Genomic DNA, 72089 nt, shown 5'->3' with positions numbered 1-72089 from the left:
CAAAAAAGTTTGCACTTCTTCTGTATACATTCTATTGCCATCCCTAGTCTAATATCTCTATAACCCCTAGTGTTTATCGCTCATGGCCGTGCAGCGTATGTAAATCTGTCTCACAGACATGCACACGTTGTGTAAGTTACTGATCTCTTTGCATAGTGCATGATAATAAATGGGGATGTTTGTCCCTGTTGATAGCTGAGTCGGTAGCAGAGATATAAATATGTCTCACATGATACTTCACACTTGATTTGAAGCCAGACGAAGGTCTGTGGTGACCAAGACCTCAGCACAAGGCTCTAATAAATTCTAGTTACACTAAAATACTTGAGTGTCTGATGTCTTTTTTTTATTATATGGATAACACTTAAGAGCCCAATGTAGAATCTGTAACAATGAGGTTACACCAGAGGAATCAGATCTAAAAGCCCATGAGGAAAGCAGCTCTTCTAAAGAGCAACCGTGCTTTACCCCACTGACAGCCTGCCTGCAGCTTCTTTCAGTTGCACAATTGGGACCCCAGCACTCATGAATTTAGAAGTTGTATAGGGGTTTCTTTTTACATGGGTAAAGGCACTGCTGCATAGGAAATATAATGGGCAAGGCAAGCAAAAATCTACTGTTCTCATGACTTACTTGGGGCGGAGGGCACAGTTTCATTGGAGTCTGCCGATGATTTGGGAAAATAAATGCAAATCCTACATTTATATTGGGCACATTTTCCCTTTATCTGTCAGGACGTAGTAAAACACTATGATAGTCACCTGCTCCTAAAAGCAAAGTAATAGAGGGGGGTCCCCAACCTTTTTCACCTGTGAGCCAATTTAAAATGTAAAAAGATTTGGGGAGCAACACAAGCATAAAAATAGTTCCTTGTAGTGCCAAATAAGGGCTGTGATTGGCTATTTGGTATCCTCTATGTTAACTGGCAGCCTACGGGAGACTCTGTTTGGCAGTACACTTCGTTTTTATACAACCAAAACTTATCTCAAAGCCAGGAATTCAAAAATAAGCACCTGCTTTGAGGCCACTGGGAGCAACAGCCAACGGGTTTGTGAGCAACATGACGAGAAACTGGTTGGGGGATCAATTTAATAGAGGAACATCTCACACTTCTTTTTATACATGGAGAAAACAGAGGGAATTAAATATATTTGCATATAGGACAGAGCAATTTTAGGGGAGATATTTACCTTTGTACTACGGTTACATGATCAACAATCCACTGTGGATATTTTTGAGACCTTATGACCAGGGGCACATTGTGTGTGTGGCCCTGGCCTATCCCCTATTACAGTTTGGTATGAAGTCGAAAAAGATTTTTATGCAAGCACGGGATTACTATGCCTCAGTAGATTAGCTAACATGAAAGGTCAAGACCCACTTGGAAAATGTGCTTGAGGCACAGCAGTTGCCAAATGCCTTGTACAAGAGAAAGATGTCAGGCGTTGCCCTACAGAGAGGTTGACTCTGAAATAAAAACAAAGTTATGTCATGACTTCCTGACTGCACTTCCTAACACTTCAGCAGGCAGCCAGCCCCGGTCATTATAGGCAGAGTGCTGACAGGTGTCTGTCTGCTGTCCCTTTCAGCTAGTACCCAAGTGAAAACAAGGTGAGCCGTCTGGGCTTTACTGCAGGAGGAATACACACAACAACAAAACTTTAATTCAAGTGTCACTTCCTATACGCAGCCCCAGTTACCACATCCATTTCAGTTAGACAGGCATAGTGGGACTGGAATATGACCTTACCTTGGAAACAAAACACGCCTGGGTTCCAGGTGAGCGGATAAATGGAGTGGCCTACAGCATGCAAACACAGTCAGCTGACACGTCCATGTCCTTTGTTTTAGCCATTTTAGCTAAGAGGCCTTTGCACACAGGTGTTTGTGCATCTATTGACTCAGAGACACATGTGTTATATACATTGTTCCATTTTAATATATTTTGAATGCCCTTCAATTGCATAAAAAGTATGTTACATTAAAAACAATCCAGTACAGGTATGGGACCTGTTACCTAGAATACTCCGGACTTTTTTTTCTTCAGATAACGTTTCTTTCTGCAGTTTGGACCTTCATAAATAAAGCCTACATGAAAATTATTTAAACATTAAATAAACCCAAAAAGCTGGTTTTGCTTCCAATAAGGATTAATTATATGTTAGTTTGGATCAAGTACAAGGTACTGTTTTATTATTGTGGGAACAATGCCACAGTATATGCAATAAAATTAGTTTGTAAGTTGCAGACCGAATAAGGGTTTTTTTCACTAATTTGGATCACCATACTGTAAGTCTACTAAAAAAGAATTTAAACATTAAAGGGATCCTGTCATCAGAAAATATTTTTTTCAAAATGCATCAGTTAATAGTACTACTCCAGCAGACTTCTGCACTGAAATCCATTTCTCCAAAGAGCAAACAGATTTTTTTATATTCAATTTTGAAATCTGACATGGGGCTAGACATTTTGTCAATTTCCCAGCTGCCCCATGTCATGTGACTTGTGCCTGCACTTTAGGAGAGAAATGCTTTCTGGCAGGCTGCTGTTTTTCCTTCTCAATGTAACTGAAGGAGTCTCAGTGGGACATGGGTTTTTACTATTGAGTGTTGTTCTTAGATCTACCAGGCAGCTGAAATCTTGTGTTAGGGAGCTGTTATCTGTTTACCTTCCCATTGTTCTTTTGTTTGGCTGCTGGGGGGGGGGATATCACTCCAACTTGCAGTACAACAGTAAAGAGTGATTGAAGTTTATCAGAGCATCACATGACTTGGGGCAGCTGGGAAATTGACAATATGTCTAGCCCCATGTCAGATTTCAAAATTGAATATAAAAAAATCTATTTGCTCTTTTGAGAAATGGATTTCAGTGCAGAATTCTGCTTTAGCAGCACTATTAACTGATTCATTTTGAAAAAAATCTTTTTCCCATGACAGTATCCCTGACAGTATCCCATGACAGAAATCATTTTTAAAAATTTGAACTATATGGATAAAATGGAGCCTATGGGAGATGTCCTTTCTGTAATTCGGGTGTTTCTGGATAATGAGTTTCCAAATAACGGATCCCATACCTCTACAGGTGTATTAAAAGAGAAGTGTGACAGCTAAAAGACTCATTTATGTTCGCAAATGCAGTGAGCAAAGTCTATTTTGAGTGTAATTGCTAAGATTTTCCCCATAATTCTAAATTATATTCTTATCCACAATGCAGGATGTAGATTTAATTTGTGTTTTGTTTTAGAAGGGGGAGGTGGTAACTGTGTTTGGAATAGGCAGGGAGGAAAAAAATAAATAGTATTATTCTGCCATTTTGCCATTGGTTAAACACATAAGGACTGTAATGTTTGCAGCAGCAGGGCAGCATTGTGAGGGTTTTTTTTTTTTTTTTAAAGGCAGGAGAAGATGGTCAGAGCTAAGAAGGCTTAAATAAGAGCAAAGGAAGTCACTGTATATGATAATTGATGAAACTGAAGAAACACTACAAAACAAGGAGAACAGATCAAGATTTAAGCCTTAAATGGAATTACAGGAAAGAGGAAATGATGTGTGTGAGAAATCCAAAGGCACTGGGTTATGAAGGGGTAACTGCCTCTCGAATTAGCCAGCTGAAAAATAATAAAATCTTGTCATTAAGTGTATGTGTGTGTATGTCTCCGAGTATCAAACACTATTGCTGTAACTACAGTATATCATGGATAACGTTATTAATAAAAATAATCATAATGACGCTGACATAAAGCAAAACCAGCGCCTTCAGGGCCCCATTCTCATGAAATTGAGTATTTTTGAGGGGATACTGTTCTTATATGAGAATGCTTTCTGGCTGTATCCACCCAGTGTGCACAATGACAAACAAAATGACATTTATATCAGTTACAACACATTTTGGGCACAATTGGCCTGTATTGCCATTAACCTTAAAGGGCCAGTGTATCCCCTTGTTCAACACGAGTACAATAAATAGGGCTTGTGCTGAACATAATTTTTGGCTATTGTTTTAGGAAAAAAAATCTACAGGTTGACGCTACTCCATGTTTGGTGCTTGCAAGGTGCTTTACCTGTGGACTGTGAGGGTAATTGCCTCTTCTTTGGGGTGACTAATTTTCCTGAACTGCTTCCCCCTGTCTTCCGCATGCTATAATGAAAAAATGCCTGCAGCATGGCACTTGAGGCGCTTTGTTTTCCAAAGTCGCCCAAAGTTGACTCATGAGGAAACTTTGGGCGACTTTGCAAAACGAAATGCTGCGAGTGCCATGCCGTCGGTGTTTTTTCATTCTAGCAGGTTGAAGACAGGGGGAAGAAGTTTGGGGAGATTAGTCGCCCCAAAGAACAGGCGATTAGTCGCCCGCGACTAAATTTACCCGAATCTCCAGGTGTGACCTGACCCTGTATCTGATTATCTAGGAACCAAACATGGAGTATCTTCAGTTTCCCTGTGCACAGGAAATATCAAAATCCATCGATTTTTCAAAACACTAGGCAAAAAGTATGTTCAGCCCTATCTATTGTAGTCGTGTTGAACACAAGGTTTTACTGCCCCTTGAGCTAAATCTTCATTAGTATGTGTGCATATATTTACATCATAGACACATCTGTAAATAAGTGAAGTCAGGTTAGAGAGCCAGCAGTTCTGTCACACAGGACCTCCCACGCCCAATGAGCTGCGCATTCTAAACAATCCAGCGAAGACAGACATAAATTTCTTTGGAGGCCACTTTCTAACAGGAGAACTCCTCAGTTGTACATTCCATGTATGTGAATCACACAGCCCTCCAGTCGCATTTGTTTAACTTCACTAAAGGGGGCGCTGCTCATGACTTCTTTTTTTGCTCTTGAATGTTTATATTTTTGGACTAGACATAACACTGATTTGTTGTATTCGGAAATCAAAATCAGTCTCCAAATCAGAGAAACCTCCCTGTCCATTTGAAAATGGGTTACATAAGGCAGAGAAAGAATAGAAGAACAACAAGGGTCACGTGAGAAAAAATAATCAGACTAGTTTCCAGATGACAGATCTTTCTGTAATTTGGATCTTCATACCTTAACATTACTAGAAATTCATGTAAACTCTAAATAAACCAAATAGACTGGGTTTGCCTTCAATACTGATTATAGTTTGGATCAAGTACAAGGCAATGCTTTATTATTACAGAGAAAAAGGAAATCGTTTTAAAAAATTTGGATCAGTTGGATAAAATGGAGTCTACAGGAGACGGCCATTCGGCACTTTGGAGATTTCGGGATCTCCGGATAATGGATCCCATAGCTGTTTTCAACTTTTTGCATTTTTTTCAACCTGGCTCTTTGGGTATTTACTATTGTAGGTGACAATTAATTAGTGTTTTAGCCATTTTCACCTGCCACAGAAAAATGCTAGCGCTTTTTCAGCATTATAGAATTGTGGGCAAACTTGCAACAGATATGGTGATAGGTTAGCATGGTTTTCTCCATCAGACATACTGAATACTTTTAGATGAAAAATGCTGACAGAACATGCCTTAGTAAATAGCTGAAAAACATGCATTTTCTTTAACTGGATACACACAAATACAGTTTGTGATTTTTCTGTGGCTTAACACTAGTTTTTCGGAATTGTTCTCATAAATATGCAGGTAATTGAATTGCATAAATTGGGGCAGGGTACAGTGGTATAACTAGAGTGTGCAAAAAAATCTTCAGAGGGGCCTGGTGCACTCCGATCCCCATCTGGCCACTTCCTGTCCGTCCTCCGCCCCGCCCACTTCCCACCCCCTCCTGACTCCACCCACTCCTGCTCGACTTGCTTCCCCCTTCCTCGGTAAGAGAGAGTGGCTGGACAGTGGGGTTTTTTTAATTACCTATAGAGGAAGCAGACCCTACAGTCAGGGCTCCCTGTTTCCCAGGCCCCCCATCGCCTGCGGGTTCTGCTTCCTCTATAGTTACGCCAGGCCTTGACTGGCCATCTGTGAGTTCTGGCAAATGCCAGAGGGGCTGCCATAAGATGCCATAGAAAGTCACTATTTAGTGGGCTGGTGGGGAGTTAATTGAGCCTCTGTGTACCTGAAATGCCAGGGCCTATTTTGACTCAGTCCAGACCTGAGTTACACCAATGGCAGGGAAAAAAACGTAATCGCGTTTCGATAAAACCCCAATTCGAAAATGGACAAATCGCCCTGTGAATATTTTTTCTTTTATCAAAATGTACGTTTCCCAACATTATTCCTTGTTGCATTTATTTGTGTGCAACATTTTTAAAGAACATTGTGTGATTTTACCTTTTTTCCGAAAGTATCTTTTGACTTCTAAAATATATTTGACACAGCAACAGGATTTCATTTGTCCAGTTTTGAGGGGTTGAGTTGCAGGCCTGCTTACATATTCAATCCCCATGTTATTTCTTAACTTCAGTAGATTCATTAACGGGTAATTGCTATAACATTACAATACAGACATTAGTTATGTCTCTCTCAGGAGTGCTTATGGCATATCTGACACATCAGCACAATGCTTCTATCTGTACTGGGCACCACAAAAGATGCAGACACATCAAACCCAATGGGTGACCTAAACAGTCCAGCCCAAAATTACCTGTCAGCAGTATCCACCCTCCCCATTATGCTTTTTCTCCCAAAAAAGGCTCCTTGAGGCATCGGCTCACCACTGGTCTGTCTCATATCAGGTGTACCAGTACATTACAGCACAACAAGACAACAACTCTTTATTTATTATTTGCACTGCAATAAAGATGGCAACTTTCATCTCACCTTCCACGGCAGACTTTAGAACCCTTTGCAAAACCCAGTGCAGTGGATGCCCATAGACAATGCCATCAAGTAAAGCAGTATACAAAGAAGACTTTCCCTTTCATCTACTACCTGCTTGAAAGCTGGCAACTGTATTTTAGCTTTGAGCACATACTAAAAGTTTGATGTGAAAAAGTATCTACTGTAATATGTGTGTGTGTGTGTGTGTAAAGTCTGTATACAGGTATGGGATCCGTTATCCGAAAACCCATTGTCCAGAAAGTTTAGAATTACAGAAAAGACTGTCTCCCATAGATTAATTTTATCCAAATAATCCAATTTTTTAAAAATGATTTCCTTTTTCTCTGTAATAATAACACAGCACTGTATACTTGATTCCAACTAAGATCTAATTAATCCTTATTGGAAGCAAAACCAGCCTATTGGGTTATTTAGGGGTTTACTTATCAAAGTCCAAATTTATCTCTTTTCTGAAAAAAACTCTGACCAAATCCGCATGTTTTTTTTTTTTTCGCCTTACTCATAAATATACTTTTCCGAAAATGATCTTTACGGGGAAAAAAACGGAAAAATTGTGTAAAATATGAATCGTACTAATTTTTCGGATTTTTGCATGAAAACCCGAAATTATTGCACGAAACCCAGTGCAGATCAAAATATTTTTGGATCTTCTCCCATTGACTTGCTCGGGATTTTTCGAATTCTGTCTTTTTCAATCCTCGGGGTATAATAAATAGGATTTTATACTAAAAAAACAAGAATTTTGGCATTCAGCGTTTAGCAAATAACCCCTTTAATGTTTACATGATTTTTTTGTAGACTTAAGGTATCCAGATACAAAATTACAAAAAGATCAGTTATCTGGAAAACCCTAGGTCCTGGGCATTCTGGATAACAGGTCCCATACCTGTATATTTAAATAATAGACAGTCTGGCAGTCCTTTCTTATGGCAGCCTGTGCAACCACACAACATCCCAAAGAACAAATATGATACCTGTGTGGTACAAACCTTCTCTCATTTGCACTTTTTGTCCCAGCATCACATTTAGCCCTTTACATACACTTAACTTTGCAATTCAAAAATTGGTTTTGAACCACTTATTAACCTTGTATTATTTTCCTATATATAATTGTAGGGAAAAATGTCACATTCTTTAGGAGGGTCATGCAGTTTCAATCTGAACAGTTGCAGAACCATTTTTGACTCCTAACCTATGGATTAAGAACCTCAGAAATAGGGAATTGTATTGGTTGAATCATTAGTATTAAAAATGCTGCATTAAGATTGATGTGATCTTTGCTTCTGATCTTGGTCCATAGGTGTATACAGAGCTAGCCTTATGCCACCTAGCTCATATGTCTGCGGATCCCCTGCCAACAGGTTTTCCACCTGCATCAGGATTGGGAGTAAAAAGCAGGTTTTATAATAGGGAAGAAAGGGCATTTACCCTGGGAATCCAGCAGCAAAACTAAAGAAAAATTTAGCAAAAATGTACAGCCCTCCAGCTGTTGTAGAACAACAAACAGCAGAGACAAATCTGAAATCTCTAAAGTAAAGATTGGTGACTTAAAGTGGACCTGTCACCTACACATAAAAAGTGGCATAATGAAAGTCCATAGCAAATTAAAGATGAAACAATTTTTTTTTCATTCAAGCATCCATACCTGTTATAATGGTGTTTAAATATCTGAGCTGTCAATCAAATATTATCTGCCCCGCCTCTATGCCCGAGGCATAGAGGTGGGACATTCCATTGCTTTCACTTTCCATTCAGCACTTCCTACATGTCACTGCACTCACATTTCCCTTCCCTCCTCAGGCTCTATAGTTATCTAGGGCACTGCACATGGGCATTAGGTTCCCCATTCTGGTGTATACACAAGATTTTGGGGTGATACACAATTTATCTTAATAACAGTGTCCACAACATGGTTCCTGCCTGCTTGCTGCGATTGTGTAATTCCAAGACTGAATGAAACAACATTTAAATAATAAATATAGTGTAAGTAAAGTTTATTTTCCTCAACTAACATGATAGATTATTTAAAATTATTTCTTAGTGTGACAGGTCCCCTTTAACCTTCCTCAGTTGCCCCCTTTAATCTCACTGAAAAGGGCAGTTGTTCAGAGTGGGCAATAAGTAAGATTAACAATGATGTGTGGGTGCACCTGGTGCTGATAATTGTTCTGAGGAACCCTGGTCTCCCACTGGAAAGTGATCACTACCTCTCCTTGGCAGACATACAATTCTGTGCTGCTCCTTCATTCCTTGTTAAGATAAAACAGTAATTGTTTTCTAACATCACCAGAAAGATGAAAAATTAAATAGTAAATCTGTTTCAGTTTGAAAGAGAGTAGCACAAAATCAGTGCAGAGATCATAAAAGTGCTAATTAAAAGTAGATATCAAGAATAAATGTGTTTTCTAATGAGTTCAATGCATCATGTTGGGCATATTTGTGATATGTTTATTATGAAGTTTTCAGCGTAGTTTAACCACATGCATTTTACATGTAGTGACTTCGCACAAGAAATAACAACAGTCGCTTAAATGCTTTCATTAGTGCTTGGGCTGCCTGGATATATATGTTTATACTGTTAAAGGGATATAATCATCACTTTGTTTACATTTTTATAATCCCTCTGCTGCGTGGCTATTTTAATAAAAGGGCATAATATTCTTGCCTTATTTAGCGGCAATTATTCCATAAAGACAGATAAGTCCTTGAATTAGGGGCCACAGTACATGTGCTCTTCAATAGGGCAGTGCTCCTGGTAGCAGAGTACACAGAGTTAGAGGGAAACAGGCTACATATGGAGTGAGAGACAGAGATTGGGGGTGCAAAATATCTCTGATTAGCTATGGTCTACAGATAGAGGCCCATGCAAGAGGGCAAAATGATCAAGTTAGATAAAGGATGTGGAATTAACAGATTGGAAGATGATTGGATGAATGGTCAGTCACCATTTTTACCCTAGAATCCTTGGGCCACTAGTCACTCCAGTGTTGTCTTCAAATACTGCCATGCTTAGGATTAGCTTTCACTAAACCAGCTTCCTTGCTACAGGGGAACATAGAGATACATTCTATGGCCAAAAGTATCCAGACACACCATATACATACCAGGAAATAATAAAATAAAGTGATGCTATCATTAGAAGCATGGGTTTTTTTTACGGTAATGAGAGGCAAACAAACAAACCTAACCTAACAATTGCCAGTTTGGGTAAGGTAAAGATCACCAACATTGTACTCCAATCCGAATGAGTAATAAAAGTCCCCGTCCAACAGTCTGGCTGAAAAGTCTGGGTTTGGCAGATGCCAGGTGAACACTACCTACCTTAATGCATTATGCCAACATTAAATCTCGTGGAGGAGAAATAATTATCTGGGGGTTGTTTTCCATGGTTAAGGCTAGATCCTGATTTCATTGAAAGCAAAACTTGAGGCTACACTGTAAAATTACATTTTTCCATTTCTCTATTCTACGTTGTGGCAACAGTTTGGGAAAGGCTGGTTCTTGTTTCAGCACAATAATGCCCCATATACAAAGCTAGGTCTATACAGAAATTGAACTTGACTGGACTGCACAGAGCCCTGACCTCAATCCAACTGAACCCCTGTGGGATGATATGAAGCCTGATTGTCCAGTATTAGTGCCCAAACTTACTAATGCTCTTGCAGCTGAATAAAAGCAGATCCCACTAAAAATATTCCTGCATCTAGGGGAAAGCCCTCGCAGAAGAGTAGAGGTTGTTATAGATGCAAAGCAAGGACCAACGTCATATTAATTCCATTGGATTTGGAATGTTGGCCAGATGTTTGGATACTTTTAACCATATAAGGTTCTACATGAGGGGATCATGTCGTTTGGAAAATCACATCTGAATCAGTGAATTAGTAACTGCAGGCCCCTAAGGATGATTAGCCCTGAGGATGGCATTGTTAGGTAACACGGATCTTACTCAAAGCAATACTGTAATCAGTTTCATCTATTGTGAGGGGTACACACAGATAAAACTCACAGGGTCATTGGATATTGGACAATGAACCTTTTCCTTTCTATCAGGCTCCTCCCATTTTGCTGCCCAAAGATTGTTACCAGTTATGAATCTTCCAAAAGACAGTTGTTTACTAAAAACCGTTTACACTAGAGATCACCCCTCGACACGTGCCCTCAGTTACCCCTCTATGGTGCTGTCCTGGGAAAAACAATTTGTTTTGAAAATATATGCTTAATTATGATTTTGCTTAAGATATGATTCTAATTTGTTGTCTAAGATATAGTGCTTTCTATGGCAATTTTATGATTGTGCTGTAGGTATGTGGCTATAAAAGCATCCACACAAAGTGTGTGTCCTCTAGATTAGTGCCCCCTAGTGAGTAAAGGGGATGTGGGCCTTTCACTTGAGGGTTTCAATAGAGTAGGGAAAGTTCTAAGTGTTGTCCCAGTTGACAGACTGGCCAGTCTCTGGAAAATATAGAAAGAAGGAAAGGTCTATAAGTCTCTTGCATCACCCCAGGGTAAGACTGGTCTGCAAAGGTACCAGGGAAAATGATCCTCTCACACATAAAATGAGTTATGGTAAGGCCGACCCATGTATTATGTTCAGATAGCACACTACAAATAATGATTTTTTTCAGTTGTTTTCTATATTTACAGGTATATTTTTTTTAACTTTCTACTGAAATGTAAATTTCTAATATCACAAAAAGAACTGCATTTTTAATTAGGTATCACAATGCCAGCGCTAACATTTTGCATTGTTCAATGTAGGGAACATGGCTAGCATGACTGAAAGAATCAAAAATGAATTTATGTCTGCCCCATCCTTTACGTTTCCCAGGAGCACCTCAGTGAACCCTTTGTTTCTTTTTAAACAGCTTTTATGCCATCCATGTTTTCTACTATATTTACATATTTACAAATTTTACATTTTAAAATTAGTTTTATTTTCCTCATTTCTATGATTATTCCCCAGTGTCAGCTCTGTAAACAAGGTCACTAATATCATCTTATCTGATACATAATATATTTCTGAACATCATCAAAGAAATGCATAAGCAAATACATCAAATGTTAACATTTTTTCTTCTACAGACTAGTAAAGCTCAAGGAGCATGCTCAATAGGGGCTGAAGCTCCTGCTGCTCCTACTGAGAAATGTGTATCAAACTGTAACTAATCCATTTTAAAATTTAAATGTTAGAAAATGAACAGGACAAAGTAATTATTTGTGACATACTGTTTGGGTTAAAACAAGAGGTTTGGATTCCTGGCACTTTGGGGTGGAGGGGTACATTTAAGGTACAATTTTTAGAGGCTTTGGTATCAGAATATCAGTGCAGTTGGTCCAAGTTATACACCCACCACTTCTAAAGTGGCCAGTCACCTGGTTGGTGATGGTTGACATAGATCATTAGATACAATAGTAGTAGTGGGCCCTTAACATCAGGTTCTCTGGTGGGCCCTTGCTGTCTCAGTCTGACACTGGGTCACTCTCAAGGAGAGGAATGTTGTAAGTCCAGAGTTTTGGGGCAAGAGATGACAGTGGGCTGTGGACCCTGAAATTAGGCACAGCCACAGTGAGGCCTACACTGTATCTGTAAGCATTTTAGTATAGCATTGGCGTGATTCCACTGGTTGTAAACAATCACCAATATAGTAACCTGCTCTACTGTAGCCGACAGCTGGGGTGAAGTATATCATCCTAAGAGCAGTGAGAGAATAAAGTATACAAACATTATGCTATGTTTCTACTTATACAGAGCTGGTTAAGAACCAGTAGAATTCACACCTAAGTATATAGAGAGATGGTGCACATATACAGAGACAAATGTGAGTTCTCTGAAAGAGATCTCTGTAGAATTAGAGGCAATATTTTTTCTTTCTCCCTAGCACAGCCAGGTCCATGGCAGGTCCAGACAAAGATTCAAAATAGGCCCTGGCATTCCAAGTACACAGAGGCCAAAACAGCATCCCAACCCACTAAATAGAGACTGTCTATGGTGATCCCCAACCAGTGGCTCATGAGCAACATGTTGCTCTCTGACCCCTTGGATGTTGCTCCCCTTGGCCTCAATGCAGGTGCTTATTTTTGAATTACTGAATTGTAGGCAAGTTTTGGTTGCATAAAAATAGAAATACTACCAAAATGAGCTTCCTGTAGGTTGACAGTCCACATAGTGGCAACCAAACAGCCAATTACAGCACTTACTTGGCACTCCAGGAACATTTTTCATGCTTGCGTTGCTCCCCAACTCATTTTACATGTGAATGTTGCTCACAGGTAAAAAAAGGTTGGGGATCCCTTGTCTATGGCATCTTAAAGCAGCCCCTCTGGCATTTGAGTCTGAGCCTCACCATTGTGACTCTCCAAAGGCCCAGGAAAGGTTCCACTAAGCAAAAATTAGGTAATGTCCCACTAATATCTTGGGGCAAGGTAGTATATATCAAGCTTTTCTTAATGGATTATTATGTATGAATCCTGCACAGTTGTCATAGAGATATAAATAAATACAGAGCGGCAAAGAGTTGGGACAATTTTTTTTCTCTCCCCTGTGTATAGTTAGTCCTGCTGCTGGGCTGGGGAACTCCAATAACTCTTGGTTTATAAAGAGGCCTGAACAATTACAGTACAGTATCAGCATTGTTGAGTTTTTGAAATAGAAAATCTCTGATCCTCAGAATCTTTTGTATAAATCCAAGCAAAAATATATTGAAAAAAATTGATTACTCCAGCTACATCCTACATTTGGTGGCCTGTTTGTTATTGCTGAACTGTACTGCCCAGTGTGCTGTCCAGGCTAACGGTATGAGAATGCTGGGAGATTTGGATTTACAGCTGGAGAAGCGACAAACAACACAGCCCTCTGATTCAACTCATACAAACAACGCTGTATATTTACAGAGAGCACATAGTTTTTCTGTCAGACACAACGGTGGTCTCCATGACTACATCTTGGCTTATGAGTTCTGCCAGCTGTGTGCCATCATAGCACTGACATACAAGCTCATTATAAACTTAATTAACCCAGTAACAAGTGCTCAGTGACTCAAGACTGCTTTAAACCAATATCATAGTGCCCAGACGCTGCTCAGCAGCAGGTTAGTAAATGATCCCAGCCTATTCCTGTCCTGTCCAACTTCTGTTTTTTATTGCCTTACCTCAAGAGAACAAGAATGGCACAAACAAAACAATGGCAGAATGGAACATAACAAGTCCAGAAGGCCAATCATTGCGATTTGGGGAAAATTCTTATTTTTTACAAGATGCTTCTTCTAAAAGCTGAATGTGAAGGTCATCAGGGTGACATTTGGCTTTTCGTTTATTTTATATGATTATCTAAGCCAACACCTGGATCTTTGGAAGCGAAGAACACAAACTAGTGCACTGAGGCTGATAAACATCATTACTACCTGTTTCAGGTGGTTACATTACATTCATTGGGGGTGTCAGAGGCAGTTTGGGAGTTTCTCTGTCTGCAGAGATTATGTTCCATTTGCCCTCGGCCTAATATAAATCTATTGCCCATGTTATTTTACAACCACTGATCACTTTATATGTCCTTTATAAAAGCCTTTAGATACCCTACTTGCACTTCATCTCTTTCACCTTACTGAGGTTATAACAAGGTTATATAAGAATGTCCCTGGCCAATAATTATCACCCGCCAAACTTAAAAATTACTTTTTTCAAAACACATCAGTTAATAGTTCTACACCAGCAGAATTCTGCACTGAAATCCATTTCTCAAAAGAGCAAACAGATTTTTTTATATTCAGTTTTGAAATCTGACATGGGGCTAGACATATTGTCAATTTCCCAGCTGCCCCCAGTCATGTGACTTGTGCCTGCACTTTAGGAGAGAAATGCTTTCTGGCAGGCTGCTGTTTTTCCTTCTCAATGTAACTGAATGTATCTCAGTGAGACATGGGTTTTTACTATTGAGTGTTGTTCTTAGATCTACCAGGCAACTGTTATCTTGTGTTAGGGAGCTGTTATCTGGTTACCTTCCCATTGTTCTTTTGTTTGGCTGCTGGGGGGGAAAAGGGAGGGGGTGATATCACTCCAACTTGCAGTACAGGAGTGAGTGAAGTTTATCAGAGCACAAGTCACATGACTTGGGGCAGCTGGGAAATTGACAAAATGTCTAGCCCCATGTCAGATTTCAAAATTGAACATAAAAAAATCTGTTTGCTCTTTTGAGAAATGGATTTCAGTGTAGAATTCTGCTGGAGCAGCACTATTAACTGATTCATTTTGAAAAAATTTTTTTTTCCCATGACAGTATCCCTTTAAGTATACTGCCTATGGACCTGCAGTAGGACAACAACTACTGAAGGTCCAAAGCTTGGACATCTCTCTAAATACAATTATTTAATGCATAAATACTTGCAATTTGTTCTTAGGGCTAGGCTAGAATAGAAGCCCCCCCCCCCAGGCAGGTCACAACTAGTTACTGTAAAACCTTCCCTATACATGCCCTTTTGTTTCTGTAAATACCATCTCTTTTTAACCCTAAAAACAACCCTGTAATTTTCCCAAGAACAATTTCTGGACTTTGGGCCTCTAGGCTTGGAGGGCAAATATCTTCCCTGACCTGCTTGAAAGTAGTCCTTGTGCTAAACAGCTCCATACAAAAATGTTATATGACCTGGACTGACTTCAAACCATGGCTTGCATTCCACATTTCAAGGCTATTAAAATAAATATGCCATAAAATATTGTGTCCAAAGTGTTGCCTCTCCAACATGATTTTTCAGGATCCAATATCACTTCTCAAACCCCAAGCCTTGTCTCTAGCAGCCTCACCAGCTCAAACATTTCAGTCCTTTCAGATTTTCCCTTTGTTGTCCTCTGTTTGATTTTTCATAATGATGCTATGACTTAACTAGTCAGGCTCAATACTCCGAATCTGATTTCAGTCAAAATAACTGTGTTATGATGTTATGGCCGCTCTCTGATAAAGCCTCTCTTTTTAATTTGATCTGTAAAGATTAGGCAGCTGTGAGAGTCTTAAAAAGCTGCTTGAGCTGCTCTCCTAGGTTAAAGATTGATGGTTTTATTGCTGTAATAGCAGCATTAGAATGCAATGAAATCCACTTTAATGGGCTACACTTTAGAGGGGGGGGGAGGAGGGATGGAGAGAAGTAGCTTGCGGATGTCAAGGTATAACTCAACGGCTGCGGTATAAAGTACTGCCGAGTTTCTCTCTAATATCTTTTCTAGAAAGATTTTCAATTTCCTTCTTCAAAAAATATTTTATATACACAGCTTGTGTAGCCCATTAAAAAAAAGTAGCCTCTATAAAATTACCCCAAGACAACTTATTCTTTTTAAAGCAAAGGGGGTGTAGGTCACTGGTTTAATAAAACAGTGTCTGCTGCATAAATTACCCAAGATTCCATATTTGATGAAGTTGGTAAGAGCTAAAAGCAGTGATGGTGGCACAAATGAAATGGGAGTAAATGTTACTTAGACAGGTTCCTTACACATTTGAGGTCTCATTTACAAAGTGTAGGGTGGGGTAAAAAGCATGTTTGGCAGCGCTGTGTGGGGGTAGCCACATAGGTGTCCCACCGAGGCCCATAATGTCAATGTCCAATGCACATTTTCATCCCTCCTCCAAACACTAGCCCTGCAGACTACTACTGTGCAACTATATTAGGGCACACATAAATGCTGTGAATCTGGATAACACAGCAAAGGCACCCATAATCAAGTATCCCAATAATCTTGCAGTATACACAGTAAATATGGGCATGGATGTATTGTAATATAAACCCTATTTAAAGATAGTGACAATTATTCTAGTATAGTGTGGTGAAATAGGTTCCATTGCTGCCTTGTAGCACAGGGATTCTAGGCTTGACTACAGCCAGGACACTCTCTGCAAGGTGTTTGTATGTTCTCCCTGGTTATGCGTGGGATTCCCCACACACCCCAAAAACATACAGGCAGGGTCCTGATAAAACTGTCCATAGTATGTATGAATGCGATAGAGACCCTAGACTGTAAGCTCCACTGGGGCAGGGACTGATGTGAGTGATGTATAATCTCTGTACTGTGGAATATGTTGGTGCTATATAAATAAAGGATAATAATGATACTAAGCGTATATTCATAAGTCTAGTAACTGATTATACATAATCATCATTAATGTAAGCACATGTCTTAATTGGCTGCCATAGGTTATCGCAGTGGGGTGAATTATGTTAGTAATCCCAATTTAGCTTTCCTTAAACTATTGCCTCTGAGCAAAGAAGTGTTTAAAGTGAGGGCAGAGTCCCTAAGCCTTATTCTAACAAGAGCTGTCATACGGCAGCATCTACATTTTAGCACAAACGTTTTGGGGAACTTAGAGAAGCTAAAAGCGCATCAAACTACAAAATATGCGAACTTGTTGAAAATAATGAAACAATGTTTTATAGACTCTAAAAATAAACAATATGTTATAAATTGTAATTGCTGCAACAGACTCTTAAAAATGAGTGTGAGTTGTATCTTTCATCATGCAGCAAACGTGTATTTATTCCACAGAGTACTCTGACTGCATCTGCCCCATTCTTCATACATTTGTGAAACAGTGACCTATATGCAGAAAAAACTCATTTTTCCCGGCCGATTAAAAGGACAACAGGCAACGTCATATATTTTAAGCTTCAACAGGCCTTTAAATAATTGTGCTGTGAACATATCTGTGAAGATGTAGCCTTCGTACGAATAACACTAACGTGTCCCCTAGAGAGAGAAATGTCACCTATGTATTTTACATAAAATGTCTAATCATTTTAATAAAATTGCATATATGGGGTGGGATGTCCTGCTAGAACAGGGGTCCCCAAACTTTTTTACCCATGAGCAACATCAAATGTGAAAAGAGTTGAGGAACAACACACAAAGTTCCTTGGTGGTGCAAAATAAGTGATGTGATTGGCTTTTTGGTAGCCCTCAGGAGGCTCTCTTTGGCAGTACATCCGAAGTCGGCCGAAGCTTCCTCGTGAGGCAACTTGACTCCAGAAAACAAGCGCTCTGAGTTCCATCCCGTCGGTGATTTTCATTCTAGCCAGCGGGAAGGCAGGGGAGGCAGTTCGGGGAGATTAGTTGCCCCGAAGAAGAGGAGATTTGTTGCCAGGTGACTAATCTCTTTGAATCGCAGCAAGACTCTCTGCCCTTATTCAAACCAAAAAGGTGAGGAATCCTATTTGACATCAATTAGTTAAATCACTGCAGGATTGTAGCCCTTAAAAGGATATTACCAGGGTGATTGAGATAAGAAAGCTTAGCAATTCAATCAAACCCACACCTGTAATTTTTATTGTAACCGGATATGTTCAGCAGCAGAACACTGCTGAAGTCAAATAATGTATGAAAATGAATATACAACTGGAGGATGGCAGTATCTATTTTAAGAATTATACTAATAATAATAATAATAATAATAATATATCAAATGAGAGGGGGAGGGGTTGGTAGATTTCATGAACAAACAACAGTTATAGAATGAAAAAAGGCATTAGAGGGCCCGCTCACAAGAGCTTACAATCGGAAGGTATAGTTCTTACACGCACAAAGGGGTAGCAGGATTATGCTGTTTGCTGATGTTCCTGGACTGCTTGTTTCTATTTTGTGTCAATGTTCTGACATTTATATTGATATACAGAATCTAGGAATTAGCTTAATGTTGCTGTAGGTGACAGCAATTATCATCACTTTCACTCTGTCAATTTGTACAATGAAAATCTGTCAGTATTGAATTATTGTACAGGAGCTCCTCAAATCTGCATGGGATGATGTTCATCTCTTAATCTTATGACAAACAAAATAGTCCTGACTCTTTATAACCATATACATATAAAATGTAATTTTAGCCATTATTGTTTATTTGTAAAAGCCCATGATATTGTGCAGCATTGTACAATAAAAGAAAGAGAGAACACAAACAGTGGCAGACAGAAGCAAAACAATTGGAACAAGTATAAATCTTAAGCTCGAAGGGCGCTGTCTGTGTGGGAGTTTGTATGATATAGGGAATTTTGATAGTTGTTACTTTTTGCTGCAGGTCACTTTCAGGTAATGATTGTGGTCCAAGGGATAGTGCTGCTGCCTATTGCAGTCATTAAAAGTAATCCCCAGTCTTACTCAGTACTGCCACAGCACTTAAGGATAAGTATATAATGCATTGTTTGCACAGTACTTTCATTGTCTGCATATTTGCATTTATAGATATAAGTGACAGCTGCTTCACTGGTTATCTAAGTAGCCAACCATCTGGGGTTTGGTTGAGTTGGTTGTTACTGTAATTACTATGATATATAAAAATCATACTTGACTGTTTAAGAATGTGGATGGTAAATCAATTCCTGATACATTCTCAGTGTAATATGTACTGCTGCAGATCTATTATATATTTATCGCTATTCGCTAACATATGGCACCAAGTGAGCAGTTCAAGGTAACAAAAGAAATCACCCAGTGGTCTAGACCTCTAGACCAGACCTCTACACAACTCCTTAGGTTTATATTACCAGTTATATTATGATGACAGTCAAATCCAATTTCGCTGTGATTTTCTTCTTATTTTCATATCGCAATTCGCAAGTGACCAGCTACCTTTCTGCTATATATTTTTGACCAATGGGAAATACTACTGAGTGCAGGGAGGAACTAAGGGTAGGCTGACGATGCAGGTGCCTAGGGTGCAACTATAGGGGGGGGGGGAGTGTGCTGGACACAAACCGTTTCTGTCTTCCTACCCCTAGTTTGGGTCCTGGGTAAGGAAAAGGCAGGTTCCAAAAATAGCTGGCTGAGCTACATGTAGGTGTCTTGTCAGCCTCCCCACCCCCACTCACTGCACTTCTCTGTTATCTCAAGGTGAGAGGGGCAATTGAGGGCTTGTCTTGGGCACACTTGGAACACTTAGAGCAATGCTCAGTTTCAAGAATATTATTGTAATACTATTCGATACCTCCCAACGGTTCTGTTTTTCATAGGACAGTCTAAATTTTGACAGCTCAGCCCGCAGTCCCAAATTGTTACTGAAATGTCTTGAGTTTCTCTTTGATCTCCTGGACTGAACAGCCAGAAAATGATACAATGTTTCTGAAATTTAATTAAATAAGAGGCTTTTGACAGAGAGCCCAGAATACTCAGCACCTGCACTTAGAAACATTTGAAACAATGTAAGAAAACCAAAGATACAATTGTAATCTGGCTAGGGTTGCCTCCTTTTCCGGAAAAAAATACCGGCCTTCCTATATATTTAGCTTTTTTCCCTGTTAATAACATTGGGATCAAACATAAGTTTTACCGGCCAGGCCAGTAAAATACCGGCCAGGTGGCAACCCCACTTGTGGCTTAAAGGGCAATTCACCTTCATTGGCAAAACTGTAACAACACATAAAACTTTACCCTAAAACCCCCAGAAATGTGTTTACATTTTCCATAACCTGCTAAATTTTGTAACATGGCTGTAGTGTTTAGGGGTATGGCCATAAATTGGGCATGGTAAGTTTTTGCCGCACCAAGTGCCTCAGATCTTTTTTTTCCCTCTTTCTATTTTTCAAATGTTGAGAGATATTGGTTTACCCAAGGTTTAGGGTAACCCTTAGATTCTTAGAAGGACCCAGTAACAGTACTAAAATGGTCAAACTGCTTGAAATTCGCCTGCATGGCAGTGACCTGCAAACATGGGTGCACTTACACAAGTGCTCCCAAGCTTGCTGGTGTTTCCCATCCAAGTCAATAGCAGGTGGTTTAGAGTATCTTTCCTCCACCTATAGGACACAAAATGGGCACAAAATGCTCAGAATTGCCCCCTGTGCCATTGCACTTTCTTTCTCTGTCTGCTGCTTATCTAAGAGCAAACAGTTTAATGAAGGGCTTTAACTGCTGTTAACCCCTCTCAAGATAACAGTCGGTTGCGCTTTCCTGGGTTATTGTGCATTTTATCAATGTTTATTTTACTGAAGTGGCAGTGCTCATACTGGCAGTTTGTGATTAATGAACAGAACAGCCCTGTGGCACATGTGTTTTGTTGCTGATGCATAGGATAGGTATTATGCTTTTCAATAATTGAAGAGGAAATTCAGTTTTATCAGTGCTGCTTTATTCAGAATCAATGGCATAATTTCTTGTGCCACAGTCCATACGAAAAGTAAGGGTTGGGTCATGTAATGCCAACCGCCATTCTGGGGCCATTCACCTGCAAACTCGATCAATGTTCACTTTCATATTGCACATTCAGATCCAGGATACCATGGGCATAGTCTGAGAATAGAAAAGGGCACAGTCTGCATAATACGAGCCCCTTACAAACTATAACTCCGCTGTACACCTTGAGCTGGGCCATGGGTGTAACAATGCAATTACTATTAAAATTACACTGCTCACTTCATTTAGACACATGCAGTCTTTGTGGGTTTATTTCCATTCCCATCTATTGAGAAAGGAAGGTCGTTAGATATTTCTGGACAGGTGATAAACTAATTAATATTACTATTTAGATGGAGTTATTATCTATTAAGCAGCACATTCGCCAGTAACCACACAGTGAGCAGCCGAGCACAGTGAATCATTCTGATCTTTTCTCCCATAGGAACACACAGCACTTTACTGTTACACAACAAACACTAAATTAACATGACCGAGTGCAGTAACGGAATGAATAGTTTCACACTGTCACCGCGTGCTCGCTCATTATTATTTCTCAGTAACTGCCAGAGGAGGCTGCCGAGTTTGAAGGCTGTTTTAAAGGGACATGACATGGATTGTAATATTTAAAGGGACGCAATATAAATATATTTTTCTAAAAATAATGGCAATACTGGATAAAGCTGTATATGCAACTTTGTACATCAATAGGACAAACAGGAGGAACAAACATTGCAATAAATAAATAAATAAATACAGTTACAGAGATTGTCACCCATGTTAAGAGACACATGAGGAGGGAGGTCTATGTTAGGTAAATCTTACATTGCAAGCTGTATGGGACAGGACAAGGCCACCATGAAAAATCCACTTGCCCCTCTATGCTGTGAAGCTGCAGGTCTTTATGCTTCCATCTTTATGCTGGTATTTAGTACAGGGTTGCCTTGCTCTGCACCGTCCACTGTATTTTTAATCCAGGACAGGGTACAAATTTCAGACTGCACAACTGCTGAGCTAATGCCCCACTCATAGCTTTTAAGCACATGGGCCCTAAGTGGGGCAATATTGTGCCTGTTGGTGCCCTGGGCCCTGCACATGTTCTGCGGCAACAGTAAGTCCTCTGACGTATTATGCAGTAAATCTTCTGTGCTGCATTCCCTGCCCTCATAAGTCATACCAGCCTGTCCTTTGCATTTACTCTTATCTTTGTGCCATAATACTAGAGATAGCCAGTACAAGCAAATGTATACATACAGTGAGGGAAATATATAAAACTAAAGGAGATAAAGCATCTTTGGGATAAATCCATTACTACTTACTTATAAGAAGTCACTTTGCAGCAAATTAAAGGCAACAACACATAGAGAAACTTTTGTGTAGACCAAACAGTTAAATACTGTATTGAACAGCTGCATTGGTGATGAATAGAATAAGCAGATCTGGAAGAAAGGGTGCTGAGGCTGGTGTCACCTTATCCATAGAGACTGCCTCCATGGTGGCCACTAATGCTTTGGTAGTCAAGCCCATCCAAAATATATATATACATATATAGGGCCATTATATAAATTGACCACTAATGTAGTTGCTAGTAAATGTGTAATACTATTAAGTTGAGCAAATGGTCTGGCCACTTATGCTCCTGATCTGCCCCAATCGTACCTTTCTCTTGCCTGATCTCTCTACAATTAGTGATGGGCGAATTTATTTGCCAGGCGCAAATTTGCGGCGAATTTGCGCGATTCGCCGCCAGCGAATAAATTCGCAAAACGCCCGCGAAAATTTGCAAATTTTTCGGCGAAACAGCGCAAATTCGCCCATCACTATCTACAATCCATTCTCTGCCCATTTTGTCATTACTCCACTCCTTTTGCATCACAGTCCCACACCTATTACATCATGTTCTGTCCGCTTAATTCACTGCCCCCTGACTAGCCAGTAAATTTGTTTTTGAAAAGGTGGCAACCCTTATCTCATCCAATATGAGAGAGGCTTCTTAACAAAACCGCTTCAAATACTTAGATTGCAAGCTCTACAGGGCAAGGACCTCCTTTCCCCTTTAACACTAGCTTATTTATTATTGTATTTACCCCTGCTTTTTATATTAATGTATTGTTCTGCTGTACAGAGCTGTGTACATAAGTAGTGTTATATACATAAAAACTATACAGATTGACTAATAGAGTAGGCAATGACGGCCCTGGTAGATATTAAGGTAAATTTGCAGCACAGTCTATATAATACTCCTGTAGAGTAAGCCATGATACCTGTCCATATACTGACACTGTTTACCTTCACTGAACCCCCTATAATACTTGGTCCATCCCCTGTCAAGTCTGCTATCTTTATTGTCACATTGGTGTCACAGCTAAAAGTGATATGAACAGTTACAGTTCTTCATTGCAGCCTCTACTGGACTAAAACTTTTCAGCCAAAACCCGTCAGGGGGTTGCACTTTTGCAATAGCTGAAGGGCCACAGGATGGACATCCCTGTTTTATATACATAATGGGTCCCACTTGTGCTGTAATTCGCCTGGGCTTATAACCACTAAGGACTTTTCTGATGATTTCTTCCTGGAGACAATGGAGTCCTGATATGGATAAACTGTCCTTGCCTGTTCCAATCCAACATGCATTAGTATGTGATGGGACAAGACAAGTGGAACAGAAAAACTACAGAAAATGTTGATAAAAGCGGTCATAATGGTATTAAAAATGATAAATGACTCTGGTCCATATACCACGTAGCAATACAAAATGTACTGATTGGATGAACAGATCAAACAAACTGATTCTGCCGGGGAAATACAATATTCTGAAGCCTGCATTCCATGAAGGGGGTTAATACACTGAGCCCCGGTGGAAATGAGCACAAATAAGCTTCATTTTACTTGCCACGATATAATCAGAGCCCCAATAAGACAGAGAGAATTAGAGATAAACCAGTGTCAAAGCTGTCTCTTCATGTATAACCAGACAAGGGGCCCAATAGAGTATTCCACCCTTCCCCATCACTACCACCCCCTCTTTATCACTTAGATGGACAGATTATAATTGGTGCATGGAAAGTAATCCATCTTCCGGAGCTGGCTCACTGAGCCGAGTGTAACTATTAATGTCACATTATGACACTGGGACATCAGGATCTATGGCACTTTAAAAGCTCTCCAGTTATGAACAATTGGTGAGAGAGAAAACAATGACAAATTGATTAACCCTTCAGCCCTGAGCCACTTCTGAGGTAGACTTGATCCATGGATACCCAACCTTGACGCTGCCATAAGCTTTGCACTGTGTCATGTGACCAAAGAGCCAGGGAAGAACTGCTGGAAGGTGGCTACAACATAATCCTCAACAAGTGATTGGTTAATGTCTGCTGCACAGTGACATTGATATCACATATTCTCTGCACCAAACGAAACAAACACAAATACTATAATTCTCTAAAATTGTTGGTTTTGTTTAACACCTAAAGGCAAGGGGATATATTTGTCAGGGTTTCAGAGGGAAAGAATACAGACTTATCAAAACAGTATCATCTCAAAATTGCCATTTTTAATAAACTACTATTTTACTCTTTTATACTCGGCAATTTATAGAATTGTTTCCTCTGCTTTGCTAAGCCTTCTTATCTTCAGTTTGAGGCTCAAACCCTACAGTGATATAAGCGATGACTGGAGATAGAGTTAATTTGACAAGAACAGCCAATCAGCATGTGTGGTGACTCTGGGGGTGAACCCAAGTACAGTTGCACCCACTGCTGCGGGCATGCTACAATAGTTTTTATAAACAAGCAGCTGTGTAGCCATAGGGGCAGACATTCAAAGCTGAAAAAGGAGAAAATACACAGAATATAAGAGATAAGCTCTGTAGTATACAATGGGATTCTTCAGAATGTATCTTTTATCTACTGTGTATCCTGTGCTTGAATGGCTGCCCCTATGACTACATAGAAGCTTGTTTATCTAAACTATAGTTGTGTTTCTGAAACAAACACAGTGGTGCAGGGCAATACTACATTATATTGTCATTCCTTCAAGACACTTTAAGTTTCTGGTGTTACTGTTCCTTTAACCTATCAAGTGGAGGAAAGGGAACCTCATGTTAGCTTTATGGATATGGCACAACCAGCATTTGGATTAGTCTTGAGAAATACTGGTGTCTCCAAACTTGAAACCACTCACTATCTGAAGATTAAAGGTCTTAAGCTCCCCATAGACGCGACGATTCTTCTTACCGAATGACCGATTTTAGGGAAGCCCGACCAATCCTTCGAAATTATCATGCGGTTAGTGGGATTCGAACGATCGTACATCTTACGATTTTTCGGCCGACATCTGTCAGGAAATTGATCGGCCAGGTCAAAAAATCTTTGTCGGTCCCAGTGCAATCTATGTTTGCAGGGACAATCAGGCAGCTCCCCTTTGTTTTCATGGCAAATTGGTCTTTTTAGTTGATCGTAAATTCGTTCGATCGTTCCGAGAAGATCGTGATCTCACGATCAGGATCTGATCTTTTAAAAATCTTAATATCTATGGCCAGCTTTATTCAGACATTCAGGGTATCACTAATTCATACAGGGCCTCTAGGACACAAGAGACCTGCACTGGAGAGGCAGCAAATTTGCGGTCACTTAGGTTGGATCAGTATTATGGGGCATTTTTAACTGGATTGTTGCTTCTTGTAGCTTTTGTAGAACAGTCAGAACACCCTCTTTTGACAGAATTGGCAAGAAATGGAATCACAATTAGGTCCAGAAAACATGGACAGTTGCATTGTCAGTGGATAATCTCCTAATTGTTCAGGCTCAATATTACTGTTGAGAAATAATAGCTAATCATTGATTATGGACAGCATCATGTCAAATATTTAACTGGCCTATTAAACTTGTATAATATAATTATGCAGTTATGCCATAGTCGCAGCATTTTGTGTTGTACCACTCCATGTTTTGAAAATCCTGTGCTGTTACACTGTCAATCTTCATATTTCTGTTCCAGGGCTCTGTCATAAGCCTGTGCTTCAATGAGGGTCAATTTGAAGATCTTGTTACAACTAATATGCCCTAAGAGATAATCTTGTCTCTTCTACAGCAATCTCTTGCTGGGATGAATCCCTCGAGAGAAGATTCTGCACTATTTAAAATGACATGCATGATGGTATGCTCAATAGCTGGCTGCTGTTGCTATGTGCTGAAGAACCAGGGCTAGAAAAGCAGGGACCATGGGCAGTGCAGGGCAGCACATTCAGAATTAGATAATTAAAAAAGTAAATGTGTAAAACTAGGTATGTTTAGATGAGTCTCTATTTGTAGCTGTGATGAGGAGCTATGTAAAGCTGATTGTTCATTGGTGATCCAATGTACACTCACTTGGGTAATAGTGTTTCTGGTACAGGTGTAGGATCCATTATCTGGATACCCATTATCCAGAATTCCATCTCCCATAGACATCATTTTAATCAAATATAAATCAAATATTTATTAAGAGGAGGCAGGACTGACACAATTCTGCTCAATGCAGCTTTACAGAAATGCAAGGAGTGTGTTTGGATGTAAATACAGGTATGGGATCCACTATCTGGAAACCTGTTATCCATAAATCTCTGAATTATGGAAAGGCCATCTCTACTGTAGCCAAATAACCCAGATTTTTAAAAAACGATTTCCTTTTTCTTTGTAATAATAAAACAGTACCCTGTACTTGATCCCAACTAAGATATAATTAATCTTTACTGGTGGCAAAACAATTCCATTGTGTTTATTTAATGTTTAGATGAGTATTTAGTAAATTTAAGGGATGGATATTTGAATTAAAGAAAGGCCTGTTATAGGGAGAACCAGATCCTAAGCATTCTGGATAACAGGCCCCTTGCCTGTATTGTAGATAAAGGGTTTAGATAAATAAGATGTTGCATAAGTTACTGTAAAGCTCTCTGAACTAGAAGAAAAATGCCACATAAATCCACTCCTGTTTCTTCATATGACTGTAGAAACTTGGAAAGAGATTTGTGTTTTTGATTGAGGGTGATATGGGTATGACTATGAACTGCCAAAATGTATTATCTGAATACAGTCAGTATATTCAGTTCACATTTTTTTTTAGAACATTACTGTCCCTGTTTAATCTCTTTGCTAAAGGAACTGGAATGTTTGGAAAGCTTGCAGTGGTTTTTATCTTTGTTATTATCCAATAAAGATTTCGGATGTCACTCTTTAACATCAAAAAATACATTGAAGAGCTTTTTCCAAGACAGGAAACATTCCATATGCTCAGCTATGTCACCCGCACCAGCTGTGCAAAGAATTGCCCGAGGACAGTGTACAGATGTAGAGTACTTCTGGATATGCCCTTGTGTTGGTATAGGGCTCACACTAATTATGATTTTGTGAAGTGCAAATCAGTGGGAGCAACACATTGGTACTCAGGTTCCAGTAGAGAAGAAGCAGGTAATACACTATTCTAGATGCAAGGAGAAACTTTAGGATAAAATGATGGTACTAGTATGTGGAACTGCCCATTTTGTGCCTTGTGTGGGTAGTTTATAAAACTGTATAATATCCACCTGGCATGAAGGAGATGTGTGCTCAGGGGGAGAAAGATATTTCTAAAAGAAACGTTATATACAGAATAAAGAAAAAGAATAAAAGATAAGAATTGAAGGGGACCTGTCACCCACACATAAAAAGCTTTATTATAAAAGACCATTTCAAATTAATCATAAAAGCCAAATTACTTTTGTATTAAAACACCTATACCTGTTAAAGGTGTTTAAAAATTCCCAGGTGTCAGTCCTATTTTACCTGCCCCGCTACTATGCCATAAAGGCAAGGCACGCAATCACTTTCACTTTCAGCACTTTCTAGATGTCGCCGCACTCCTCACATTTCCCCCTCTCTCCTCACTATCTAATTGTGTAGTTCAGTGCATGGGTATGCAGGGCAGCCATCAGGGGGGGACAGGGGGGAGAGTTGTAGGGGGCCCCGAGGGTAAGGGGGGGCCGGCCATGCCACACTTACTTGATTAGCTGGGCCCCCCTGCTTTCTGAGAGCTGCTGACTTTGGGAAGGCAGGGCGGGAGCACAAGGGGAGGTATCTTCTGTCCAATACTTCCCCTTATTGGTCACTGAGTTTAAGTCCCGGTTGAGCTGCTCAGGGATTGGATAGCTGAGGTTTGAACTTCTCCTCCAGCTCATGCAATCATCATACAGCTTTACCAGGACTTGAAATTCTGTGACCAATAAAGGAAGGAAAAGCTGTCACTGGAAGAAGATGCAGCCACCTGTGCTCCCCTCCTCCCTTCTGTAGTTGGCAGCTCACTGACAGCAGGTGGGCCACACTAATGAAGTAAGTGTAACATGGCAGGGCCACCCTAAAGGTAACCCTTTGTGGTCACTGTTGTGTGGTGGGGCCCTGGGCACCAATTTTTTTTTAAACTTCTGGGGGGGGCAAGTTTTTTTACATGGATGTTTAAGGGGGGTCCTAGCCACCAATATTTTTTAATGGGGGGCCCTGACCACAAATGTTTTTTTCAATGAGGGGGCCCTGACCACCAATATTTTTTTTTTAACATGTGGGAACCCTAGCCACCAATGTTTTTTGTTTTTTTTACTGTGTGGTGGGGGTGGACCTGTAGGTTGGGGCTTTTGGTGGGTGCAGCCCAGGGGGCCCAGGAAATTTTGTCGTATGGGGCCCTGCAATTTCTGATGGTGGCCCTGTGGGTATGGGCGACTTCGGAAAACAAATCGCCGCGTGTGATTAGCACCGGCGTTTCTTTCATTTTAGCCGGCGCAGAGTGAGGGAAGGCGTTTGGGGTAGTGATGGGCGAATTTATTCGCCAGGCGCAAATTCGCCGGCGTCAAAAAAATTTTTCCGAAAAAACGGACGCCGGCGTCAAAAACGGGCGCAGTTTCGCTAATTATTTGACGTTTCGCGAAATTCGCGAATTTTTCGGCGAAGCGAAACGGCGCAAATTCGCCCATCACTAGTTTGGGGAGATTGGTCGTCGCAAAAACGAGGCGATTAGTCGCCAGGCGACCAAATCTCCCCAAAACGCCCAGTGTGGCCTGACCCTAAAGGTTAGAGGGGAAAATGACAGGTTGTTGGAATGTTACTGACATTATAGTCTAGTCAGAGATAACTGCAACCACCACTGTGAATGGGAGGTTTAAAGGGGTTATTCAATTTTAGATGAACTTTTAGTATAATGTAGAGAGTGATATTCTGAGACAATTTGCAATCGGTTTTCATTATTATTTGTGGTGTTTGAGTTATTTAGCTTTTTATTCAGCAGCTCTTCAATTTACAGTTTCAGCAGTCTGGTTGCTAGGGTCCAAATTACCCTAGCAACCATGCATTTATTTGAATAAGAGACTGAATAGAACGATGACTAACAAAATGTATCAATAACAATAAATCTGTAGCTTTACAGAGCATTTGTTTGTTGAGATGGGAAAGTTAAAGAGAGTTAGAAAAAGGAGGCAAATATTTCAAAAACTATAAAAAAGAAAACATGAAGGCCAATTGAAAAGTTGCTGACAATTAGCTATTCTATAACATACTAAAAGTTAACTTAAATATGAACCACCCTTTTAGCTATAATTAGCTATCACTACATTACTGCAACAAAATTGCAGCTCCTAAGTCTTCACTCGTTTGTATTGAGTGCATTTATTTATTTTGCGTGGTTCTGGCAGCATATTTAGAGAGAATAGATAGCTAAGAAATATAATATAAAGCCTAGCTGAAAAAATCAAGCAACAAGTAGATAAATGCATTAAATTATAAGTCTGTATAACAATCCCACGAGGCCACAGAGCACAAGGAAAGAACCGTTAGCAAAATCGTAAAGTAATATTAATAAGAACATTAGCTACACACAGTGCTGTCACAGTTAATATACGGAGATAGATGTCACTCGTAGCAGCGATAAGCCAACAATAAATAAGCAGTGCTCTTTTTTGCTCATTGTTTATTAATGGTAAAGGAATTATTATAGAAGCCATCATTAATATCATATTAGATTTCCATGTTGGGATTATTTGCATAACAATTCTTGCTGGCCACATCTATTTGTGCATGTTCCACATCAGGGGGCCAAATACCCAATGGAGACCAAGGGACTAAATCTCAGCTAGGTTAAATGGGGCATAAATGTCCGTGAAGCACTAAGCCTTTGCTCCAATTAGTAAATCTGCACCTAATTGTTTTACTGCCTCGAGGCACCATCAGTGTTCTCTCGCTGGTCTAGTCCCCCTCTCTTGTGTTTACATTTGCTTTGCTAGAGCTATAGATGATATTTCGTCCCTTAGTCTCCATAAGGCATTGGAACTTCGATAAGAAACATATACATTTAGATGTGGCTGCCCCATGTTGGCACTCAGGGGTTTATGAGGTGTGGAGGACCCGCAGAGAAGGATCATTACTCTGGCCTACTCTCATTCACTCAGTACTGCCACTGTGCCACACACCACTTTCCTCTGTTAATGTAACATAGCCCTCAGCATGCTTAATATTACATTTTGGTTTGAGGGGTCTCTTCAGTGTTTTAGCCTGAGCTCAGGCCTAATAATACACATAACCAAGAATAGCTTGTCCTGTATCATCCAGCTTTAACAGAATATCTGCTGATGTATCAAGGATAGCAGTTAAAGTGATAGTGACACTAAAAAAATGACTTTTTGAAATATGAATGAACATTAAAAGAGAAAAGCTGATGCCATTCCAATATTGAAAAAGGGATTACGATTTCAGCCTGGCAATTATAGGCCAGTAAATTTGTGGTGGGCAAATTATTTGAAGGCTTGTTAAGGGATCACATTCAAAATTCTATCCTAATGAATGGCATTATGAGCAACAATCAGCATGGCTTTATGAAGGATAGGTCATGTCAGACAAATTTGATTGCTTTTTATGATGAGGTAAGTAAGATGCTGGACAGTGGGGGGGGGTCACTATTTGGCTTTTGCCAAAGCATTTGATCAGGCCCGGATTTGTGGAGAGGCCACCATGGCCCGGTGCCAAGGGCCGGCAGGATTTTAGGGGGCATAATGCTCCCAAACCACACCCACATTGGTTCAGAAACACTGGGGAGGCGCAGGAGATATGATTGTTTCTAAAATTTCCTGTACGCCAATCCCCATTGTTCTGGTCCTGATGATGAAAATATGATTGAACAAAAGGGAGTGTACGGGTTGACGAACGAAAGCGGGCCTAGGGGCGCCTGCTATGTAAATCCAGCCCTGCGTTTGACACTGTGTCCCACAAACGACTGCTTTCTAAACTAAGGTCTGTTGGCCTTAATGAAGCCGTTTGCACATGGATAGGAAACTGGCTACAGGATCGGGTACAGAGGGTGGTTGTTAATGGGACATTCTCTATTTGGAGTAAGGTTCTTAGTGGGGTCCCTCAGGGCTCGGTATTAGGTCCACTTTTAACTTGTTAATTAATGACTTAGGGGAGGGTGTTGTTAGTAATGTATCAGTGTTTGCAGATGACACAAAACTATCCAGCCCAATTAATTCCATCCAGGATGTGGCATCCTTGTAACATGATCTTGACAAACTGGCAATCTGGGCAGCTAAGTGGCAAAAGAGATTCAATGTTGATAAATGTAAAGTCATGCACCTGGGATGTAAAAATATCCAAGCCACTTATACCCTTAATGGGACTGCACTAGGAAAATCCATTATGGAAAAGGACCTTGGAGTCCTTGTAGATGATAAACTTGGCTGTAGCAAGCAATGCCAGTCAGCAGCATCAAGGGCAAATAAGGTCTTGAGCTGTATTAAAAGGGGCATAGATTCATAGCAGAAGAGGGTCATTCTTCCACTTTATAGAGCACTGGTACGGCCCCATCCAGAATATGCCGTACAGTTTTGGTCTCCATCACTCAAACAGGACATTATTGTATTAGAGAGGGTACAGAGAAGGGCAACTAAGCTGGTAAATGTATGGAAAATCTTAGCTATGAGGAAAGACTGGTCAAATTGGGGATGTTCACGCTGGAGAAGAGGCGCTTAAGGGGTGATATGACAAATAAGTATAAATATATAAGGGGATCATATAATAATCTCTCTAATGCTTTATTTACCAGTAGGTCTTTCCAGCTGACACGAGGTCACCCATTCTGATTAGAAGAAAAGAGGTTCCGCCTAAATATTTACAGTGAGAGCTGTGAAGATGTGGAATTCTCTCCCTGAATCAGTTGTACAGGCTGATACAATAGATAGCTTTAAGAAGGAGTTGGATGGCTTTTTAGCAAGTGAGGGAATACAGGGTTATGGGAGATAGCTCACAGTACAAGTTGATCCAGGGATTAGTCCGATTGCCATTTTGGAGTCAGGAAGGAATTTTTCCTCCTCTGAGACAAATTGGAGAGGCTTCAGATGGGTTTTTTTGCCTTCCTCTGGATCAACTGGCAGTTAGGCAGGTTAAAATAGAGTTAAAAGTTTGAACGTGTGTCTTTTTTCAATCTAATTTACTATGTTACCTATAGGTCATGTTGATTGTTTTTTGCTGAGAGGTTTGTTTTTGTAAGTAATTGTTATTTGAAGTTCCTAAGCTTGACTGTTTTGCCAACCTGACTGTCCCATCTCAGCCTGTCAGTTAAAGTTTCTAATGCTAACAGACTCCTGCTGCATAAATATGGCAGCCTCGTCATAGATGAACACAAGGAGTCAGATAATGTAAAAGCATTGGGCAAATACTTTATGGCAAAATAACAAGTAGCATGCAAAGCCAATTTTATGATAGATGTAAAAAAGGCATAATTTCTGGTGTCAGTATCTCTTTAAGACTAATGAATGCTAGGCAGGAAGAGAGGTATTATTCACAAAATCGTCTGTGGTGTGAATTTTGCCAAATTATCAATATAATATATATTTCCGGTATTTATTTAACAAAGATCTACATCCGCAGCAGCATGTAAGCACTATAATGAGAAACTGGTGACTGCAATGAGTTCAGGAAATGTTGTATGTAACTGTAGCTCAGCAGCAAATCAGAGCTACAAAAGGAAAAGGAAGTTCTTGTTATTCTTTATTTATAAAGCAACTGTATAGAACACTGTTCTACGCAATCAGTAAGGTTCAGCGATAGACAGGAACATATAATAACATGCTGCAGCACATGATGAGGACCCTTAACAAGAAAGGGAGATTGGGGGGCAGGGCTGGCCTTGGGGTAAAAATCACTTTGTGCAATGCAGTGGGAGACCATCGAAAATTGGAAAAGTTGTGTGTAAAATGTATAAACTTCCTGTGCAATATACACTGGATTTAAAATATACCCTGGCATTTCAAGTTCACAGAGGCCCAAACAGCCCCCCACCAGCCCAATAAATGGTGATTTTCTATGGCATCTTACAGCAGCCCCTCTGGCATTTGCCAGAACCCACAGATTGCCAGTCCAAGCTTGACTTGAGGTCTGATTAATACAGTGTTTAATAATAAGTTTACTGTAGTTTTTTGTATTGCAACAATTTTTTACTTTTCAGTTCATCTTCCTCATTCCACCTCAAAAGCTGGACGCGGTGGGGGATTTTTGATACTTAATCTAAACCCTAAAAATGAATGAGGCTAAAATTGCCATGTTTTTTATACTGAATTTATTGCACCAGCCTAAAGTTTCAGTTCTCAATAGCAGCAATGATCCAGGATTTCAAACTTGTCACAGGGGGTCACCATCTTGGAAAGTGTCTGCGACACTCACATGCTCAGTGGGCTCTGAGCAGCTGTTGAGAAGCTAAACTTAGGGGTTGTCACAAATTATCAGGCAGAAAATTAGGTTGGCCTGTAATGTAAGATGATGCTACAGGGCTGATGTTAGTGATACTGGTTTCTGTGCTGCCATGTAGTAATTATCTGTATTAATTACTAATCAGCCTTATATTGTGACATTTCTATTCTATGTGTGCTGTAAATTGTGAGTGGGTCCCTAAGCTCAGTAAGCGACAGCAGCACAGAGCATGTGCAGTGAATCAGCAGTAAAAAAGATGGGGAGCTACTGGGGCATCTTTGGAGGCTCAGATCTTCCCTGCTAAAGGGCTGTGGTTGGCTTGGGCTGGTACAGAAGCCCAAAACCTGATGTACAAAATTTATAGCTACTTCTTTAATTAGGCTTTATTTCTCCTTTAAGGAAATGATTGTTCTGCTATACAGACTGTTTTTCCACCAATTTGTATATAATAAACAAATGCCAAAACTGAATTGTCTAGGTGCTAGTCAAATGTGTTGCTGCTCTTCCAACTGAGTACTGTATTTGAATTTTAGTTGATGATTGGGAAGAAAAAGGCACTGAACTTCATCCAGCTGCTAGTAAGACTCTTGAACCATTTCTCATATTCATGTGGCATTCGGGGCTCCCTGTCATGAGCAGTTTATGTCGGCCATTTGACTTGGCCCGTGTAAAACAAAAAACATTCTCCAACTATTCTGGGTTTTATGAGGTTAGGACTTTAACTTACATATACACTTATATTATCAATTAAAATTTTCTAATAATGGGCAATATATATTGTTCCATTAATGATAATAAGTAAGGAAAGCCCTGGGTAGCAACAACTCTGGCCAACAACTCTGACAATTCATATGAAGATGGTTGTAAGGTATTGATTTGAGTTTCTCATTGTTACTTTGTGACTCTTGACATTTTGTTGGTCAGACAGTTGCTCATTCATGAGGCTGTTAAATACTGTTCATTGGGGCATCATGGCAGGTTTAAAAATACTGGGTAGATTCATGGTTGTCTTCTTTATTTCCATTGTAGATGATTGGTTGGATTGTGGCAAAAATCATTTTACTTTGTTTTGTAAGCATTCCAGTCACAAGAATATGCACTTTCATCAGCCCTTTTAACATTCAGTATTCCCTCTTTTTCATCGTTAGTTCAATGAATAGGGCTTGTGCTGAATAAATGTTTTGCAAAATGTTTTAATTAGGGTTTTGTTATTTCTTGAGATAAAGGACAAACTCTCAAATTGAAAGCAAAGCCCCATTCAATTTCCTGTTTACTGGAATAAAATAAAAACAAAATCAGTTCACTGAGAAGCCTCTGTATAAACAAACCCAACCTTTCTCCAGCTGCAGCCCATGTTAAGCTTTCAGATAAGTAGCAATCCATTGCACAAAGAGTTTTTTTGTTTTGCTTGGAAGAATGTGGCAAAGCCTGAGTGAGCTGCTCATAAAAGCAAGCCTCTAATTCCACTAGGATGTAAAAAATGGATTGAGAGTATAACCAGCTGCAATTTGCCCATGTTTACTGGTTCCATGTTTTTTTTCTTTCTTGAACCAAATGCACTGGAGCCAATGGGTGACTTTTCTTGCATATTTTTCAAACGCATGGAAAATTCTAGTGCAGATTTGCAAAAAAATTAACTAAAACATGAATTTCACAGTTAATATTTGTGCCAGACAAAAAAAATGTATATCCCTAGATATAATATAACTTGTAAATATTTTTATATTTGAGGGTCAGTGTTTTATATGAACATGCTCAGTATTAATACAAGGGGATTAGAGAATCTGAGTAGATAGAGGTATTTTGATCACAAAACTGGTAGTGGTTTGCAGGCATAATATTGGGGGGGGGGGTCAATATTTTACTCTGTAGCTTGTTGGCATTTAGCTACACCCCTAAGTACACAGAATGTACATGAATGGAATTTTTAATCCAGAAACTCAGTATCCAGAAAGCTCTGAATTACTGGATGGCCATCTCCCAAAGAGTAAACGTTAAGCAAATAATTCAAATATTTAAAAATTATTTCATTTTTCTCTGTAATATTAAAACAGTACCTTGTTCGCGATGGTAACTAAGCTGCATGAATCCATATTGGTTGCAAAACAATCCTATTGAGTTGTTTAACCAACATAAGGATTACAGAAAGATCCCTTATTTAAAAACCCAGGTCCCAAGCATTCTGAATAATAGATCCTATATCTGTATAGTATGTGAGTGAGAATATAAGGTGACCAGTTTGGTACATTATTCAGCTTCATTTGGCACCATTTGTTCACTGATGCAAAGAAAATATCTTCTTGATCCTTATTTTGAAACAAATTGCCAGAAACCTAACTAAAAAAATTAAAAAATCTATTTTTTTGTAATCTTGTCTAAAATATACACAATTTATATGCCCTTTTACATTTAAAACAAGGAAAATACACAAATTATTTGGCTTAGAAATAGTCAATAGTAAACAGTGTTACTCAGCTCTTAGCTGGATTCAGATTTAGCCAAATCTGAACCAACCCCAAAGTTATATGAATTTAAAGCTCTGTGTATTTGACAGCTGGGGTTTTTTTAAATTTTGTTTTAAAGATTTTGCTCAATTTTGAATATGCTCAATAGTGTTCATATTGGGTGTTTGGCAGAATCTATTGCGGCGGATTTGGTATCCGGCTGAAGTAATTATGGATTTGGTGTTTTCGTAGCAAAATGCTCAGTTATGGTGTACACTGGAAATTGCATACTGAATTCATGCAGGGGCACAAGCACAACAGATCAGTTACCAGGGGGGGACCTGAACCCTGATGCAGACATTAATCTGTTGTTCCGTTTCCCAGAATGTGGAGCAGATTGCCGTAGACATGTAAATTTAAGGAATATTTAATTTAGATTAATTTATATTGCATAATTTTATGTAAAACACAGCCTTACGCTTCCATTCACATAAAACCCACTCCTATTATTCCTGGAGATCCAACCCCCACACCTTTGTATGTCTGTGTGCCAGTTATAAGTACAGGACACATGGAGTCAATGTGCAACATCATTAGCAATTTAAATATTTGGAATTCTCCTTTGAATCCTATCTCTGCCGCCCCCACCCAGCCAACACACAGAGCCGCAGCAATTAATCATCAAATGGCCTGCCGCCTCCCTCTCCAACAGTGCTGTGTTTGCACAAGTATTGTGTGCCTAAGACAAAGAGTCCTGGAGTCATGCATGTACACCCATGTGCACAGTAATACATGCACACACATATACAAACCCTTGCACAAGCATTCCAGCATCAACTCAAAAAGTTCTTATGTTGCCCCTTTCTGCGCTTATGGACTAACTTTAATTGGCAATAGTTATATGTATATATATATATATATATATATATATATATATATATATATATATATATATATATCTACTCGATAGAATACTAGAATACTCGATATATATATCTATATATATATATATATCTATATATATCTATATATATATATATATATATATATATATATATATATATATATCTATATATATATATATATATATATATATATATATATATATATATATATTGCTGTATACATGCAGATGAAGAGAGTTTTGGGATACCTATCCTCAGCAAGAACTACAAATAATGTACCTTGGACTGATCTGGAAGGCGATTTATTTATAAGAAGGTCAGAAGCTCACCAAAGAAATTAGCAGCAGTTATTTCGTTACTGTATTTCATATTTCCAGTTCTATATATAAAGGTTGTGACCAGCAAGCTGCATATACTAACATTCCGAACTGGGATCTTCTCCTTGTGAGCTTACAGTCTAAAAGCAAAGGGGGTGCAAAGTTTGCCAGGCTGCTTTTGTATTTATGAATAGATGCAATAGGCTACAGATGGTCTGATAAATAGACAATAAGAACTGCCAGGGACCCTGCTGAAGGTGATAAATAAAAATAAGGGAATATTATTATATTGTAGCGATTGAACTGCTGTTCAGGGTGTTTGCTGGAAGGATCTCTGCTCTGATCTGCTTACTTAGCAAAACCAGTATCTTCAGTGTCAGGAGGAAGCTGGCAAGAACAGTGCTGCATTGTCAGCCTCCCAGATTTTAAGATCACAAAGAATATACATTTTATCTGTAAATACAAAAAAAAATGCTTAAACCCCCACCCTATTTCTGTTGTATTTACACAAAGAAAGAATATACAATGCTTTGCTGATTTCTGTATGGGGCCTGTGTAAGTCATTACATTATTTCCACATGCACAAAGGCAGTTTGCAAATCAGTTTTTGGTTTATGTAACAATATCATGTGTCTTTCTGCCTGTTCCTCCTTGTAACCTTGACACAGCTCAAGTGAGACCAGGCAAAATAAGAGCAGCCCCGGTGTATCGCTGTTATCAGAAAATACATTACAAACCTGGGGCCTTGTTGCATTAGTAAAGACCCAACCATAATTTACCAAACTGGGCTATGAATTGATCTGACCAACAGAAACAGGATCAATGCAGAAAATAATTATTTGCCCTATACTCCTAGCATCAATAAAAATAAGGATGCACTTAATATTGCATGCACTAAGGAGCCCTGGAATGCCTGATTAATGTTCGCTTAACATACACTAGGCGACTTTTGCTCTGGTGACACAACAAATCAGGTGGAAGCCAATGATTGGTGAAGTGTACAGTAATTCACATGGAGCACAATTTGGCTTGAGATGTAAAGTGACATAATTAGTGAGAAAACAAGTTTACAGTTTATTAAATAGAGAAGCTGAGACGCACTCACACGAGCAATATTACTGCTGCACAGTCTTTCCATTTCAGATGGGTCAGCGCATGAGCTTAGCTGGGACATTTCAGGAAATGCCAATGGAATAAAAAAAAATAATTAGCAAAATGTGACACGAATCAATAGTTTAGTAATGCTAATGTAACACGTTTACTTTTCAGCTCAAAAAACCCTTTAGGAAATATCTCCCCAAAATGATAAACAGGACCCCAAGAGACAATTTCATGAGAAAGTAACTAAACATTTCCAATTCCTTGGGAACATTTTATTTTAGTGGTTTGATTCCGTGGCTGGCGCGGGGGCCTGGGTGTTAACAGGAACAAAACCAGGACTGTATGTTAAACTGCAGACATTTTTTTTCTGTTTAGCTCCATTAATAATCATAGTAGGCATTGACTACATTTCTTTTCTTCACAGTTTCCCCCTCCTACCTATGGAATAAGGTTAAGGTTACCTTGTTAAAGGGATCCTGTCATCGGAAAACTTTTTTTTTTTTTTTTTTTTTTCAAAACACATCAGTTAATTGTGCTACTCCAGCAGAATTCTGCACTGAAATCCATTTCTCAAAAGAGCAAACAGATTTTTTTATATTCAATTTTGAAATCTGACATGGGCTAGACATATTGTCAATTTCCCAGTTGCCCCTGGTCATGTGACTTGTGCCTGCACTTTAGGAGAGAAATGCTTTCTGGCAGCCTGCTGTTTTTCCTTCTCAAAGTAACTGAATGTGTCTCAGTGGGACATGGGTTTTTACTATTGAGTGTTGTTCTTAGATCTACCAGGCAGCTGTTATCTTGTGTTAGGGAGCTGTTATCTGGTTACCTTCCCATTGTTCTTTTGTTTGGCTGCTGGGGGGAAAGGGAGGGGAGTGATATCACTCCAACTTGCAGTACAGCAGTAAAGAGTGATTGAAGTTTATCAGAGCACAAGTCACATGACTTGGGGCAGCTGGGAAATTGACAAAATTTCTAGCCCCATGTCAGATTTCAAAATTGAATATAAAAAAATCTGTTTGCTCTTTTGAGAAATGGATTTCAGTGCAGAATTCTGCTGGAGCAGCACTATTAACTGATTCATTTTGAAAAAATGGTTTTTTTCCATGACAGTATCCCTTTAAGGCCACGTGTCTGCAATCAAGGGAGCATTGGAGGCAGTCTCTTCCACCTTCCCATTGGGTGATCACTGAACCATTTATATGTGGTTTAGCTCCATAAAATCTGGGTTTCTGTGTCAGAGCCATCTCCCCTTTTAAGCCCCAGCTTGATTTACAAACTTATCATTGCCTGCTGCTCTTGCTACTTAACAGACTTGTTTCCTGCTGCCTGCCCTGACATATACCCTGACTATTGCTTCTCAGCATCCTGTCTGCCCTGATCTCTGGCCAGTTACAAAAACTTGCCTTTTAGCCTAACAGCTATTCCACTGTTATTGTGCACAGTGTTTACCTACTTTAGCTCGCTCATTAAACTTTTCATAATGCACAATATCCACATTTCAGCTTTTTCATCATGTGCCTTATCAATGAATGCAAGGTTAATCAGCACATAGTCTCTTGACCAGTCTGTTGTGCAATTGTAGGTAGTTCTGACACTAGGATTCACTATTTGTCTTTCTTCCCACATGCATGCTTGATTAGGCTTACCAATATGTTTTATTATGGTGCAAGCCTATATAAGTCATCCAGGGACTTTTTGGTTTAGCCTCGTATGTTAATAGAATTCATCCTGCAGATGTTTGAATGAAGCATGACTGACAAAGCTGGCATGGATTTAACTGTTGTTCATGCTATGACAGCCCTAACCAAAGGCATGTTATTGCAACACCAAAATGACTCATAAAGCCCAGCCAAAAACATCAGTACAGTACAGTACTAGCTACAGTACTAGCTATGAGCTGCACATCAAACCATCACTGCTCCATGTTTATCTTAGGGTAAACTGAAATTACACTGATTTAATCAATTAGATTGATTAAAAGTAAAATGCATTTGTATATTACATAATATATGGAAATGCCTTTCATGATACAGCAGGCCTTGTGGTATTTACCCAACTTCAAGGGATTGTTCACCTTTAAATGAATTCTTAGTATGATATAGAGAGTTATATTCTGAGACAATTTGCAATTGTTTTTCATTTCTTATTATTTGTTTTTATTTAGTTATTTAGCTTTTTATTCAGCAGCATTCCAGTTTGCAATTTTATCAGTCTGGTTGCTGGGGTCCAAATTACCCTAGCAACCATGCATTGATTTGAATAAGAGAATGAAATACGAAAAGGAGAGAGTCTGAATAGAAAAAATCGGTAATAAAAAGCAGCAATAACAATACATTTGTAGTCTTAGAGCATTTGTTACTAGATGGGGTCAGTGACCCCCATTTGAAAGCTGGAAACAGTCAGAAGAAGAAGGCAAATAATTAAAAAACCATTAAAAAGAGAAAATGCAGAACAATAGAAAAGTTGTTAAGAAGTAGACATTTTATAACATATTTAGGTTACTTAAAGGCAAACTATCCCTTTAAACTTGCAACATTCTCTTGCCTGAGTCTACCATTCATGGGGGTATAATGCTCAGGGTCTGTCTGCTTTCCTCAGTCCAGCCAATAGGTGAGTAGCACAAGTTTCCTCACCCAACAGAACACTGATTTATACTGTATAAAAACAGTTAAATACCAAGTCTAAGAAGCAAGATCATAAATGGGTTGAAAAAGAGGATACTTTTGTAATAACAAAACCAGCAAAGTAAGATAAAAGCATATGAATGTGGTGAATAAATGGTTTAACAAGTGATAGCATCCAACAAACACTCGTTAAAAAACACTCCCTATGAAGGCCTAGGTATATTGTTATGTTCTGACCCAACTATATGTTTTCAGAGAATATTTAAAGTATGTAAATAATATTAATCATGTATTTTAGTTTTGTAACAAAAAAAGCCAAGCCTTTAATTAATATACAGCAGATCACTGGCAGCAGCGGTGTCACCATTGCCATTATATCACCTTCCATACACATGACTTGGCAGCATCCAGGGGACATTACTGGAACAAGTTACTTCATTACTTAAACATTAATATTCATCAGCAAACCACCGCAGTGCATTATTAGCCTCTTTTAGGGAGATGGGGTTAAATATTTAAAACTATCGTAGACCAGGGCAGTTTGGTGCAGGCTCAGCACAACATTCCTGACATTATCATCTTCTTATCATAAGACACTTTTCCATAAGATGAGTGAACAGTATCAGCATGCAGCTGTCTCATAGTGTATTAAATATTATCTATGAGAGGTGATAAGAGATACATTTATTGAAGTCTGATAAGCACATCACCTTGATGGGTTGGCATTCACCAGTAACCACACAAAGTTATGCCATGAATGCGAATAGTTGAAACTTGTATAGTGAATTGCTTTACATGCATACGGGCACAGAAAAAACACACCCTGTTCATAAATTCAGGTTTAACACCAATGTTTTTCTCAAAAGATAAGAAAGTCTTTTAGGTAAGGAAATCCATAAATATATATATATATATATATATATATATATATATATATACAGTCAGTGCGGTGGCACACCGCTTGCTAGTTCTATACCTGGGTGCCCGGTAAAATAATATGCAGTGCAGAAATGACCAGCAACACCAGGGTTTCAGTGAAAAAACAATATATTCACATGTGCATATGTAGCCAATGTGGGGTTTTGGTCCTCTCAGGGACCTTTCTCAAGATATATATATATATATATATATACAAAAAAGACAGACAACACCGGGATGTAAATATATATATCCCAGTCCTTTGGGTGTCTGCATTGAGAAAGAAGGATCGAAACGTCAGACTTTTTGTACAATGTGCTTATAATAAAGACTTATTAACATTTTTAAGAGGTGTGCCACTCTTATAATAGTTATATATATATATATATATATATATATATACATATATATATATATATATATCATATACATCAGCATATTTATGGCACTATTTATGACAGCTAGGGTTGCTGTGCTTGTTGTAATCTATGGAGATGATCTCATCTGAGGCAAGCAAAACAATAGCTGCCAGACATATGCAAATGGGTCATTTTCTGTGCACATAAACATTCTTAATTAATGAATGTATCCTCTGTTTATGGAAAAATAAATGCAACATATCACCTGTTATCATATGTATGTCCATGTACTGTATGTTAATAAGGTAATAGTTCTGTATAGTTTGGGAATGTAAAACTTATTAATAACAATTATTAAGCTTGTGTTTTTACTTGACTGGCATCTAATATCTTGAATGCTTGGAACTTGGGGATTTTTGGATGAGGAATCATCTTTCTGTAATGTGGAACATGATGGCTGAAGTCTTCTAAAAACATTTGTTTGACAATGCATTGCCTGTTGAATGTTGTTCCAGCTCTCAGTCCTCCCAAGGTATGCATAATTACTCAATGATTAAGTATTTGGAATATTTGCTATTATGGAGTTTTTTATAATTGAAGATTGGAATTATATCTAAATCTGTGAAGATTAAATTTAGGGCCTTAAGCAGTAGAAGGTATTGCTTTTCGAGGACACTGGCATGGTGCAATAGAACACTGCTGTTTATATCTATGTTATGAGCCCAAATCTTGATTAACTTGCAGCCCAAATAAATGTTAACTTCATAAAATTAAATCTATTCAATCCATGGGCAGACTAAGGGCCAGAAAATGTGTTGGAAGTAACAGATCTGGCTCACAGGTCTCTAAATGGCCAGCCTTGCCCTAGAAGGTGCTTAGGCAACCTTGGATGCTCCAACTCCTGCAGAAGGAAAAATCAAAAGAAGATGCGTGGCAGTTGTTGTTTATGGCTGCCTGGGAACAAAATGCTATTTACAATCACCATGTGTTCCAGGGAATCCTCTTCTATATGTCTGGATACATCTGTAGTTTTTAATTTTAGCTTCAGGAGATGTGAAGAGTAGCCTCACTGGCCCGACTATACCAGATGATGAGCCTTCACAGTTCCACTGCTCATACAAATCTCTCCAGAGGCCAGAGGCAATTAGTCCAACTCCCCTACATACCTTGTACAACTGACAAACTACTAAACAACCCCATGGGAATGGAACGTGACAAGCACACTACTGTTCAGCTTCATAAAATATCCCAAAATCATAAGTGACGGCTCTGCCTCCCTGGAGGTTCTGCAGCAGCTGTAACTGTACTCCACACTCTCCGCCATGGCTGACAAATGATCCCACATGGTGGTCTGCATTGTTAAAAGCAGCTCTTGATCCAGTGTTGAATGTCTCTTCTGTGGAGGGGAAAAGTCCAATTGATGAATATTGTACAACACGAGAGTGACCTGGTTTCGCCTTTAATGTACGGAAACAATAACAAATCCATTCAGCAGATCCATAGTAGACCCAACTTAGCCCTGCATTGTGTATTCCTAGTTGTCATACTTTAAAGGGGAGGTCTGTCACCTTATGGAACATATGCCTTAAAGCAAGGAAATCCCTGGTAAATGAACATTTCCGGATAATAGCTCCTCCTTAGAGCCTTACTCGAGTCAGTCCTTATTGAAAACACATGCTCCCTTGCTTCAGAAGCAACCTATAATGCATATGCAAGTGCAGTAACAGCAAAAAGGTTAACAACATGCTCTTTTCACAGCCCTAGAATTCCCCTAATACTGACTGGCTTCCTGTAATGCACGCCGACCCTGTCCCCAGTGCTAGTCTTAGGACCCAGATCCGTGCATGTGCATGCATTTTAAACTCCAATTATAAATCCCATCTGCAGCCAGAGACAGGAACAGAGGCCCAGTGCATTAGCAGCCACCTCTTAATATTAATCAGCCCCTCCCTCCTCCACATCCTTCCCTCCCAGCCTTTCCTCATCCTCTATTTCCCCCTTCTGCCTTCTATCCTCCTTCCAATGCAGGAACAAGCAGATGGAAAATAGGACAATAGGGTCCATATTCCCAGCAGGAGGCTAGCGTGGAGCTCACACCTAATGTATTCCTCCTGATCATTCTCCTACTTTTGCATAAAATCAATGCCAGGGTACAAGGATTAAATATTTTATAACACTGCAGCCTGCATGCAACAATGAAAGTATCACAAGTATTTTTTTCTCTGTGAAAGTCTGCAATAACCTCTTTATAACCCGTGTTGCCATTGTTCACTAGACACACGACACAGAAAGGCTCCTATTACAAATTGTGTTCCATTAACCAATTCACTGAATAGCAGTCAGATGCCGCCTTAGCGGTTTTTCATAGAAAACAATGCATATAAATATATATGTTTCAGTTTTCACCGTAGAGGGTGGATAACATCCCTAAAGTCGATATCTACCAGTAAATGACAATGTCTGTGGTTTTCCTAAGAGAAAAAGAGAAATTAATCATAGTTAGAATATTAGCAGATACTAAACATTAAACATCAAGGAGGATATATGTATATCCAGAGTCCTATAAGGAAATCTGAGACATCAGTCACCAGTCACCCTATTGCTAGCGTGACCTTGTGTGTATGCAGGGCAATGATTAGGGTGACACAAAGGCTACTGCAGTCATGGTCTCATTAATCTACAAATCAATCAGTGGTACCACTGGAAAACTATAGGGCGGGCCTTCTGCCCTTGTTTCCTTACCTGAGCCGGAATGTAACATGTCAACAAATTATAATTTTATCTATATTTATAAAGGCAAGCATGATTAACAATAGTGATAGAAAGTTGACATAAATTGATTGGACAAATACAGTGGAACACAAATAAGAATCCAAAGAGAAGATGTCTGAGCAATGGGGCAACATAGAAGACAGATTTGAATTTAAGAAAAGGGAGGACATAAAGCAGAAGGAAGCTGCAGTCATGTGGTATGAGAAAGCAATGGGACTGAGAGACATTATATCATAGGGTATCATAGACAATTTCACAGTTGAATATTAAAAACATCAGTAGTATATTTAATACATTGGGCTGAGCGTTCTAATTGTGACAGTCTTCTCCCTGAAATACAAGGCAAGATCTTGGGCTGTAGCATTGGTAGTTGGGGGTACAATGTAAAGTGAGGGTGAAAAGATACTTATGAATAGTGGACAGAGTGAAGGTAAAGTGTATGAAATACATTTGTTGGAGCAGAATGGATCTATAATATGTGACATCTGAAGTAGATTGTGACTTCTTCAGGTATGTTCAATGCAGAGGGAGCAATTATGTAGTCTTACTTCTGTGTGGTTAGGAATTGTGTGTTTTCACATTAAGGCTGACAGACAATGTCGTTTCTATGTCAAGGCTGGATGAGACTGCTTCTTTGAAGTACAGAGGTAGACAAGCTGAAGCATCAAAGGTTTGAGATATACATTAGAAGAAGGTGTAAGGAATCAGTGTTTGGTTGGTTGTAACACACGTCTAAGTCTTTGGCTGACATCAACTTGGCTGCCAACTTCCATTGACTGGAAAGAGAGTGTTTTCAGGTTGGAAAGTCTCAGTATTAGCAGTGTCAGGTATTCCTTGTTCAAGTCAAGAATAGATTTCAGGTGCTTTTCAGCCACATTAATAGCAACCTGCATACCATCAGTTCCATTGGTATATTTCAGCCAGTGGAAAGACAGGAGGGCACAGAGGCATATGCCGTGTATTTGTTGGCCGAGATCTATATGCAACTGGGAAGTGGGAGCATAAGGGTGAAAACCCCCCCGAAACGTAGATTTTTTGGTGGTGAAAAATAAATGGGGAAGCTCCCCACCTGCAACAAATTGGTGTTGTGCTGCTCTCTTCCATTCAACTGTGATTACTATGATTGACGTGTGCCGACCGTCTAGAGAGTTTTTGCACCATCTAGCAGGAATTGTCATAGGAAAGGCGAGGGAAGTGCGGAAATTTACACATTTGGGCACTTGCGTGTCAGGCCATCACCACTTTGTCAGTGAGTGTTTCCAAATGGTAATCTACTGGCTTGTGGGTGTCCCGGCAGGGTCACAGCAATTACCATGGAGTCTAATAAGAGATATATTCAAGCTTTGCGGCCCATCTCCAAGCTGGATACATCAACCATTTGCTTACTTGTTAATATGACAATTATGCACACTAAGTAAGGTTAAATCTGAACATTATCCAAAAGCAAATGAAAAGACATTTAAACTTTCATGGGAATGTAAAAGGTTTTATCGATAGACATTTTATCATAATGAATTTAAATGTATTGCTGTGTTTTAACCTGCTGGACTGCTATATGGTATTGCCTTTTTTTGACAGGCAAATAATTGTCCCATTGACCCCATCACTGCTACAGATCAGTTTGCAGACTTTGCAACATTTGCCCTTGTGCTTCTCTGCCTATAGGATTCAGACGTGCAATTCCTGATCTCCTGGGCTCCTGTCTACTGCAATTATTATACAGATAAATATCCATTTCGGTCTTTGTCTGAATTAATGGGAACTGTGACTTAGGGCAACTTAGTATGGAAGAATAACAACAGCTCAGACAATCTTGTCTGAAAGAGCATGCTATCGGATTTATTATAAGAAGAAGACATGTACAGAGTGACATGAGTCTTGCCTTTTTTATTGTTTGTCTACAACAGATTTTAAATGTTGCAGAAAGCATCTATGCCCCGGACACAAGCACTCAGTGAATTAATAATACAGAGCACTATTTTACACCCATTTGTGATTTTGCACTTGTGTCCATGGCATTGTTAAATAAGACCCACGGTGTGTTTGAGAAGGGATAATGTTTATGTATTACATATTGTTATCGCCAACTTATATGTATAGCTGTATTCATACTGTTTGGCTATTGTTCTGTATCTAGAATGCCTAAGACAAAGAATAGAATGCAACATCCCTCTATTAATATGCATAAAGTAATATGCCAACAAGTTCATCAGAATATGCATACATTATCGGATGAGACCAAGAACCCTAATCACTCTCCATACATGGCAAACTTACTGTTACTTTTATATACAGTGAAAATTACATTTAATATGCTTGCCTCAATATTATACAGTATACTATGATGATGAAGTGCAATGATTTTTCTGTATTTTCCATATTAAATATTTATTTTCTTTTACTCTTTGTGAAGGTCTTGTAACACCTTTCGTAACACTTTGAGGCCTATTTATTAAAGGTCGTGACATTTATTAAAATATCTGAATAAAAAAGTACGAATAGGAAATTATGCTAAATGATCCAAAAAAAATGAATGCCTCTAAAATCTCTAAAAATGTGAGTGTCATCAAACAATTCCTAACTAGAATAAAAATCCATAAATTCTAAAAGTCTGAATTAATTTAAAACGTTCCAATAGGATCAGAGCAACTCCTATTGACTTCTATAAGACCTCAACAACTGTTACCTGGCAAAGTTTAGTATTTAGAGGTTTTCGTGATTTTTACACTTAATAAATCTCAAAGTTTAGGAGCTTTTAAATGAAATAGGAATACCACAAATGTTTAGAGATTGTTAGTAAATGGGCCCCTTGTTCTATATAAATTTACGGTAGGTTGACAAAAGATATCCATTTGTTAGATTCTACCTTTCCCTTAACAAACTGTTCCAGGAGACCTGAAAGAAGTTTACAGACAAGGGACTATATTTTTGAGGATGGCTTCATTGAATCAGAACTGAGAAGACCTTGGTCAATTGCTGGGCAGCCCTGGCTTCTTGTTTTAATACATTAGTCAGTTAGGTTATCATTCTGGTTGCATATTTTTAGCTATCAATATAAGGGACATCAGTCATGCCCCAGGACTTCACAAGATGCCATTATAAATGCCCAGTGATGTTACAAAATGGACATCAACTTACTTTGTGACACAAGGAAAACTCATGTCATGCCTCTTGACATTATGAACTCAAAGGAGCCTGGACACCCAGCAATTTGCAGTACTGTATATTCCCATTTTCTAGGTTTTGATACTCAACTAAAAAGAATGGTGTACAAATTATGTGGCATTTTAATAATCTGCCTATGTAGGGAACCTACAACTTGAAAATGGTAAGTAACTGAAGTTCTCCTTGCTTATCATGGCTAGTCTTCTGCTTTTTTTATTTATTTTTATTATGCTTTAGATCTAATTAATAGATCAGCATTGCCTTGAGTGGAGTGATAGATCCACTTCTGGGGGTACCATGGTATGAAATGCTGTGGTTGGATTTTTTACTTCCCTTGTTTGTTTTTTTCCCTGTAATTTACAGTTCTCTTCTCTCCCACCTGGCAATGCAACATCGCTGCAGACAATTGAATGTCAAGGTTTTCAGCCAGTCTGTTCAATTGATGGTCAACAGATCTCTAAGGGACAACGAATGGACAGCCTCACCATGAAGCATCATTACACAGCTGTTTGTTTAAGCAGAAGGAAACAGCTACACGTTGCATGATTACTTTTAATAAGCAAGACCTGATCATAGGCCTTATGGTCTTGGGACTGAAACCCATAATGGCCCCACAAGGAGTAGACTTAACAAATTACTTTGATTCTCCCTTTCAGGTTTTGCAAATTTCTGCTCTAGCCTTCTGGGTGTATTGCCCCTTTGGCTTCTTTGTTCTAAGCATCCCGGCAATTAGCAATCTTTTCACATCCCCCTGTGCAAGCTGGGAACTCTGTGTCACTATACTGAAGAAGAGTCAAGTCCCACAAGTTTTCTTTGTCTTTGCACACTTCAGAGAACCTTCTGCTTCATTAGGCCCCCTAAAGACTATTGCACACTTGACACTGTGATCACCATTACAACACAATTAAATTGACCACAGGTTGATTACACTGACAACAAGATTAAGCACCACAGTAGCCCTCTGCAAGTAATTGTTGTCCACAAACATTTATTTGCATGTTTTTGGGTGACCACCTGCAGAAGGCTACACAAAATGCCTAGCACATCATAGCTATAAAGCTGATGGTACTCATTGAGATCCACTTATTTGGCAAGGTCAAATCAGGCTGATGTGATATTCGGCTTGGATGCCAACGATCAGATCATACAGCGGTCCTACAGAGACAATGTGGTCCTTGCATGACAGCAATAGATATAGAATAGATCTGCATGGTAATCATATATTCATATATACATTGTACAAACAGTTTAAAGGAGAACTAATGGTATAATTACTGGGGGTGATAAAATGTTAGCTCCCCCCATGATCATATACAATATCCTGGGCTGGTGCTCCTGTTCCGAACTTAGATGCAAAAAAAGCTGGCTTGAAAAAGATCTTTTAATGATTTATAGGTTTAACATTTTGTTACTGTACTCAAAACAGTGAACACAACCCACGACTTCCTGAATTAAAGGATTCTTATATTTCTGCCACATTAGTTTAGATTCCATATACATAAATAAAGTTTTTAAGTTCTGTTCCAATAGGTAATATGGGATTAAACAATTTCATTTGAGAACAAAGTTTTCCTAGTGAAATTCTTTGAACGGAGGAAGCAATTTCCTGGTAGTCATGTGACTCTTTTTATTTCCTTTTTGCCAAAAAAGAGAAGCCCTGTCTTGCTTTATGGCAAGGATTTGGGTATCAGAGTCACTGTCCCTCAAGTCAAAGAATTATGAATTAACCTGTCTGCTCTTTGATATTAACTACACCAGTGCATGAAATGTTTGTAGTTGAATTAACAGTAAGGCTAGTGTCACACATGAACCGCCTTTTACCTTATTTTTAGAATACAAAATGTGACCAATTTGTTTTGTCCAAGTAAAGTTTATTAAAATAACTGTAAACAGCTAATCTAGTAGACCCAAATCCCCATGGCCTAGGTTTGTGTTAGTCTGTGGTTTGTGCAAATGCAGTTTGTTGATAAGTACAGAAAGCTCTGTAACTCATAAAGACAAAATCAGAGGATGTGCATGATCGAGAATAATAGGAAATAGTAACATGAGACCTTTAAGTGGAGCAGTCGGGAGCTGATAATACAATTACTTTTCTCTGAGACGGATTTGCCACCTGAAAATCCACACCACTTCACTCCTATATGGCCTTGTACATTGTACATTATATTTTAGACTGCATCAAGAAGGGCCTTGGTGACCCTTTTTTATATTCCTTATACAGGGCTGTCCTCAGTGGTGCAGTCATTCTGCAGTTCCCTATACCGAGCTACAACTTGAGCTTCCTCTGCTTCCAGCCATTTGGTGCATGCTAGGACTTGCAGTGATAACAGCTGGAGGCTCCAGGTTATACATCCCTAATATGATGTGCTACTGACATCATATCATTTTACTGCACTCACTAACCTACATCTGCTGCCTTACTCAGTATAAAATAATAGCTCAATGGCTGTGGTCCTCACTAAACTATTTTATGTTATAAAGCAGGAGTGCACAGGGCAGATATGAATAAGTGCAAAGGATTTGTATTCTGTATGTATTGTAAGTATATGAATACACCTTCATAATAACCTCCCCATTTTATTAATTATAGGGGAAGATTTACTAAAAATTCAAAATGAGAATGAAGAATTCCCAATAGTTCCCTTCCCAATAGTTCCCTGAAAAAACAGTTAACAAAATATTTAACAAATTGCCATATTTATCAAATCAGATGAATAAATTAATTCCTCAGAATGTAATGGCATTGTGTTCCATGGGGTGTTAGAACGTGGCAGCAAAACGCTAATGCTCCTAAAAACTGTTAATCCCCAATAGGGAGAATATTGATTTGAACAAATTCTCTGATAAATCTATCACCATTTAACACCATTGCACTCAGAAAAATATCTGTCATGAATCAACACCATGATCTTTAGTGGTGATCACAACTTTTGCTAATAATTATTATATCAAAATATAATTGTAACTATTATAATCATTGTAAATAAACTGACTTTACTTATATTGTTATTATTCTGAACATGACATTACTATTGCATTCCTCTTTATATTGGCAACATGTACTTATGCTCATAAATATACAATGTGTTCTATAATATATCATGTTTATTAATTCATTTACTTGTTATTTTATATCAAATTATGGGCCAGGTTCAATTGGTTGAGAAAAATGTATCTGATTAATTCAGGAGACTGATTGAATCTGGCTGTTGGATGTATGATCAATATATCAACTTATTAACATAATTATGATTTTATAATAGTACAACAGATTAGTACTACTACTACTACTAATAATAATAATAATATGTTTTTACTAGGATTGCAAAAATAATATAACAGGATTATTAGCCCTTACTTTGTTATTACAATACAATTATAAGATCCATTATCACTAAACCCATTATCCAGAAATTTCCTATTAATGGGAAAGACATCTCCCGTAGACTTAATTATAATCAAATAGTTCAATTTTTTTTAAAAATGACTTCCTTTTTCTCTGTAACAATAAAAGAGAACCTTGTACTTGATCCCAACTAAGATATAAGTAATCCTCCTTATAGGCAAAGCAATCCCATTGGGTTTATTTAATGTTTTGTTGATTTTGTTAGTAGTCTTAAAGTGATGGTGATCAAAATTATGCAAAGGGAACTATGGTAATGTTTTGGCCACATTTTTGACAACATTGTGATTAATGGCTGAATATCATAAATATGTAAATGATTACATCCCATAACTGCTTAGAAATACTAACACAAGGCTAAAATATTTTACTGAATATCTTTCTGGCACCAGTGGTTAAAAATAAATATTGTCTTATGATAGACATTGTTAATCTAAGCAGAGCCGACCTTATGCTGATTGGACCAATTGTGCTCAATCAGGCCTCACCCCCATAAGAGAACTGCACGACAGCAGTTCAAGTAAGGCAGTTCAGAGCTTTTGATTCCAATTTGGTTGCAGGTCTGAGTCTAACTACATGAGCTTCCATGAGGGTAGGGAAGGGTGCCAAATGAACTCTAGTGTGCATAGGCTGAGAAGAGACCTAGTCAATAAAGGCAAGGTCCATACCAAACTGGACTAGACAACCAAAGGCAATACTGAAGAGGGTTAAACAGGCAGAGGTCAGGGCTGGCATCAATGTACAGGTCCACATCAAATAAGTCAGTTGTGGTCGTTATGCAATAAGGAAGAAGTATAAGCAGGAACAGAACCTGGATCCAAAACAGCCAAGATCAGCAGACTAGGGTAAATTGATAATGCACGATGAGGACTTTATAGAAGGAAGAGGGGCCCATCTAAAGCTTGGGTCAGAAGCTAATGGCATCTCTCCCCGACCCAAACACTTGCCCTGAGTTTAACAGAAAGATGAGAGTATCTTAGTAAACTACATCACAAAAGTCTGAAGTTCAACTAAAGTCAAACCACAAGTATTTAAGCCTGATGATGAGGAATTAAAAGGCAATAAGCAATCTGCTATGGATTATTTAGTAAGTGAAGTCTTGATGAAGGCAGAAGTTTTAAATACATTTTATCAGTGAGCAGCAAAGATAATTCTCAGTATAAGGCAGATGCAGCTCTACACTCACCAAATCCTCCTTGTCATAAGCAGGATTAGAACAAATAATTTGGATAAAGTTGAAGTAAGGGATACTCTGTACAGCCCAAGATCACTACACTGTAAGTATAGAAGCAGCCAGATAATAACTGAAACACCCCATTGCCTTTGGCACCATTCCGCAGGGCTGGCTGATTTAAGAAACTGGGATTTCAGACTGATGGGTTTAACTACAGTAGGGAAATGTATCATATACAACAAATCTTAGGAACATCACTGGAAAAAGAGTGGGGAAGAAATGATCATAAGTCAGCCAAGTTTATGGGAAGCAGAACATGTCACACAAAGCTATATCATTTCTGCCAGTGGTTAGCAGGAATTAAGACACATGGAAGGATGTGTATATAATCGTGGATATGAGTGGGTTGGATTTTGCTCTAGATCACTATACTGCGCCACACAAGAAGCTGGTGTTTAATTTAATGGCTAAGTGTTTCCTACTTAAAAGTTTGCATTAACTTCCATTTATTTTCTCTAAAGCTTGGTACATAGTGCCCTGTACATACCATACATGTCACTCTTATTACTTTATCTTACCTATATGTTTTGATAGAATGATGGCAGGCTGAGATAAGCTAAGCATTGACACAGATACCTAGTTAACAATAGATATTATGCAAGGGATTGATTGAACTTGCTTTCTTTATTGCCAGTGTTTTAGAAGTATATTAAAAGGAATCCTTTGGCAAATTGTATTGACAGATGGATAAATAGATGTTAGACAGACAGACAGATAAGCCACAGGAGCTTCATGTAGTAAGCCAATCGTAAGGGCATAAAATAGATGTAATTGTCGAGGGAGTATACACACAGGCTACAAACTGATGCTTAGATTGTTCCTATAGGAAGAAATGGAATTTAACTTCTTCCCCAAATTTTCACCAATGTGTAAATGTTGATGTGGTCCCCTGGCAAGTATAAGATTTGGGTTCTACTGTATTTGTCTGGAAACACTCAAGAAACAGTGAATCTACTTTAAATTGAAGGTTACTAAGCTTGCTAAGGCAGTTTACACGAAATAGCCAAAGTTTTGGTTTAGAAAAAAGACAGGTGACTTTTGCTACCCATAGTAAAATGCAAGTATTGTAGACATCCTCGGTCAGCTTGGGACCTGGGGTTTTCCAGATAAGTGATCCTTCCATAATTTGGATCTCCATACTTTAAAGCGGTTGTTCACCTTTGTATTAACTTTTAGTATGATGTAGAGAGTGATATTCTGAGACAATATGCAATTGGTTTTCATTTTTTATTATTTGTGATTTTCGAGTTATTTCGCTTTTAATTCATCAGAGGACCTGACTAGAAAGATGAGAAAAAAAGTAGCAATAACAATACATTTGTAGCCTTACAGAGCATTTGTTTTTAGATGGGGTCAGTGATCCCCATTTGAAAGCTGGAAAGAGTCAGAAGAAAAAGGCAAATACAGGTATGAGATCCGCTATCTGGAAACACGTTATCCAGAATGCTCCGAATTATGGAGAGGCTGTCTCCCATAGACTCATTTTATCCAAATAATCCAAAATGTTTCAAATGTTTTCCTTTTTCTCTATAATATTAAAACAGTACCTTGTACTTGATCCAAATTAAGATAAAATGAATCCATATTGGAAGCAGAACCAGCCTATTGGGTTTATTTAATATTTACATGATTTTCTAGTATACATAGTAATTTAGGTTGAAAAAAGACACACGTCCATCAAGTTCAACCTTTTAACTTTTTTTAACCTGTCTAACTACTAGCTGATCCAGAGGAAGGCAAATAAAAAAAAACCATCTGAAGCCTCTCCAATTTGCCTCAGAGGGGGAGAAAAATTCCTTCCAGACTCCAAAATGGCAATCGGACTAGTCCCTGGATCAACTTGTACTATGAGCTATCTTCCATAACCCTGTATTCCCTCACTTGCTAAAAAGCAATCAAACCCCTTCTTAAAGCTATCTAATGTATCAGCCTGTACAACTGATTCAGGGAGAGAATTCCACATCTTCACAGCTCTCACTGTAAAAAACCCCTTCCGAATATTTAGGCGGAACCTCTTTTCTTCTAATCGGAATGGGTGACCTCGTGTCAGCTGGAAAGACCTACTGGTAAATAAAGCATTAGAGATTATTATATGATTCCCATATATATTTAAACATAGTTATCACATCACCCCTTAAGCGCCTCACATCACCCCTCATAGTTATGATTTTCCATACCTTTTACCAGCTTAGTTGCCCTTCTCTGTACCCTCTCTAATACAATAATGTCCTGTTTGAGTGATAGAGACCAAAACTGTATGGCATATTCTAGATGGGGCCTTACCAGTGCTCTATACAGTGGAAGAATGAGCCCCTCCTCCCTTGACTCTATGCCCCTTTTAATACAGCTCAAGACCTTGTTTGCCCTTGATGCTGCTGACTGGCATTGCTTGTTACAGCCAAGTTTAACATCTACAAGGACTCCAAGGTCCTTTTCTATAATGGATTTGAATAGTGCAGTCCCATTAAGGGTATTAATGGTTTGGATATTTTTACATCCCAGGTGCATGACTTTACATTTATCAACATTGAATTTCATTCCCTCCAGCGCCAGCACCTCCAGCTCTCCCATTTTACCAGTCAGACTCCTTGCATTTGCATATGCAAACATATAATACTGGTACCATATTGAACAAATTACATGTGGTCCTCCCTATCCTTAACAGTACCCCCAACCAAATCTCCTCCCCCATTTCCCTTCCTTTACCCACTATCTCATCTAACCTGTCTTCCACTTTTATTGAACCCTACCCTCCATGCCTAGTTTAAAATCTCCTCCAACCGTCGAGCCATCTTCTCCCCAAAACAATCAATCATCATTGAGGTGCAGCCCATCTTTAGCAAAGAACCTGTAGCCAACTGAGAAATCAGCCCCATCCTTAAGCTATGAGTATCCAAATTATGGAAATATCTGTTATCCGGAAAGCCTCAGGTCCCAAGCATTCTGGGTAACAGGTCCCATACCTGTAATTAAAAAAAACTATAAGAAATAAATAATGAAGACCAATTGAAAAATTGCTTAGAACTGGCCATTCTATAGCATACTAAAAGTTAACTTGTTAACACAGATGGGATCAAGGAAATCATTTATAAAAATGTGAATTATTTGATTAAAATTGAGTCTATGGGAGGTGGCCTTCCATAATTCTGAGCTTTCTGGATAACAGGTTTCTATATGTGCTTTGTTTCCCATGTATTAATCCTCTGAGGAGTAATACACTGACAGGAAACAAATAGACAAGGACATTTTTCAAAACACACAAATATTACAAAACTTAAAAGTAGCAATTTATTTATTTATAAGCAATCTTTGATTACCCCATTCTTTCTTTACTGAGTATAGAAAAGGGAGAGGGCACAGCATTAACATAGTTGAAAGATCATTATAACGCAGTGTATTCAGCAACATCTTCAAAGTAAATTACATTAAATTCCACCGAGTGTGCCTTTGTCACATAGAGTACAGAATAGCATTTTGTAGGAAAATATCTTACAATTTGCAGACTTTTATATCCAGGGACAAGAGTGATAGTTGAAGTGGTATTCTTGATAAGGAAACGTGTAAGTATCTCATTAGCAATGCATGGTTTCCCTTTCCCTATAGATAGTAAATGGTTTAACCTATCATGCTGAGACTTTCCTTTGATGATTCTAAAACCTTACACCAGGGAGTCCATAATGACAATACTTGAAACAATCTTTGAACCACTTGACATTTTCTGGGTAGATTTATTTATTTTGTCCACTCAAGTCAAATTGGAAACGTTATCCAGAAACCCATTATCCAGAAAGCTCTGACATACAGGAAGGCCATCTCCCATAGACTTTATTTTAATCAAATAATTACATTTTTTTTAAAAAATTATTGTACGTGATCCAAGGATATAATTAATCCTTATTGGAGGCAAAAAATCATATTGGGTTTAATGTTTAAATGATTTTCTTAGGAGACAAGTATGAAGATCCAAATTACGGAAAGACCCCCTAATCCAGAAAACCCCAGGTCCCGAGCATTCTGGATAACAGGTCCCATACCTGTAATAGGATTCTGAGAGTTTAACATTTAAATTCTGAACATTTATTGGCTTTCAGAATAATTAGTTTACAATTCCTATTGTGGCTTACCATGAACCTGTGACATGATTTTGTCTTTTCAAAGTCAACAATAGCAACAGCACCCCTAGAATCCACAAATAGATGTTATCTTTGCCCTTGTTATCCATGAAACATTTTTAGAAATACCTTGCAATGGCAAGTAATAAAAACATCAATTCAAGAAAATCATATGATAACGTTTGCTTAATGTTTGCTTATTTGATTGCAATATGATGTTTCAATTCCACAAATTTTTTATCTTGCGCAAAAAATGAGATCAAAATGATGATTTCTTGTCAGTTTGGGGACCCTCATCCATTCTTTCCCGGTTGCACCTAATATACTGTATATCGCTGTCACAGAACAGAGGGACTGAGTACAATACGCTTGCGACATCTTCTCCCACCTCTGTGTCTAGCTGTAGGGTTATGATAATTACAACTCAACACAGTCAGCTCCTCCAAGTCCCTAACATTACTGTGTGTGTATATATATATATATATATATATATATATATATATATATATATATATATTCCACTCTGATACCGGCACTCTTGATAACAGCAGTAAATGTGCCTGGGTGCAGAAACAGCAAAATAATATCAATATCTCCGGAAGAATCTGCACTCACAGGACTTAAAAACAAATAATATGTTTTATTCTAGAATACAGTCTGACATTTCGGCCCAAAGACTTTGAGAAAGGCCTTGGCTTGGGCCGAAACGTCAGACTGTAGTTCTAAAATAAAACATATTCTTTATTTTTAATTCCTGTGAGTACAAATTCTTCCGGAGTCATGAATATCCTGTAAATTATATCCTTATAAACGGTGACTAGTAATGTCATCGGTTATAAACGGTGAGTAGTGATGTCATTTTTGTCACTTGACTCACTAAAATATATAGTAAATGATAATTATTATATAAATAAAGTAGTATAATAAATAAAGTACCCCTTGTTGGAAGTAACCTCGGAGTTCCATGACCTTTATACAAGCACTCCGCCTTAGGTCTCGTGTTTTCATATGGTCTTGGAACTTCTCGGTATATATATATCCAGATATTTTACAATAAGGGGTACTTTATTCACTATATACAGTATGTGTACAAGAGCCATGAATAGCCTGCAGATTATATCCTTATAAAGGGTGCTTAGTGATATCATTTCTGTCACATGACTCACTGAAACTTGTGTATTATAATAAATAATGTATTCCCTGCTGCAAAATATCAGGATATTCAAAGTCACCTCGTTGTTCCATGACGTGGTCATGGAACTCCTCAGTAACTTATAATATCCTTATATTTTATAAGAGAGGGTACTTAAAGGAATTGTTCAGTGTAAAAATAAAAACTGGGTAAATAGATAGGCTGTGCAAAATAAAAAATGTTTCTAATATAGTTAGTTAGCCAAATATGTAATATATAAAGACTGGAGTGACTGGATGTGTAACATAATAGCCAGAACACTACTTCCTGCTTTTCAACTCTCTTGGTTTCCACTGACTGGTTACCAGGCAGTAACCAATCAGAGACTTGAAGGAGGGGCACATGGGTCATATCTGTTGCTTTTGAATCTGAGCTGAATGCTGAGGATCAATTGCAAACTCACTGAACAGTTATGTACCATGTGGCCCCCTTGAAGTCACTGACTAACTCAGAGTTATAGAACTGAAAAGCAGGAATAAATGTATTAAAGGTATTAAACATAAAGGTATTATGTTAGACATCCAGTCACTCCAGCCTTTATACATTACATTTTTATATTATATTTATATATTATTATATTTATATATTAGAAACAGTTTTCATTTTACACAGCCTATCTATTTACCCAGTTTTTATTTTCATGCTGAACTATTCCTTTAATTAACTATATATAATGTATATATATATATATATATATATATATATATATATATATATATATATATATATATATATATATATATATATATATATATATATATATATATATACACACACAGGCTGTGGCGCACTCCAATCCAGCAGAGTTTTACTGCCTGGGTGTTGTCATATATAGTGCAGATAGTCATGTTCCAAGGAATGACACCCTCCAGGACTTCATAATGACATCAAGCAAAGGGAAGTTTATTTGTCAACTTTTCGGTCCAGTCTGGACCTTTCTCAACCTTGAGAAAGGTCCAGACTGGACCGAAACGTTGACAGCTCACGGCTGCGCATGTGCAGTAGAGCAAAAAGCCGAACTTTAATGAAAAAGTCAGCTATTTCATTCTACTGCGCATGCGTCTGCCCTGGGAAATTTGAAGAAAGAAGAAGCAGGAAGAGGATCACTCTGTGGTGCTCATTGGAAGAATCCTGGGCTGGTGCAGTTTTCTCCTGAAAGCTGCACCGGCCCAGGGTGTCAGATAAGTAAATGCAGTCAATTGTAAAAAATAAAAATGACTTTCCTTCTCCTTTAAAGCATGTATGATCTATTCAGATTTGTGAGAAATACACCACCCTTACATACCAAAGAGTTTGTGCTTCACCTTGCACCGTCACACCTCATTCCTTGCCAAAGTAGGAGGCTATAGGCAACAGATGAAACATATTTATCAGTAATATGATATATGTAGTTACAGTGTATGAACTGTGATCAAATGAAACATCTTTATAAATAGAGTATATTTACATTACTTAAAAAGCATCACAGAGCATCCGTTTTGGAAACTAAGTGTGTCAGTTATTGTATTGTGTCATGTGATGTAAGTATTGCATTGTAGGATATACAGTAAGGCCCCCCAAACTAGTCACAGATTTTTATGGCATCAGTGGGAATACAGTATTCACTAATTGACATGAAAGGGAATATGAACACCCAGGGTCGGATTGGGTGGGACACCTGCCCTGATGGGCCCCCGCTGACCCATACTCTTTCCCCTAATCTGCCAAGCCCCAAAACAAAAATGGGGCGGTGAGCACCAGCATTCTCGCATGTGCAGAAGTTTGGAACTTGTCGGGTCCCCCGTGCTCCAGTCCGACTCTGTGAACACCCATCTCATGCCACTACAGGGCTTCTCACAACAACTCTACATGGGGATACAATCCAGCCTCATAGTCTTGTGATGGAATTGAGGTTACCAGCTCATCACATACATCAGGGATCATGATCTTATCATTTAATCTCTTTAATAATCCATTCTTCACACACTAACTTCATGACACTAACTTTTAGGTTCTGTTAATTTTGTAGTTATTTCTAGTACAGGTCTGGGACTTGTTATCCAGAATTCCCGGGAACCTGGGGTTTTCCGTTTAAGGGATAATTTAGATCTATATGACTTAAAGGTGGCCATAGACGTTACAATTATGATCTCTCCAGGAAAGTTTGTTCGTTTCAATACACACATGTAGGACTGAATCATCAGATATACAGGTAGAAACAATAGAATTCTACCTGTATCTGACGATTCATCACTAACAATGGCCGATGTTCGGGTGCCCGATCAAGATTTTCCAGCCAGCCCAATCGACAAGCCTTCCAATATCCAAGTCTTCTGCCGATATTGGTCAGCTCACATCACAACATATACGCACCAAATATTGTACGAAAACATTTTTGTACGATATTATCAGTGTATCTATGGCCATCTTAAGTCTGTTGAAAAATCATTTAAACATTAAAAACCCCAAAAGGATTGTTTTGCCTCCAATAAGGTTTAATTACAGTATATCTTATTTGGGCTCAAGTGCAAGGTACTATTTTATTAGTACAAAGAAATTCTTTGATTAAAATGGACTTTATGGGAGATGGTCACCTTTAATTCGTAACTTTCTGGATAATGGGTAACTTTCTAGATAATGGGTATGTGGATAATGGATCCCATACCTGTAATCACTACTTTATAAAATTGGTTTGTGTTTCATACCATTTTGGAGAAACTTGTCACTGTGAAATTTGTTTTTAATACAGGTTCCCCCAATTCAGTTTTCCAGTATCCCACTAGGTTGCATGAGCATGTAGCCATTTGTTTAATTACAAATAGGGATGTAGCGAACGTCGGAAAAAAAGTTCGCGAACATATTCGCGAACTTGCGCAAAAATGCGAGCGGTTCGCGAACGGTTCGCGAACCCCATAGACTTCAATGGGAAGGCGAACTTTAACATCTAGAAAAGACATTTCTGGCCAGAAAAATGATTTTAAAGTTGTTTAAAGGGTGCAACGACCTGGACAGTGGCATGCCAGAGGGGGATCAAGGGCAAAAATGTATCTGAAAAATCTGCCTGTGTGTGCTTGGAAGAGATAGTGTAGGGGGAGAGCTGTTAGTGATTTCAGGGACAGATGATAGTAAGCTTGCTGGCTAGTAATCTGCTTGATACTGCTCTGTATTGGAGGGACAGAAGTCTGCAGGGATTTGAGGGACATTTTAGCTTAGGTAGCTTTGCTGGCTAGTAATCTACTGTTCTCTTTAAACAACTGCCATACGTTGACCTTGTAGGCATTGTTTGCCCAGTTTTTTTGGACGCAGCCACTGAAGCACAGTTGCCAGAAAAAATATGCCATATAAATGCTGAAAATAGTAATTTTTCGCCATACGTTGACCTTGTAGACATTGTTTGCCCAGTTTTTTGGACGCAGCCACTGAAGCACAGTTGCCAGAAAAATTATGCCATATAAATGCTGAAAATATAAATTTTTTTGGTTGCAGCCACTGAAGCACAGAGGCCAGAAAAATTATGCCATATAAATGCAGAAAATATGCATTTTTTTGGTCGCAGCCACTGAAGCACAGTTGACAGAAAAATTATGCCATATAAATGCTGAAAATATAAATTTTTTTGGTTGCAGCCACTGAAGCACAGAGGCCAGAAAAATTATGCCATATAAATGCAGAAAATATACATTTTTTTGGTCGCAGCCACTGAAGCACAGTTGACAGAAAAATTATGCCATATAAATGCTGAAAATATAAATTTTTTTGGTTGCAGCCACTGAAGCACAGAGGCCAGAAAAATTATGCCATATAAATGCAGAAAATATGCATTTTTTTGGTCGCAGCCACTGAAGCACAGTTGCCAGAAAAATTATGCCATATAAATGCAGAAAATATGCATTTTTTTGGTCGCAGCCACTGAAGCACAGTTGCCAGAAAAATTATGCCATATAAATGCAGAAAATATGCATTTTTTTGGACGCAGCCACTGAAGCACAGTTGCCAGAAAAAATATGCCATATAAATCCTGAAAATAGTCATTTTTTGCCATACGTTGACCTTGTAGACATTGTTTGCCCAGTTTTTTTGGTTGCAGCCACTGAAGCACAGAGGCCAGAAAAAATTAAACCAGTAGGGTTTGCACCCTAGTTTGTAACGGTGGCGGAGGGAGGAGGAGGACGCTAAAGGACAGCTGTGTGTGGAGTCATGAGGCTTGAAGAGAAGGACAGCTGCATAGAAGTCAGAACAAGTCTTCCGGCGTGCAGTAACCCTCCGAGATCCACCCCTCATTCATTTTAATAAAGGTCAGGTAATTGACACTTTTGTGACCTAGGCGAGTTCTCTTCTCAGTTACAATCCCTCCTGCTGCACTGAAGGTCCTTTCTGAGAGCACACTTGAGGCTGGGCAAGACAAGAGGTTCATGGCAAATTGTGACAGCTCTGGCCACAGATCAAGCCTGCGCACCCAGTAGTCCAGGGGTTCATCGCTCCTCAGAGTGTCGATATCTGCAGTTAATGCCAGGTAGTCCGCTACCTGCCGGTCGAGGCGTTCTTTGAGGGTGGATCCAGAAGGGTTGTGGCGCTGCCTTGGACAGAAAAACATTTGCATGTCTGACGTTACAGACTGGCCAAAGGGCTTTGTCCTTGCAGGTGTGCTCGTGGCAGGATTACTGGCACCTCTGCCCCTGGAATGTTGATGAGTTCCTGAAGTGACATCACCCTTAAAAGCATTGTACAACATGTTTTGCAGGCTGGTTTGTAAATGCCGCATCTTTTCGGACTTGTGGTATGTTGGTAACATTTCTGACACTTTATGCTTGTACCGAGGGTCTAGTAGCGTTGCGACCCAGTACAGGTCCTTCTCCTTAAGCCTCTTGATACGGGGGTCCTTCAACAGGCATGACAGCATGAAGACCCCATTCTCACAAGGTTGGATGCAGAGCTATCCATCTCCGCTTCCTCATTATCAAGGACTGCATCATCCACGGTCTCCTCCCCCCAGCCACGTACAAGACCAGGGGTCCCCAAAAGGTCACCACTAGCCCCCTGGGAAGCCTGCTCCTGTTGGTCCTCCTCCTCCTCCTCCACAAAGCCACCTTCCTCCTCTGACTCCACTTCTGGCACCTCTCCCTGCGTTGCAGCAGGTGCCTGGGTTCGTTCTGGTGATTCCGACCAGAAATCGTGCGCTTCCAGCTCCTCGTCACGCTGGTCTACAGCCTCATCTGTCACTCGTCGCACGGCACGCTCCAGGAAGAAAGCGAAGGGTATTAGGTCGCTGATGGTGCCTTCGGTGCGACTGACCATATTTGTCACCTCTTCAAAAGGTCGCATGAGCCTGCAGGCATCGCGCATAAGCACCCAGTAACGGGGGAAAAAAATCCCCAGCTGTGCAGATCCAGTCCTACCACCCAGTTCAAAAAGGTACTCGTTGACGGCCCTTTGTTGTTGCAGCAGACGTTCCAACATAAGGAGCGTTGAATTCCAGCGAGTCTGGCTGTCAGAAATCAAACGCCTGACTGGCATGTTGTAGCGCTGCTGAATGTCAGCAAGGCGTGCCATGGCTGTGTAGGAACGTCTGAAATGGGCCGACACCTTTCTGGACTGGGTGAGAACGTCCTGGAATCCTGGGTACTTGGAGACAAAACGTTGGACTATTAAATTTAACACATGTGCCATGCAGGGCACATGTGTTAAATTGCCTAGTCTCAACGCTGCCAACAGATTGCTTCCATTGTCACACACCACTTTTCCGATCTGCAGTTGGTGTGGGGTCAGCCACCGATCGGCCTGTGACTGCAGAGATGACAGGAGTACAGATCCGGTATGGTTTTTGCTTTCCAGGCACGTCATCCCCAAGACAGCGTGACAACGGCGTACCTGGCACGTCGAATAGCCTAGGGGGAGCTGGGGGTGCACAGGTGTGGAGGAGGAGAAGGAGGACCCAGCAGCAGAGTAAGAAGAAGAAGAAGACGAGGTAGAGAGCGATGGAGGAGTAGAGGTGGTGGCAGAACCGCGTGCAATCCGTGGCGGTGACACCAACTCCACTGTTGTTGTTGAGCTACCCATTCCCTGCTTCCCAGCCATTACCAAGTTCACCCAGTGGGCAGTGTAGGTGACATACCTGCCCTGACCATGCTTGGAGGACCATGCGTCAGTAGTCATATGGACCTTTGGCCCAACACTAAGTGACAGAGATGCGGTAACTTGGCTCTGCACATGTTGGTACAGGTGTGGTATTCCCTTTTTAGAAAAAAAATTGCGGCTGGGTACCTTCCACTGCGGTGTCCCAATTGCTACAAATTTGCGGAAGGCCTCAGAGTCCACCAGCTGGTATGGTAAAAGCTGGCGGGCTAAGAGTGCAGACAAGCCAGCTGTCAGACGCCGGGCAAGGGGGTGACAGTCAGACATTGGCTTCTTACGCTCAAACATGGCCTTCACAGAAACTTGGCTGGTGGCAGATGACTGGGAATGGGAACAGGTGGTCAAGGTGGAAGGCGGAGTGGAGGGTGGTTCAGACGGGTCAAGGAGAGCAGAGGTAGAGCAGTAAGATGCTGGACCAGAAGGAGTGTGGCTTTTAGTTTGCCTGTTGCCTTTGAGGTGTTGCTCCCAAAGTGCTTTGTGCTTGCCGCTCATGTGCCTTCGCATAGAAGTTGTACCTATGTGGCTGTTGGGCTTACCAAGGCTCAGTTTCTGACTGCACTCATTGCAAATTACAATGCTTTTGTCAGAGGCACACACATTAAAAAAATCCCACACTGCTGACTTTTTGGAAGTGTGCGATCTGGCGGTAACAGTAGAAGTTGGCGGAGTTGGCGGTATTGGCGGCAATGGCGGGTGCGTTGGCCGGCTGAACACAGGTGCCGATACATGTTGTTGCCCTACTGATCCCTGCGGGCTGTCCTCCCTGCTTCTTCTAAGTCTTATTCTCCTACTGCCTCTCTGACTCTCCGTCTCTCCATCTGAACTACCCTCCTCTTGCTCTCTTCTACTAGGCACCCACAAAACATCAATCTCCTCATCATCATTCTCCTCAGATGCATCAATTTCTTCTGACACATCACAGAAGGAAGCAGCAGCGGGGACCTCCTCCTCATCACTCATTATGTCCATCTCTATCGTGTTCTCTGCCAGAATTAAATCTGGTGTAAGGTCCTCATCTCCTTCATCTTCTTCTGGCAATAATGGTTGCGCATTACTCAGTTCAAGAAACTCATGGGAAAATAACTCCTCTGACCCCAGTGAAGAAGGGGCACCGGTGGTGGAGGAAGTGTTACGTGGGGTGGCCATAGCAGTGGAGGATGAGGAGGATGTTGTGGTAAAGTTAGAAACGGTAGAGGATGGGGTGTGCTGTGTAAGCCAGTCAACTACCTCTTCAGCATTTTGGGAGTTCAGGGTCATTGGCTTTTTAAAACTGGGCAATTTGCTAGGGCCACAGGATTGCATAGCAGCACGGCCCCTAGCACGGCCTCTGCGTGGCGGCCTGCCTTTGCCTGGCATTATTTTTAAAAAAACAACAACAACAACTCAGTTGGTTTTTCTGGAAACGATAATACACACAGCTAGATGGCGGGTTGAAGAAAACAGTGTGCAAATAATGCCTACAAGGTCAACGTATACACTACTACAGCGGTGGATACGGATTACGTAAAATATATGAATGCTGCTTGAAAAAAAGTAACTCAAGTGGTTTTTCTAGAGACGGTAATATTATGGATATTTAGACAGAATGTGAACAATGTCACACAGCTAGATGGCGGGTTGAAGAAAACAGTGTGCAAATAATGCCTACAAGGTCAACGTATACACTACTACAGCGGTGGATACGGATTACGTAAAATATATTATGGCTGCTTGAAAAAAGTCACTCCGGTGTTTTTTCTGGAGACGGTAATATTATGGATATTTAGACAGAATGTGAACAAGGTCACACAGCTAGATGGCGGGTTGAAGAAAACAGTGTGCAAATAATGCCTACAAGGTCAACGTATACACTACTACAGCGGTGGATACGGATTACGTAAAATATATTATGGCTGCTTGAAAAAAGTCACTCCGGTGTTTTTTCTGGAGACGGTAATATTATGGATATTTAGACAGAATGTGAACAAGGTCACACAGCTAGATGGCGGGTTGAAGAAAACAGTGTGCAAATAATGCCTACAGGGCAAATAATGCCTAAAAGGTCAACTTATACACTACTACAGCGGTAGTAAAATAAAAAAAAGTAAAATAAAAAAAAATGAATATTAAAAAAAAAAAATTAAAGTTGGTGCTGCTGAACTACTAGGAGCAGCAGATTAGCACACCAGTCCCACTCCCCAACACTGCTAGACTAATAGCACTGGGCTCTTATAGTAGTAGTAGTAGTAGTAGTAAAACAACAAAAAAATAAATAAAAGCAGTCCTTACAAGGACTACTGTTATTGCAGCAGTCAGCAGATGAGATCAGAAGCAGGACAGCTGCCCACTGCAGCTACATACAGAGCACTGCAGTAGAAGGTAGATTACTAGCCAGCAAAGCTACCTAAGCTTAAATGTCCCTCAAACCCCTGCAGACTTCTGTCCCTCCAATAACAGAGCAGTATCAAAACGATTACTAGCCAGCAAACTTTCAACTGTCCCTGAAATCACTAACAGGCAGCAGCTCTCTCCCTACACTATCTCTTCAGCACACACAGGCAGAGTGAAAAAACGCTGCAGGGCTTCGGTTTTTATAGGGAAGGGGAGTGGTCCAGGGGAGAGCTTCCTGATTGGCTGCCATGTACCTGCTGGTCTGGGGTGAGAGGGCAAAAAAAAGCGCCAACAATGGCGAACCCAAAATGGCGAACGTCGCGCGACGTTCGCGAACTTCCGGCGAGCGCGAACACCCGATGTTCGCGCGAACAAGTTCGCCGGCGAACAGTTCGCGACATCTCTAATTACAAAGTGTCCTAGTTAAATATACCCTACTGCGGTTTTTAAATATTTGTATTTCTAAAGCAGAAGGAAACTGTTCACTCATTTTTGTGGGCTCATTAAATTGCTGGCCAGAGCAAAGAGATCCCAAAGCAAGACTGACTGATTCACACTGTGGAGCATGGCATAACACTGAGGAATTAAACGGATACTCATTACATATATATATGATTATACAAAGGGTTGTGCTAGGCGATAAGCCTGGTATTCATTAATCTTTTATTGAGATTAAATTCTGCTGGGCATGTCAATAAGGGTCAACAAGTCCATGTTTTGGACTAAAATAGCAATATTTTGAAGGCATGTATATTTTGACATACTCCTTATATTTTTTTCATCCACAGATATGTGAAGCAGAGCAGTGCTATTTCAAGGACTCACATCAATGAGCTTAAGAAAATGCTGCATTTTCACTACCTGAGTCAGCCCCACAGGACACAGAGAACCTTACGGCTGCAACTTAATACGAGACAAGTCATGGTTTGGGTCCAGGCCAGAACTGCAGAAAGTAACAGAAGAACAAAATCAACTGGGACCAGGCTGTCAAATGAAGACGAGGATCCTCATCATTATTTCATTTATTTATTTTTAAGAAAGCATATTTATTATTCTTTCTATTCATTAGGATTTATTTTCTGTTTAATATGCAGTAATAAATAAGTAGAAAGAGGAAAAAATATGGCCAAACACTGAAACAGATAAGTACTTTCACTTACTGTGCCCAAAGTTGCTTTTGTTTGCCTTGCCTGAACACCAGAACAATTTACCCCTTGAAGAGAGGTGATGTCTGATCATAATCCAGCTCTACACATTGAAATTTATGATACGTAGAACATTTAGGGTCAGTCCACACGAGCAGATTCGGGGAGATTAGTCGCCCCAGCAACAAATCGCCTCTTCATCGGGGCGACAATCTCCCCAAAACTGCCTTCCCCCTGCCCTCTGCCGGCTTTGTTTTCCGAAGTCGCCCAAAGTTTCCTCGTTAGGCAACTTTGGGCGACTTCCGAAAATGAAGCAACCCGTGTGCAATCGGGGAGATTGCCCCCCCCCCCGATGAAGAGGCAATTTGTTGCTGGGGCGACTAATCTCCCCGAATTTGCTTGTGTGGATTGACCCTTATAGTAATATCAAGGCCAAGCAAGAATCTTGTACTACTCAATAAGGGGGACCAGTGAGCTTGGGGGTGTGGAGCCACAATACAATACCAAAAACTTGCAGAGTACCATTTATTTTGACCACTAAATTGAATTATAGTGACATCAATAGAGAATACCTCAAATCTTCTTTGAATTTAGTTTTTGGTGCTAATTTGATGGTAAAGACCTAAGAAGCTAGTTCACTGTCTGCACAGAACATATACTGTATGTCACACGTGTATTTATGCATACAGGGCACATTTATTATATATACAGTATCCCAAATTAATATTTACATAGAAATACAACACACCAAAAGATAATGATAACTGAAAAGTTAACCACTTGTTATTAACAATCTGTGGTTAAAGGGATACTGTCATGCTCCATCAGACTGAAATCTGTTTCTCAAAAGAGCACAGATTTTTTATATATAAAATTTTGAAATCTGACATGGGGCTAGACATATTGTCAGTTTCCCAGCTGCCCCCAGTCATGCAACTTGTGCTCTGATAAACTTCAGTCACTCTTACTGCTGTACAAGTTGGAGTGATAACATCCCCTCCCCCCATCATCAGAACAATGGGAAGGTAACCATATAGCATCTCCCTAACACAAAATAACAGCTCCCTGGTAGATCTAAGAACAGCGCTCAATTGCAAGGGCTGCACCCCTCCCCTGGAACTGCCATGGTCTGTCCGACTTTCTCCCAACCTTTCTGCTTTCAAGAAATCTCTTAAAACGCACTTCTTTCGAGAAGCCTACCCTCACTCTGCTTAACTACCAAATGCAACACCACATACAGTACCACATTTCTCACCCACTTAATTCGATCTTGCCCACTCCCACACCTTGTGTATTACTCCCTTCCCTTTAGAATGTATGCTCTTTTGCATAGGGCCTTCCTCACCTTTTGTACCGGTATTGTGTGATGTATGTAACTCCATATGTTCTATGTATATAATTCATGTGATTTAGTTGTATAATCACTTTTACTTTACAGCGCTACGCAATATGTTGGCGCTATATAAATACATGTTAATAATAAATAATAATAGTAAAATCCAGGTCCCACAGGGACACATTCAGTTACATTAAGTAGGAGAAACAACAGCCTGCCAGAAAGCAGTTCCATCCTAAAGTGCTGCCTCTTTCTGAAAGCACATGACCAAACAAAATGACCTGAGATGGCGCCTACATACCAATATTACAACAAAAAAAAAATACACTTGCTGGTTCAGGAATGAAATTTTATATTATAGAGTGAATTATTTGCAGTGTAAACAGTGTAATTTAGAAATAAAAACTATGACAGAATCCCATTAAGTATGCAAGGATGTCGATGAAGAACTGCCCAATAATAATTGTTTTGATTATCACAGTTGCTTAACCTGTGCAGGTACCTGCGGAGTTAACATTACGACACAGTCACAGAAGAGACGGTTACCGTAGTGCATCTATTTAGATATACATGTCTCTATTTATTGTTAAACACAGCATAGTGCAAGGCACAGTATGACACTATAACAAGAACAAATCCTGCCGCTGCTACAGGAACACATTCGGTTATCATCTCAGCAGCAGTTCTGCATTCATTGCTGTTTCTGTCTGCAGTTTTGGAATGAGGATCTCTCAAGAAGAAAACAGTAATTAAAATGTATAACCTATAAATACTCCTTATCAATGCAAACTGGGTTACATTTAAACTTCAGATCATGTGTGCAGAAGAATAGGTACCATTGGGAGACTTTGGGGGATTCTTCCAGATCTGGTTAAAGGAACACAGTAACACCAAAAAATTAAAGTGTTTTAAAGTAATGAAAATATCATGCACTGGTAAAACTGATCTGTTTGATTTAGAAACGCTACTATAGTTCATGTAATAGAATTGAAAAAATTGTGCTACAGTATATGGCACAGGTTAAATAGTGGATAACAGATAACACCATTATATTCTACAGAGTAAACATAGCCTTTTATTCATGGAATGGCTGCCTCCATTGCTACACAGCAGCTTATTTATTTAAACAATAGTAGTGTTTCTGAAGCAAACACATCAGTTTTACCAGTGCAGGGAAACACTGCATTATATTTTTATTACTTTAAAACACTTTCATTTTTTGATGTTACTGTTCCTTTAAGGAAGTGTGAGAGTACTGCAAGGCTAATTATAGTTAAAAAGTAAGAGAAGTGAGCCTCATTTGGACCCCCTTTATTAGTGTCTCTGAAGCAGTTTTGGCCAGAGCAGTTGCACTTATATTGTAGTTTATTTATACTTGTAGTGCTTCCACAACATCCTTTTGTATTTATGTAGTCATTCTTCAGGAAGGCATGCGAGACTTCCATCTGGTTGTAGCACCTCCAAGCCCATCCCTTTAAAGGAGAACTAAGAGATAGCCCCCGTCCACTACACTCCATTGTCCCCCCTCCCAGCTTCCTTCCCACACAGTCCATTACCATTTTTTAAAAACTTGTCCCTGAATGTCAAACCCACCTATCCATGCAGAGTAGTGTATCGGAGCTCAGGGGGGCCATCTTTGGATTCCTTCGAAAATCGACCACCGACATTGAGCTTTTTCACACACATGCAGCTGGAGCCAGTCGGAAAGCGCCTTAAATTGCCGAAGGGAAGAAGAGGATCAGAAGATGCCAAAAGCGGCACCATGAGCTCTGCTGCACCACTCTGCATGGACTGGTCAGTGTGACATTCAAGGAAACTTTTTTAAATAAGGGACTATGCAGGAGGGAAGCAGGGAGGATGGCAAATGGAGGGTAGTGGATGGGAACTTTCAGTTTAGGGTGGTTTAGTTCTCCTTTAATTTTGGTCTTTAAAATGGGCATTGTTTTTGGACATCTTTCTTATGAAATCGACTGTGGGAAAGCATCAGCCTGTGAGACCAATGCTTTGGCCAGTAGACACTTCTCCCAGTATAATACAATCAAGCAGGGTGGTACCAGACTATAAAATATGACAAGTTAACAAAAATAACAAGTTTATCTAAGTGTAATGCATTTTCCATTTTTTATGTGTAGGGGTCTGGTAAGACATTGTTAGGAAGGGACCTATTCCTGTATACTGCCTTAAGCTATGCCCCCTGGAGTTCTCATGTGTCCAGTAGATGGCACTGTGCTATAGTATAAAGGTCTTGGTAACATTGTGCTCAAGGTCCATTGCTTTAGCCCTTACCTGAGCAGGTAGGAAGGGAATGGGTAGTGGAACCTAGGTAGATCAGGTCTAGAAAAGGATAGCTGATAGACAGGTTATTTAGTTGAGCAGCCTGAGGCTCCGACGCGGAGTGTGAGAGAGATTAAGATCCTGGGTACTAATTGCCCAAAAATAGGGACGATGGGGCCCTCAATGTGGGCATATCGAGGAGAGATCCGCTTGTTTGGTGACATCGCCAAACGAGTGAATCTCCCTGTTTATGGCCAGCTTTAGGGATGTAGAGATTCCCCTGGGTTCCACTTAGAGGAAAGGCTGAAAGCTGGGTGTACCTTAATTTGCTGCTGTGTGTGTTCCCTTGCCTGCAGGGACTAAGGACATCATTGGTGCTTGTGAGTATATGATATCCTCTGTTGCTCTATGTACCTGTTAAGTTCTATGAACTCCTATGTGAATCAATCTGTTGAATAAACTATGTTCTCTGGTTAAGCATAAAGAACCACTGGCGCCCAATTATTGTGCATAGCACTTTGTTACAGTCGCACTACACCTTGCCTCCACACCATTGTGGGGGCTTAAACCCTGAGAGAAAAAGCTCATAGTAGTACAGTGCCACTCAATTTACTATAGTGCCACATATGTATATATTATGTATGTATATCTTTATTTGTAAAGAG

The sequence above is a fragment of the Xenopus laevis genome, chromosome 2L, assembly GCF_017654675.1.
Source record: "Xenopus laevis strain J_2021 chromosome 2L, Xenopus_laevis_v10.1, whole genome shotgun sequence".
In the NCBI taxonomy this organism is placed as follows: Eukaryota; Metazoa; Chordata; class Amphibia; order Anura; family Pipidae; genus Xenopus; species Xenopus laevis.
This window is presented reverse-complemented; position numbering follows the sequence as displayed.